This window comes from Bufo gargarizans, chromosome 6 (genome assembly GCF_014858855.1).
Source record: "Bufo gargarizans isolate SCDJY-AF-19 chromosome 6, ASM1485885v1, whole genome shotgun sequence".
In the NCBI taxonomy this organism is placed as follows: domain Eukaryota; kingdom Metazoa; phylum Chordata; class Amphibia; order Anura; family Bufonidae; genus Bufo; species Bufo gargarizans.
This window is the reverse complement of record NC_058085.1, coordinates 252,286,774-252,358,862: the sequence shown is the minus strand read 5'-3', so window position 1 is coordinate 252,358,862 and position 72,089 is coordinate 252,286,774. Positions and strand designations below refer to the sequence as shown.

The following is a 72,089-nucleotide window of genomic DNA, read 5'->3' as shown; positions in this document are numbered from 1 at the left end:
AAAAAAAAAAAACTTAAAAAAGCTTCTGTTTAGGGTCCATTCACACGTCCGTTTTTTTCTTTCCTGATCTGTTCCGTTTTTTGCGGAACAGTTCAGGACCAGATCTGGACCCATTCATTTTCAATGGGTCCTGGAAAAAATCGGACAGCACAATGTATGCTGTCCGTTTCCGTTGTTCCGTTCCGCATGTCCGTTTAAATATAAAACATGTCCTATTCTTTTCCGCAAAATTCGGATCCTGGTACAATACAAAGTCAATGGATCCGCAAAAGACGGAAGACATTCGGATGTCATTCCGTATGTCATCCGTTTTATGCGGAATCCGTCTTTTTTTTTTTTCAAAGACATCCAAACATACATGACATACGGAAACATTTTCAGGAACAACGGATCCGCAAAAAACGGACCAAAAATCGGGATATAGGAAAATACTGACGTGTGAATGTAGCCTTATTCAGGAGGACAGAAGCTGCTGCACACTGCATCCGGCTCACCGATCCTCGCTGGGGGGATGGTGATGCTTTTTTATTTAATTTTTTTAAATATCAAAACACAATAAAAATGATACAAATGTGGTATCGCTGTAACAGTAATAACCCACAGAATGAAGATAACAGGTCAGCTTTGCTGCATAGGGTATGCTAATGGTTGGATACATGCATCCCATTTATGGATGTTAGGGACCCAAATGCTGTCTATATACATGTGGGCCAGGTCTTTTGTTGGCTATCACATGAGAAATGACTTTTTCTTCCTCTATTATGTTGGGCCATTTGTTTTGGCTTGTTTTGTCTAGCAATAGCCATGTTACTTGGGAGTCACAGGCAATTTCCATTGGGTCTGCCATGTGTGTTATATGGTTTTGCTGCTTTAATTCAAGAATGGGGTGTGAGTGTAACAGAGACTTAGTCAGGAAAGTATAGAGCAGGGGTCAGCAACCTTTGGCACGCCAACTGTTGTGAAACTACAATTCCCAGTATGCTTAATTCATTTTAATGAGAATTCTGAGAAGAGCAGAGCAAGTATGCATGCTGGGAGTTGTAGTTAAACAGCTGGAGTGTCGGAGGTTGCCAACCCTTGTTATAGAGTCTAGCAGCTTTGTTTAGACCATTATGACTGACGAATTAGAAAAATGCTTGGAGATGCATGGCCATTCAAAACAATGGAGCTTTTATAAGAATGTAATGTCAAAGAACTTTCTCAAAGCAAGGTCAGCAGGCTTTTACTGGAGTTCCACTTTAAATTATGCTGCACTGGTATTTCATATTTATTGAGTTCAGGTGTACAATAAAAATGACCACTTAGAGTGTCTATACAGGTGCCGCCCTACTGTACAATCGGCATACAGCTTACTGCTATGTGCTGGACTGCATGAAAGCTAGCCTTTTGAAACAATGGCAGGTACAGGTGCAGCCCAACAATAAGCAGTAATCCACATGTGGATCCCACAGCCAGGCTGTGCCACATATGGGCACCCTAAGTGTAGGCCAGCGTGTTTGGCCTCTGTCTTTAAGACATTCCATTTGATTTCAGGAAAGTTTTACATTAAGATTATTATAAAATGTTTATTTTGTAGTTTGATAATGAAATCTATGTTTTTTGTTTAATTTTAGAAAATAATCCGAGAAGAAACTTGCATGGAAACGTCCTTGTATCACCAAATTATAAAGTAGGAGATAAAGATACAATGCAGCATTTTTCAGAAGAAAGCCTCATGATACCTAATGAACGTCCAGGACTGGACAGTACAGATCTTCTCGCTAATCATCGTAATCATGAGGAACCATTTTCAGATCAATCACAGATGGCTGTACAAAGTAAAGACCATAGAGGGGGCAAAATATTTCAATGTGGTGAATGTGGGAAACAGTTTGCAAAAAAATCTAATCTTACTGTACACAATAGAATTCACACAGGGGAGAAGCCATATTCCTGTTCAGAATGTGGGAAATGTTTTACTTGTAAAGCAAGCCTCGATCAACATGAAAGGACTCATACAGGGGAGAAGCCGTTTTCATGTTCAGAATGTGGAAAAAGTTTTACTCGGAAATCATTTCTTTCTAGACACAAAACACTTCACACTGGGGAGAACCCATTTGCACTAATATGTTCTGAATGTGGGAAATGTTTTAACAAGAAATCGGGTCTTGTTGAACATCAGCGCATTCACACCGGAGAGAGACCATTCGCTTGTTCTGAATGTTGGAAGTGTTTTATTACTAAAGCCAGACTCAGGGATCACCAGAAAATACACACAGGGGAGAAGCCATTTGCATGTTCTCAATGTGGAAAAGGTTTTATCCAGAAAGCAGTCCTACTTGAACATCAGAGAATTCATTCGGGGGAGAAGCCATATTCGTGTTCAGAATGTGGGAAATGTTTTACTCAGAAATCAAATCTTCGTAAACATCAAAGGTTTCATACAGGGGAAAAACCATATCCTTGTTCGGAATGTGGAAAACGTTTTACTCAGAAATCGGATCTTGATGAACATCAGAGAATTCACACAGAAGAGAAGCCATTTTCGTGCTTTGAATGTGGGAAATGTTTTATTACTAAAGTTAAACTTGGAATTCATCAGAGAACTCACACAGGGGAGAAACCATTTGCATGCTCTCAATGTGGGAAGTGTTTTACAAGAAAATCAAATCTTGCTTATCATCAGAGAAGTCACACAAGGGAGAAGCTGAATTCATGATCAGAAATGCTCTAAAATATGAGTCTCCCAAGAAACACACAAAACCAGAAAAACCTAAGGCCAACATGAAGGTACGGTATGTGCATTTCTAAGGCCATTGACTAAAGCTGGGAAGACATCACAGGCAATGTTGAGTGAGCTGGCCTGCTGGCTTTATTTTACAGGCCTTGCTTCTTAACAACTTGTACAAACAGAACATTTTCTGATTGACCTACATGGAATTGTTAAACAAAATAGACAATTGGAAATCTCCTATCAATCATGTGGCACAAAATACTATACTGCGGTATGTCACTGCAGGGTCATTTTAGCATGGAGGTGGACTTGTGTAAATAACTAATTTAGTTTGCCTGTAATCTTAATAACTTGTCTGTTCTTGCTGTCGTGATACAACAAATAGCAGCCATTGCCTCCTCCCATACAGAGTTTATATGGGTACAGCATCTTAAGGCAGTTTAACAAGTTGGGTATTATTTGGACTGTGCATATTAAAAAAATATGAGAGCAATGTTCCAGTTTATTATTTCACTAGGCCACAGATTACTACCATAATCAATCATGTCACAACAAATTAAAAAACAGGACTTCAACTGGGTAAAAGATCTCTTCATCTACAAGAGATCAGCTCATTCAACCCATTGGCTAGAAAATTGTTAGGGATGGGATTATGAATGATATCAGGGTGAGTTCAGAATTTGCTATAGTGGGATACAGTTTGTCTATAGAGCTATTACATGGGGAAAAAGTGGAGTGGATGGCTGGTGTTGGGCTCTCCCAATGTAGCCAATGTTACGAGTTGAGCATCTCCTCAGTCTTTTCAAGTATTCAGCACCTTGGAGTTAGATTTCCTTTTTACCCTCATCTTCATCACTTGGATCAACATTAAAAAGAGTTAGGAATAGGTCTAAAAACAGGAACTACTCAGACAAAATATAGATAGACCAGGGCACACTTAGGCTGCTTTCACACAGTCAGTATTTAGTCAGTAATTTCCATCAGTGATTGTGAGCCAAAACCAGAATTGGAGCCTACACAGAGATAAAGTATAATGGAAATATCTGCACCTGTTTAATGTTTTTGACCTGCACCTGGTTTGGCTCAAAATCACTTATGGAAATCACTGACCAAACACTGAATTTGCCAAGCCAAAATTCCGGTGGCGGTTGTGAGATGTCTGCCTCTGCTGCAGTTCATGGGCCAGTGGTTTAAATCCATGAGCGTTCCAAGGATGAATGTGTCCTTTCTTGGCACATTGGTTGGATGGCGCTTTAAGCCACAGCAAGTGTCCACTCAATGGGCGCTAAGCTAAGGTCCACAGCATTCAAAGTGAACAACTGCGGCTGTTTCTGCTATGGAGTTCATGATGGATTTTAACAGCATCAAAATCCTCGCTGTGAACGGTAAAGGCTATGTACACCTTAGAGGCAATTTTTTTGTTTATGATTGCATCTTCTCATTTTTGGCTGAAAATCATATTTTCAATTTGCCTTTATTACAAATATTGAGCCATTCTGTCACAAAGGTTTAACTGTTTTTCTAACTGTGTGACTGGTGCTTTAATTTTGTGCTGTCATCTAATAAACATTATCTCTAAACTACTAAGAGGTCATAAACACTTATTGAAGCCCCATTCTTATCAGTAAGATAACAACGGAGCTATAATGAGTGTTTATAATGTCAGAAAGCAGAGATAAGGAGCCCGTCAGCTCCCCAAATGATGGAATAGACAGAAAGTCCACTGGCTGCTACTACAGCATCTCAGCTATGAACACAAAAAAGGATTCCGTATTTTGAATACAGACCAATTGAAAGAAGATTTGTAGCTCAAAGTAAGTACAATGCAATGATAAAAAAAAAATCCCCCCAAATGTGTACATAGCCTTCAAGAACCTATTAGACAGCAATTATTGTTAGAATTTCCATATAATCATTCAAATTTGTGAAATTATGAGTACATGCAATAGTGTGCAGCAATCATAAATTGTTGATTTTCCATGGATCAGACAAAGCTGCTTGAAAGATGAGTTATTAGTCACTGCCGTATTCCCTTGTCTTAGAAATCTTCTAGTCGTTATCAGAAATCTTCCAGTTGTTAGCAGTGTAAATGCACTAGGAGCAAAACAGCAGCAACTGCAATACCATTTGTTTTGTGTAATTGAAAGTCTTTTGGAACAAAGGCGAATCAACTAAATCTGTCCATTCCAGTTGGGCAGTGGGATTGGGAATATTGCTAGTATACTCATTAAAACAAAATGACATAATGCACCAAGACCTAGTTGTAGGACTCAAATGAAACTATATGTGTGAATGTAGTGATACATGTAAGTGATTGCAATATCAGAGTGAAAGGATATGTTTAGTGGGGAAAATTGTACAACTGAAAGGAGGCTTTAGGGTTGGGCTGCCTCTAGCCTGGGTACAAGATGTAATACGCTTGGGCATGGGGGCATACAGGTTCCTTATGGTATCCTGCAGCACATTGGCCCACTGATGTTGCAGAAGGGCCTGTAGATCCTGCTCACTTGTAGGTTGTCAAAGCTGGCAATAAATCTGGTGACCTGGCAGGCCAAGGAAGTATTGCAATCTGGCAGAGATATTTATCGGAAACCCTTGCAGTTTGTGGGCAAGCATTATTCTGCCCAAAAATGCCAGTTAGAAGCCCTGCCATGAGAGGCCTGCAGATATCCCTGAGCTGTTAGTGTTCGTCCCTGCCTGTGAGGCCTCCCTACTCGAACCCGAACCTGGATCTGTTGCTAAAGATGATATGGTTCCAGTCCGTAGTAGTCCAGGTTTCTCGTTTATAATACTGCTGCAAACAAAGGAGAAGGTGCCTGGTTGTCAATGACCAGACACATAAGTGATGTGACAACAAATACTTACAACACGACCTAACAGCTAGGTCAGAACAGTCTAGATACTGGGCAATTTGTAAAAATGACCATCCTGTATTTCTATACTCAGGAAAAACTGTAACAAATTGTGGGGTGCTTTTGCGCCTATCAACCCTTTGTGAACATAAAAAATTCGGGGCTAAAGCAATGTACTATTGGAAAACATTCGATTTTTCATTTACACAGTCCAGTCAAACCCATCACTACACACTTAGCTGAATTCTTTGGCCAGTGTAGTTTCAAAAATGCGGTTATTTCTTGGGAGTTTCCAATGTACTGGTATCTTAGGGTCTCTGCGAATGACATTGTGTACAAACCCATCTCAGCAAAATCTCCGCTTCAAAAGCCTAGTGGCACTCCTCCCCTTCTAAGCCCTTCTGTTTGCCTGAACAGCTGTTTATGACTACATATGCAATATTGCCATACTATTAAGAAATTGTGTAACAGTTTGTGTTATTTTTTTCCTTGTAACCCTTGTAAAAATTTAAAAAATTTGATAACATTACATATTATTGGAAATATGTAATTAGTAATTTTCATAGCCCAATTCTAAAAAATTCTACGAAGCATCTATGCTGTCAAAATGCTCTCTACACCCATAGATGACTTTATTGAGGGGTATAGTTTCCAAAATAGGGTCTTTTGGGGTAGTTCTTATGTTTTGACACCTCAGTTCCTCTGCACACCTGAAATGGTGCCTAAAAAATTAATGTCCCCAACACAACCAGGTGCACTCCATTTCTGAGGTTGGTATTTCAGTCAAGCAGCATACTAGAACTACACTTGGAATATTTCTAAAAAGAAATGCTGAATCAAGGTCATAATGCTTTTATGGGTGCAGTTTTTTTAAAACGTGGTGATTTGTGAGAGTACCTGAACTGGTTCTTAAAAATAGGTTTTGGAAAACTGCTGTAAAAGTTCTTTGCTTTTTAACCCCTTCACGACCGCAATCCGTATATATACGTTACAGCTGCACATACCCCGTGCAGCTACCACGTGTATAGACGTCATGGCAGCTCACGCTTGGATTAAAGCTTCTGCCCCTGCCCTGCTGCTGTCACGGACAGCATACAGTTCAGTAATGCCGGCAAGGGACCAATCAGAGTGGCCCCTCGCTGGCAATCGATCCGATTGGTTAGTCTGTGCAGACTAACCAATCGGATCGCGTCAGTGTTAAAATGCTGGTTTCAGGCTCTGATCTGCGCTCTGCAGATCAGAGCCTGAAATCAGATAGTGTCCTCGTGCCCCCGATCTGTGCCCCTCCAAGCCCCCCTTGTGTCCGCTTGCACCTGAAGCTCTGTCCACAGATTCAATCAGCCTGCCCAGTGCCCGATGCAGTCCGCCCCCTCCCCGCCCCATACATTCCTCCTGCCCCACCTCCCTCAATGCTGGCAGTGACACCCCCCCCTTCCGATGCGGTTCGGTCCCCCTCCTGTGTGTGATGGCGGCGGCTCCATTCCTGAGCCGCCGCCATCAGCAGAGTGTCAGCTCTATGCTGACACTCTGCTGTAACCTCATAGATGCCGCGGCATAGGGGCTCCCTCTCTCCACCATCGGGGCTGCCGCGCTGCAATCGCAACCGGACGCTTTGCAAATGCGTCCGCTGTTGCCACCTACAGGGCATCTGATTGTATTATACTTTACAATGCAAGAGCATAGCAAAGTATAGTACAGCCATCAGCCCCACTGGAGGGACTTGATAAAAAAAAAAAGTGAAAAAAAATTTAAGTAAAAAAAAAATGCCTTTTCCTATAAAAAAATAAAACAAAATACACATATTCGGTATCACCGCGTCCGTAACGACCGTCTTTATAAATATATCACATGATAGACCATGTCCAATAAACACCATAAAAAAATAAAAACTGTGTAAAAAAAAGCAATTTTTGTCACCTTACATCACAAAAAGTTCAACAGCAAGCGATCAAAAAGGCTTATGACGCCCAAAATAGTACCAATCAAACCTTCAGCTCATCCCGCAAAAAATGATACTCTATTTAAGACAATCGCCCAAAAAATAAAAAAGCTATGGCTCTCAGACTATGGAGACACTAAAACATCATATTTTTTGGTTTCAGAAATGCTATTATTGTGTAAAACTTAAATAAATGAAAAAAAAAAGTATACATATTAGGTATTGCCACATCCGTAACGATCTGCCTTATAAAACTGTCACACGACCTAACCCCTCAGATAAACGCTGTAAAATTAAATAAATAAAAACTGTTCCAAAACAGCCAATGTTTTTGGTCACCTTGCCCCATAAAGTGTAATAATGAATGATCAAAAAAATCCTATGTACCCAAAAATGGTACCAATAAAAACCTCAACTCTTTCTGCAAAAAACGAGCCCCTGCACAAGACGATCGGCAGAAAAATAAAAAACATATGGCGTTCAGAAAATGGACACACAAAAACATAATTTATTTTTCAAAATTGCTTTATTATGTAAAACTGAAACAAAGAAAGTAGACATATTTGATATCATTGCGTCCGTAACAACCTGCTCTATAAAAATAGCACATGAACTACCCTGTCAGATGAATCTTGTAAAAAAAAAATACCTGTGCCAAAACTACAATTTTTCAGTTACCTTGCCTCACAAAAAACTTTATATAGAGCAATTAAAAATCATATGTACCCCAAAATAGTACCAATAAAACTGGCACCGTATCCCCTAGTTTCCAAAATAGGGTCACTTTTTGGGAGTTTCTACTGTAAGGGTGCATCAGGGGGGCTTTAAATGGGAGATGACATCTAAAACCAGTTTTGCAAAATCTGCCTTCAAAAAACCATAGGGCGTTCCTTTCCTTCTGCGCCCTGCCGTCCCCCCTCAGTTTACGACCACATGTGGGGTGTTTCTGTAAACCGCAGAATCTGGGTAATAAATGTTGAGTTTTGTTTGGCTGTTAACCCTCAATGTGTTAAAGAAAAAAATGTTATAAAATGGAAAATCTGCCCAAAAAGTAAAATTTTGAAATTTCATTTCCATTTTCCTTTAATTCTTGTGGAACACCTAAAGGGTTAACAAAGTTTGTAAAATCCGTTTTGAGTAACTTGAGGGGTGTAGTTTCTACAATGGGGTCATTTATGGGGGGTTTCCACTATGTAAGCCCCACAAAGTGACTTTCAGACCTGAACTGGTCCTTAAAAAGTGGGTTTTTGGAATTTTCTAAAAAAATTTAAGAATTGCTTCTAAACTTCTAAGCCTTCTAACGTCCTAAAAAAATAAATGTAAATTTAGACCTGGACACTGGGGCATCAATGACCCTTGGTCATGAAAGGGTTAAAGTCCCAAAAAATGAAAAATGATGCCAACATAAAGTGGACATATGGTAAATATTGACTATTTTGCGAGGAATGACTGTCTTAACAGCAGAGAAATTCTAAATTTTAAAAACGCAAATTTTGTAAAACTTTTGATTTGTTTTATAAATAAAATCAAACTATATGGACCAAGATTTACCACCAACATAAAGTACAATGTCCCACAAAAGAGCTACTCAGAATCACTTGGATAACTATAAGCATTCCAAAGTTATTACCACATAAAGTGACATATTTCAGATTTGAAGAATTGGGGTTGCGCAAAATACATATGGTCGTGTGCATGAGCCCTTAGGGAGCTGGCATATTTCCTCTGTTCTTCTCCACAGAGCAGTGCAAAGTTTCCATTTGTTGTGCACCTCCTTCACAACTCAAAGGTGAGGGAACCACATGTCCCAACATGTCTAGGTTTATTAAATTTGAGTAGGTATAAGAGGGGAGAACTACAAGTCCCAGCATGTCCAGTCTATTGGTATGGGATATCAGAAGAAATTACAGGAAGGGGATATAGGAAGATAGAACTTCAAATCCCAGCATGTCCAATATAGTATTATTTATCTGATGACATTACAAGGAGAAGGTATAAAGGGAAAGAACTACAACATACCTCTCAACGTTTGAAGAGTCCAAGGAAGGACAGCAGCGTAGCAAGCTGCACCAAATTTATTTTTACACTAAGCCACTATACATGCCCAATCCCATCCATCTCCTTTGTGTCCCCACACAGTAAGTATTCCCCTGTACTGGGGGCGTGGCTAGCTAGGCATGTGAGCAGTCGCACGCTGAGAGAGCTCCCGCAGCTACCCAGCCATTTATCCGGTTTCTACCCTGGTTACAGCAAAGATATATAGCCTGAACAGTCGGGGATCAGTGTGTTAACTGAGGCTCTGGACAGCGGGGAAAGCGACCATGTTGAGGAAAAGAGAAGGCAGAGGTGCTGATAAGGAGTCCCAAGATGGCGCCGGGATGAGCACGCCGAAGCGGCGGGATCGCACTGCAGAGCTGCAGAAAGAAACGGCGGTGAAGTTGAGCCAATTTGTGCGGTCCTCTCAGGCATCCAATAACAGACAGCGCCAGGAGATCCAAGATACTGTGTCATTGGACCAAGGGGACGAATCGGAACCTGAAGGGCCGGTGCCCGCTCCTACCACGAGTCAGAGCGCCAACAGGTATGAGGCTCTGCAAGTGAATGGTGAGGAGCTGGAGCGTGAAACCTGTGACTCAGACTCTGGGGAACCCACTCTTAAGGATGTTCTGCACGCCATTTCCAAATGTGGCAAGTCCCTGAATGCACTAACGGTCCAGGTAGGCGCTATAAAAGATATGGAGAACCGTCTGCCCCGCAATAATGTGCGTATTGTTGGAGTACCTGAGAAGGTAGAAGGAAGAAATCCCACTGAATTCTTTGAGGCATGGCTGAAAGAACAGGTGGGACAGGACACGCAACCCCACTGTTTGCAGTCGAACGTGCCCATAGGGTGCCGACTAGGCCTCTACCTCCTGGAGCACCTCCGAGAACGGTCCTGGCCAAGTTATTACACTATAGAGACCGGGATATTCTCCTACGCAAGGCTAGGGAGCTACAAGAACTTTCCATTGACGGTCATAGAATCTCGCTGTTCCCGGACTACTCTATGGAAGTTCAAAAAAAGGAGGGCCCGTTTTCTAGAAGTTAAAAAGCGGCAGAGAAGTTTGGGAGTCCCATATTCTATGTTGTACCCAGCCAGACTGCGTGTAGTGGAACTGAATACCACTAGCTTCTTTGAAGATCCTAGAGAAGCGACAAAATGGCTGGACAGAAATGAGCGTCACACATGTAGATGTGTCTACCATAGGTATAGACATGGATGCTTTACATTGTTTAAAACCCGATTGTTGGTCAGGATTCTAAGGGTAGAGTACTCGATTCCTTACATTCACTGAGGGTGCTATATATTTGCATTGGGTATACTATGTATTCCCGGGTGAGGTGCGGGAAGCTAGAGGGCGATCAGTTACAATAGGAGTGTGCTTAACAGTTTCTAGTTTTCACATTGGAAAATTTTAGTAGTCAGTTCTGGCTACGCTCCTCCGGCTAAAACAGTTTATTAGCTGGGGAACTCTTCTGGTCTTACCGACTGGTACAGCATAATTCCACAGGCCTAGTATTTGGGCGCGGTGTGGGGCCAATCGGTCAGTCCAGTGAACTGTAGTTCTCTATAGTGTTTTGCCACTTAATGGCAAGTTTACAGACTTGGGGAGTTTTGGGATATGTTGCGGGGCGGAGCAGTCTCTGTGGAATGGAAGGGGGTGTGCCTTCCTCCAGAGCGAAGAGACAGGAGTATTAATGTAAGGGTTGCGATTCGTGTGCTGTGCAGGAGATTGTCTTTTACTACTAATGGCTAATTGCATTAAATTCCTTAGCTGGAAAGTGCGTGGGATCAAAGAAAAGACTAAAAGGAAGGCGATTCTGGAAAGCGTTCGTCCGCTACATCCTCTCATATGCTGCCTGCAGGAGACACACTTTCTGCCGGAGCAGGTACATTTGCTCAAATTGGCTTGGGTGGGGGTGGGGTTTCACTCCACGTATTCTACATATGCTAGGGGGGTCAGTATCTTGATACATAAAAACATACAGTTTTGCTGCATTTCTAGCAAGGTGGATGCTGACGGGTGTTATGTGTGCCTATATGGTACTCTTTATAACCAACCTTGTGTGATATGTGGAGTGTACATCCCGCCCCCATACTCCCCGCTTGTGATCAGGAAGGTTTTATCTTTCATGACGGATTTTCCAGGGGTGCCAGCTCTCATACTGGGAGACTTTAATAATGTGATAAGCCCTGATATTGATAGGATGGGGACGGCAGAGAGGGATCCTTCGGGAGAATATACCACATTTGGGAGACTCGTACAGGAGGTATCTCTAGTAGACATATGGAGGGAGAAGAATCCGCAGGTGAGACAATACTCATGTTGTTCTAGTACATTTGGCTCGTTGTCCAGAATAGATTTGGCATTAGTAAATTCGGAAATGGGTAGGTTGATACAAGAAGTTGCATATCTTCCCCGTCGGCTGACGGATCACTCCCCATTGATGGTCTCCGCTGCTTTTAGGCCCATTAGAATAGGAAAAGGAATGATGTGGGCATTTAATCCCTTTTGGTTATCTGTTTTGCCGGAGGTTGGTAATATTAAGGAGCAACTGGAGGAGTTTTTTAGGATTAATCTGCCCACAACTGCACGGTTAATAGTCTGGGATACCATGAAGGCCTTCATGCGCGGGTTGCTTATAGCACAAGTTAACAGGAAAAAGAGTGAAACTAGAGCTAAGGTACAGGCTTTAACGCGGGCAGTGGAAGTGGCTGAAGCTAATTATGTGGAAAAACCAACTGATAGGCATAGGGAATTATGGAAGGGGGCGTAAAGGAGCTAAATGATAGGCTGTTACTTAATGCCAGGAACAAACAGTTCTTCCAAAAACAAGTGTATTATGAAGAAAGAGAAAGGACAGGAAGAATGCTGGCTCTGGTATCTAGGGCACAGCGACTCTCCAATTATATAGCAGCTCTCAGGGATCCAGCTGGGTCCCTATGTAGTGCTCCGGAGCGTATACTGGAGATTATGAGGGGATTTTACTCTAACCTATATGTATCTCGAGTATCTGCTTCAGATGAAAAATAGACTCCTTCCTTGACGGTCTGCGCATGTCTATACTTACTTCTGATCAGCGTATTAAATTAGACTCTCCTATAATGATCACCAAGATGGAGATGGCGCTGTCGAGTATGTCTTATAATAAAGCCCCGGGTGGTGATGGCTTACCGGCAGAGATATACAAACGATTTGCCTCAGTTATGCTGCCCCAGTTGTTGGAGGTTTTTAGGGAGGCAATGACACAGAAAAAACTGCCCTCCAGTATGACTGAGGCGACGATTGTGGTTCTTCCGAAGCCGGGTAAAGATATTCTGGAGGCCGAATCTTCTAGGCCGATCTCATTACTTCAGGTAGACATTAAAATACTGGCTAAGGTCCTAGCTAATCGTTTGAACTCAATTATATCTAACCTTATTCATCCAGACCAGGCGGGCTTTATGCCAAATATGTCAACGGCGGTTAACATCAGACGCCTCTATCTAAATATCCAAAGCCGGGGGCACGCTTTAAATGCGGCGGTCGCATCCCTTGATGTGGCCAAAGCATTTGATAGTGTAGAATGGAAATACTTGTGGAAGGTGCTGCGGAAGCTAGGGTTTGGCCAATCCTTTATAGGGTGGATTCAGCTCCTGTATGATAGTCCATCAGCTAGGATTAGGGTTAATGGCAATCTGTCGGATAGCTTCACACTGGGACAAGGCAAGGTTGCCCTCTGTCACCTCTGCTATTTGCGATTGCAATTGAACCTCTAGCTGAAGCCATCAGATCCTCTGCGGGGATTAGAGGCTTCACATACGGCTCCCTGGAGGAGAAAGTGGCACTGTATGCAGACGATCTGTTATTATTTATGGATGATTGGACGGTGTCTCTCCCGGCGGCAATGGAAGTTATTAATGGGTTTGGGAAAATGTCGGGTCTATGTATTAATTGGACTAAGTCTGTGCTGAGGCAATTGAAGGAAGACATTGCTAACATTAGCTCCTGTTTGGAAGGCTTACAGGTTGTTCACTCTTTCAAATATCTGGGCATTCAAGTTTCCTGCAATGATCTAGATTTTGAGAGACTAAACATCTCCCCTCTACTCCAGACGTTTAAACAGAAGGTTAATGCCTGGACAAAACTACAATTATCCATCATAGGTAGAACGAATCTAGTAAAAATTATACTGATGCCACAGCTTCTTTATGTGCTACACAATGCCCCTGTGTGGCTTCCCCTGAGGATATTCTATGTAGTTAATGCAATTTTCAGGGATCTTATATGGAAGAAGGGAGCGCCTCGCATTAAGTTGGCAACTCTGTGTAGGCCAAAGACGAATGGGGGGTCTGGGTGTTCCGGATCCATGGATGTATTACCTAGCGGCACAAATGCAGCATATGAGAGGATGGGAGTCGACGGATGGCTTGGGTACTGCCAGCAAAATTATTCAGTCATTGGTGGGGTGTCCAAAACTTGAGGTCTGCTCTGGAGGAGGGTACTTTCCATGCAATGGGTAGTACATATCGGATATTGCGTTCCATTCACAATACTTGGTGGAAAGTCAGGGAAATAATAGGTGTACAGGGTTACTCTGATCTCACTCCTATTTGGCCGAACTATATGTACGCAGAGGTGGACAAAGTCAGTGGAGTCAAGGTATGGGCTGCTACGGGGCTTAAATATATGAGTCAGCTGTTTGATAATAATGTCCTCAAAGAGTTTTCAGGGTTGCAGCAGGAATTCGGGTTGCAAAAGTCCCAATTCTATCTTTATCTGCAACTTAGGCACGCTCTATGTGCTCAGGGACAGGTAGCGGCTGTACGTCCTGCGCAGAAAAATTCTGTATTAGACTTGGTGAAGTCTGGTGGAGGTACAGCAGGAGTGATATCTCTAAACTACGCATGTCTTATGGAAGCGCAATTTAAAAAGCAGGAATTCCCGTTATATGATAAATGGAAGAAGGATGCCCCTGATTTGACTGAGGAGCAATGGGACACTGTCCTGGAGGAGTTCACTCAGGTAGCGGTGAGTGAAGCTCAAAGGGTGTCTCAACTCTTACTGTTACACAGAGTATACAAAACGCCTGTTCTATTGAAAAAAATGGGGTATAGAACGGATGATTGTTGCCCGAGGTGTGATGTGGCGAATGCAGACCTCATTCATTTGATGTGGAATTGCCCTAGACTGAGAAGGTACTGGATGGGGGTAGTTGGGATAGTGAGAACTGTCTTTGATGTTGAGCTCAGTGTGGAGGTTGTGACGTGTATATTGGGTTGCTGTGGATGTACCAGGATCGGTGCCTGAAAAAAGACTGGCTATCATTAGAGTGCTATATCAGGCTAGGAAGGTAATTGCATTCCACTGGTTGGATGCTCAACCCCCATCAGTAGGTGAATTAGAAAAAAAAAGTGCATGTGCTGATCAGTCTAGAAAAATATGTCTACCAAAAGAGAAACTGTTTGAAAAAGTTTGAAAAGATATGGTCACTTTGGATTCAACATTATAGTCTGCAAGTGTAAGGGAATGTATGGGGGACGTAAAGGGATGGGCGGAGAGGTGAGCGAAGAAATATAAGGGGAGTGTTCACTTAACCTCCTCCCGTCACACTAACGCCGAAAGGCGTCATCTCTGCGGCGCTCCCAGGTCACACTAACGCCGATTGGCGTCATCTCGCGTGAGCCGAGATTTCCTGTGAACGCGCGCTCACAGGAGCGTGCGTTCACAGGATTGCGCAGTTCACAAGTTCATCTGCAGCCTGCCGGCCGCGATCATTGGCTGGCAGGCTGTAGATTTTTGAATCGTCCAATGAAATGGTTATGTCAGACGCTATTTTGAAAATAGCGTCTGATATAACTCCTGCCTGGTCCTCTGGTGGTCCCTTTCGCTTGGATCGACCACCAGAGGATACAGGCAGCTCAGTAAGTAGCACCAAACACCACACTACACATTAGATATTACCCTGTCATTTATTTAACCCCTTATTTAGCTCCTGATCACCCATATTAGACACCCTGATCACCCCCTTATCCACCCCCCTGTCATTGATCACCCCCCCTGTTAGGGTCCCTTATCACCGCCAGGTAGTTAGCTACTTGTTAGGTAGTTAGCGCCCACCGCACCGCACCGCAGTCACCGATTAGTCGCTGATTAGCGTCATCGCTGTCGCTAATCAGCACTAGTACTATATAGTATCTGTAAGTGATCAATACTGATCAAGTACATTAGGGTCACCTTAGGTTCTACAAAAAACGCAGTGTTCGCCCGATCAGGCCTGATCTTGTGCGCACACTTGCGTTCAGTCCGCCCCACCGCAGTGACAGAATTTTTTTTTTTCTGATCACTGCAAAAACCGTAAAATCGCTGCGCCGCTATAAAAGATCACTTTTGAGCTTTTTGGATCTTTATTAGCGATCGCAGCTTTACTTCGCAAGCACTCCTTTTTACTAAGCAGGTTTGCTCTTTTTCCTGGGTAGTCTCAGAGGAATACCCCCTAAATTTAGTGAACCCAAAATGTCAAACAAGGGGTATTCCGCTGAAGAGGCCTACAGGATTCTGACCGTGATGGATGAAAGCGATGGGGACGCCTTATCCGCTGAATCCAGTGGTTCAGAATATGAACCTGTAGACAGCAGTGGCACTCTAACGGCTAGTGAGGATGACGAGGTAGAGGTCCCTGCTACGGCCAGACGTACCTGATCCCATGTAAGAGTTCTGCCTACCCTGCATGATGATCCTCATTTGCAGCAGAGTGGTGCTAGCGCTGATCTTGTTTATGGTGCGGCATACACCAGCAGCGCAGCACAGCCTGGACCTTCTACCAGCACTGCCGTATTCCCTGGTGAAGTGGCGAGCACCAGAAGGGCAGTTCCAGCTGGTATGGTGGCACGTGCAATAACTCCCCCGTCGCAGCCACCGCGTTCACAGGTCCGTAGAACCCTTAGTCTCCCAGAGGTGCTGGCAAATCCTAATTGGCAATCCCCTGATTCCGCCGCACCCGTACTGCCCCCTTTCACCGCCCAGTCTGGAGTTCGCGTGGAGACGGCTCATTTAGGATCGGCCCTTCAGTTTTTTGAGCTGTTCTTCACCGCGGATCTCTATGACCTAGTTGTGGCTGAAACCAACCGCTACGCCACACAGTTTATTACCGCCAATCCGGAAAGCTTCTATGCCCAGCCTTACCGGTGGAAACCAGTCACAGTTTCCGAGTTTAAATTTTTTTTGGGCCTTATCCTCAGCATGGGTCTAACAAAAAAAAATGTATTGCGGTCATATTGGTCTAAAGACCCAATACATTTCATGCCCATGTTCTCTGCTGCAATGTCTAGGGCACGTTTTGAGGCCATCATGTGCTTTATGCATTTTACGGACAATAGCACCTGTCATCCAAGAGGCCACCCTGCTTATGACCGGCTCCACAAAATTCGGCCCCTCATAGACCATTTGTCATCCAGATTTGCAGATGCGTATACCCCTAATCAAAACATCTGCATAGACGAGTCCCTAGTACATTTTACCGGGCGCCTTGGCATAAAACAGTACATCCCCAGCAAGCGCGCCCGGTATGGGGTCAAACTGTATAAGCTCTGTGAAAGGGCCACAGGCTATACATATCGTTTTAGGGTCTATGAGGGAAAAGACTCAAAACTGGAGCCGGTCGGATGTCCTGACTACCTGGGGAGCAGTGGCAAGATTGTCTGGGACTTGGTGTCACCCTTATTCCACAAGGGGTACCACTTATACGTGGACAATTTTTACTCAAGCGTGGCCCTCTTTCGGCACTTACATATAGTCGGAATTCAATGCTGTGGTACCGTGCGACCTAGTCGCCGGGGCTTCCCCCAACGGCTCGTTAGTACCCGACTTGCACGGGGGGAGAGGGCTGCCTTGTGTGACCAAGAACTGCTCGCGGTGAAGTGGAGGGACAAGAGGGACGTTTACCTTCTGTCCACCATTCACGCAGACACGACTGTCCAAATTGAACGGGCAACTGGAGTCATTGTGAAACCCCTCTCTGTCCACGACTATAACCTTCACATGGGAGGGGTGGACTTCAATGACCAGATGTTGGCTCCGTATTTAGTTTCCCGCAGAACCAGACGCTGGTATAAGAAGGTGTCTGTTTATTTGATCCAATTGGCAATGTACAATAGTTTTGTTCTCTACAGTAAGGCTGGGAGAACAGGATCCTTCCTAAAATTCCAGGAAGAGATCATTTCGGAAATCCTGTATCCAGGAGGGTCCGTGCCCCAAGGCCCTGATGTAGTGAGCCGGCTACATGGCAGACACTTCCCGTCTGTCTATCCTGGTACCCCAACTCAACGTTCCACAAGAAAAAGATGTTGTGTCTGTAGCAGGGGTGGAATAAGGCGTGACACCACCTTTTTTTGTCCTGACTGTCCTGACCAGCCTGCCCTATGCATAGGGGAGTGTTTCCGCAAGTTCCACACTCAGGTACACTATTAGCATAGGGATTGCGTACACAGGATAGGCACATAGGGGTCTTAGGCCCCTTTCACACAGAGCTGCCACAAACCTCTCCTTTCACCTGGGACAAAGTGCATAATGCACTTCGCCACATGTTTGGGCGATTTGCGCTTTGCACATTGTCCCATGGAGAAGGAGAGGTTTGTCCAATAAAGGTAAAAAAAAAAAAAACAAAAAAGAAAAAATCACCGGTAAGCAAAAAAGTTATTGTTCTGTTTCAAAAGTTTAGAAAAGTTAATGTTCTCTAAAGTTAATGTTAATAAAATTATTGCGTTGCGGCCTGGTTTTTTCTTTTTTGTTTTTTTGTTTTTTTACCTTCCAGGTGGACCAAGCGATCAAGCAGCTGCAGCACTGATGTGCATTCTGACAGAAGCATTGCGCTGCTGTCAGATTACACACAAGTCGGTGTTGGCGGCGCTGCAAGACGAGATTTCTCCTCTGCAGTAACAGATACGTTTGCCGAGGCATACGAGCTGAGGAGGAGGCGGCGTTCCTATGCTTTGGCAAACACTTTGTATGTAAAAAAAAAATAATCCCGGCAATGATTTATTCATCCACATCGATTGATGTGAATGGAGAAATCGGGTTTGCCAGGGCATACGAGCTAAGTGGGTATGGATGTAGGGCGGAGCTCCTATGTCCTGGCAGACGCCTTTCCCCTCCTTTTTTTTTTTTGGGCAGAGATTTTTTCATCCACATTGATCGATGCGAATGAAGAAATCTGTGCCGTTCATTTTTTTCTTTCAGCCCAGAGGCTGAACGGAAAAAAAAATCTCATTACCTGTATGCTCAATATAAGGAGAATAGCAGAAACTCCTAATGCTGGCCATACATGTAATGATTGCGGAGACCCTCAAATGCCAGGGCAGTACAAACACCCCACAAATGACCCAATTTTGGAAAGAAGACACCCCAAGGTATTTGCTGAGGGTCATATTGAGTCCATGAAAGATTGAAATTTTTGTCCTAAGTTAGCGGAAAGTGACACTTTGTGAGAAAAAAAACAAAAAAAAAATAATTTTTGCTAAATTATGCCCAAAAAAAAATTTCGATGAACTCGCCAGGCCCCTCATTGAATACCTTGGGGTGTCTTCTTTCCAAAGTGGGGTCACATGTGGGGTATTTATACTGCCCTGGCTTTTTAGGGGCCCTAAAGCGTGAGAAGAAGTCTGGGATCCAAATGTCTAAAAATGCCCTCCTAAAAGGAATTTGGGCCGCTTTGCGCATCTAGGCTGCAAAAAAGTGTGACACATCTGGTATCGCCGTACTCAGGAGAAGTTGGGGAATGTGTTTTGGGGTGTCATTTTACATATACCCATGCTGGGTGAGATAAATATATTGGTCAAATGCCAACTTTGTATAAAACAAATGGGAAAAGTTGTCTTTTGCCAAGATATTTCTCTCACCCAGCATGGTTATATGTAAAAAGACACCCCAAAACACATTCCCCAACTTCTCCTGAGTACGGCGATACCAGATGTGTGACACTTTTTTGATGCCAAGGTGGGCAAAGGGGCACATATTCCAAAGTGCACCTTTCGGATTTCACGGGTCATTTTTTACAGATTTTGATTGCAAAGTCCTTCTCACACATTTGGGCCCCTAAATTGCCAGGGCAGTATAACTACGCCACAAGTGACCCCATTTTGGAAAGAAGACACCCCAAGGTATTCTGTGAGGGGCATGGCGAGTTCCTAGAATTTTTTATTTTTTGTCGCAAGTTAGTGGAATATGAGACTTTGAAAGAAAAAAAAGAAAAAAAGAAAAAAATCATAATTTTCCGCTAACTTGTGACAAAAAATAAAAAATTCTAGGAACTCGCCATGCCCCTCACAGAATACCTTGGGGTGTCTTCTTTCCAAAATGGGGTCACTTGTGGGGTAGTTATACTGCCCTGGCAATTTAGGGGCCCAAATGTGTGAGAAGTACTTTGCAATCAAAATGTGTAAAAAATGGCCTGCAAAATCCGAAAGGTGCACTTTGGAATATGTGCCCCTTTGCCCACCTTGGCTGCAAAAAAGTGTCACACATCTGGTATTGCCGTACTCTGGGGAAGTTGGGGAATGTGTTTTGGGGTGTCATTTTACATATACCCATGCTGGGTGAGAGAAATATCTTGGTCAAATGCCAACTTTGTATAAAAAAAATTGAAAAGTTGTCTTTTGCCAAGATATTTCTCTCACCCAGCATGGTTATATGTAAAATGACACCCCAAAACACATTCCCCAACTTCTCCTGAGTACGGCGATACCACATGTGTGACACTTTATTGCAGCCAAGGTGGGCAAAGGGGCACATATTCCAAAGTGCACCTTTCGGATTTCACCGGTCATTTTTTACAGCTTTTGATTGCAAAGTACTTCTCACACATTTGGGCCCCTAAATTGCCAGGGCAGTATAACTACCCCACAAGTGACCCCATTTTGGAAAGAAGACACCCCAAGGTATTCCGTGAGGGGCATGGCGAGTTCCTAGAATTTTTTATTTTTTGTCGCAAGTTAGTGGAATATGAGACATAGTAAGAAAAAAAAAAAATTAAAAAAAAATTCAGCATTTTCTGCTAACTTGTGACAAAAAATAAAAAGTTCTATGAACTCACTATGCCCATCAGCGAATAACTTAGGGTGTCTACTTTCCGAAATGGGGTCATTTGTGGGTTTTTTCTACTGTTTGGGCATTGTAGAACCTCAGGAAACATGACAGGTGCTCAGAAAGTCAGAGCTGCTTCAAAAAGCGGAAATTCACATTTTTGTACCATAGTTTGTAAACGCTATAACTTTGACCCAAACCATTTTTTTTTTACCCAAACATTTTTTTTTTATCAAAGACATGTAGAACAATAAATTTTGTGAAAAATGGATATATGGATGTTGTTTTTTTTGCAAAATTTTACAACTGAAAGTGAAAAATGTCATTTTTTTGCAAAAAAATCGTTAAATTTCGATTAATAACAAAAAAAGTAAAAATGTCAGCAGCAATGAAATACCACCAAATGAAAGCTCTATTAGTGAGAAGAAAAGGAGGTAAAATTCATTTGGGTGGTAAGTTGCATGACCGAGCAATAAACCGCTAAAGTTGTGGAGTGCCGATTTGTAAAAAAGGGCCTGGTCACTAGGGGGGTATAAACCTGTGGTCCTTAAGTGGTTAAAAGGGCAGCCTTGAACGAGTTCGGGGATAGGAGTGTTCCATAGTATGTATACCTGACTGTTCACTCTTAAAGAATGTACCACATTGCTCAAAAATGTACTGTACTGATTTGATACATTGTGATATGTAAGATTAATGTGCTGATATGTCAGATCATATGATGCAATATCATCTAACTGCTCTTGTCCCAAGGGGTTATGTTGGGGGGGAGGGGGGATTGGGGTGACAGTGTTCTGTCTGTGGTTAGGGTACTTTCACACTTGCGTTTTTCTTTTCCGGCATAGAGTTCCGTCACAGGGGCTCTATACCGGAAAATAACTGATCAGGCATATCCCCATGCATTCTGAATGGAGAGTAATCCGTTCAGTTTGCATCAGGATGTCTTCAGTTCAGTTGTTTTGACTGATCAGGCAAAAGAGAAAACCGTAGCATGCTACGGTTTTATCTCCGGCGAAAAAAACTGAAGACTTGCCTGAATGCCTGATCAGGCATTTTTTTCCATAGGAATGCATTAGTGCCGGATCAGGCATTCAAAATACCGGAATGCCGGATCCGTCATTCCGGTCTGCGCATGCGCAGACCTTTAAAAATGAAAAAAAACAAAAAAACGGATCCGTTTTGCCTGATGACACCGGAAAAACGGATCCGGTATTGCAATGCATTTTTCTGACTGATCAGGCATTTTTCTGACTGATCATTCATTTTTCTGACTGATCAGGATCCTGATCAGTCAGAAAAATGCCTGATCAGTCAGAAAAAATGACATCCGTTTGCATACAGTTTGCCTGATCAGGCAGTCAGTTCAGGCAACGGAACTGCCTGCCGGAATCAAACAACGCAAGTGTGAAAGTACCCTTAAAATTGAAAATCTTTAATAAAAAGTATCTGATTTAAAAAAAAATGTATTCCCCTGTACTGCCCCTTCACATTAGTTATGCTCCATTAGTGCCCACATAGTGCCTCCTCACAGTTAGAATGCCCTGTTTGTGCCTCCACAGTAGTTATGCCCCCTAAGTGGGCACCAGTAAGCTGAAGGGGTGGCATTCCACGTACATCCTCAAGTTCCCCCTCCTGATTTAACTGTATTGCCATCCTCAGGATGAACATGCAGTTGAATTCTGTGGCAGGGCATGGGAGCCAATAGTTCCCTGCCCTGTCAACCATCCTCAAAGGCCTCAGGCTTTAGGCCTAGTAGGCCTAAGCCTATGAGGTATCAAATCCTGGCACAGTCATGATGATGTCACGCAAAGCGTTGATGTCAGCGCATCTGGCTTTGTGCGTCCCAGCAGGCCATACACCAGAAGAGATTGCAGCCTGCATCGCGAATGCTGGGAAACATCTGCATGGAGTTTGTATGTTCTCCTTGTGTTTGTGTGGATTTATCCTGGTACTCCGGTTTCCTCCCACATTCTAAAGAAATACTGATAGGGAACTTAGATTGTGAGCTCCATTGGGGACAGCTTGATGCTAATAAAGCGCTGCAGAATTTAGCAGCACTATATAAGGCTACTTTCACACTTGCATTTAATTTTTCCAGTAAAGATATCCGGCAGAGGATTTCAATACCGGAGAAAAACGCTTCCGTTTTGTCCTCATTCATTGTCAATGGGGACAATACTGAACAGAAAGGAAAGCTCCAAAATGCATTCCATTCCTCTGGTTGCACTGGGGTGGCAGCTAATGGCACTGGAGGGGCAGCTGATGGCACTAGGGGGTAGCCTGATGGTACTGGGGGGCCTGATGGCATGGGGGGCTGATGAGTTTTTATTTAAAAAAACTTTCTTTTGAATAGTTTTTTGCTATTAGAGTACTCGATGAATCGTTGGATTGGAGTATTCGACAGAATACTCGATTACAAAAATAGTCGATAGCTACAGCCCTACAGCCAGTTGTGTTATCAGAAACGGAAGCGTTTTTGCTGATCCCTGCTGGATCAGGCAAAAACGCAAGTGTGAAAGAAGCCTAAGTGAGTAAAATACTTTTTTTTTTAAATGGGATACAGGTATTATTTTTTATTATTGTTATATTTTTTTTTGACTGGACACTTGGGGAACATTATTTGTGGAAGGAGAGCACTGTGGGGGTACATTACTACTGGGGGGACACCTTGGAGGATATTACTGGGGGCACTGTGGAGGACATTACTGGGGGGTGGGGAAGGAGAGCACTGTGAGTTTCATTACTGGGGGGGGGGGGGCAATGTGGTGGACAGTACTACTGGGGACACTATTACTGGGGGCAGTGTGGGGGACACTGATACTGGAAGGGTACTGTTACTGGACCCTGCTTCTCGATTAAACAAACTTTGCTTGATTGCCGCCTGCTCCTGACCTTGGACTTTGATATCGGACTTTGCTTGATCGCTGCTTGCCCTGACTCCAGACTTCCTGACCACGCCTTTCCCCTTGGTGCTTTGGACCGTTTTCTCTGACCCCAGGGTCAGCTCCCAATGGCCCAGGGACTACTCTGGAGTGGCCCAAACCTATCTTCGCCATCAGAGGCTCTAGTGAAGACCAGGTATTTACTTATTCACACCCCTCCAGGGTATAGCCGGTCAGTGGTGCAGTGGGTCCACACCCAGTTGCATAACAGGAGGTTGATGGAGGTTGAATCTAACATGTCTGTGTAACAAATTCTGCAGAGACAAGACTCAGCAAAAAAATTTTGTCATGGTGGCCTGGACCAAATGGAGAAGATGAGGAAAAAGAACGTCTACATCACCATCTGGAACCCCTATGCTCACCACAGACATTTCCTCTCTTAACTTACCATTCATAAAGATTTACTTATTCCAGCACCCCCGCACGACATATCCTTTAAGACATAACATCTAAGACACATACAATAGCATTAACTTTACTCGATACCGCTTTTATTTAGACGATGACTGAGAAACAATAAAAAAACATAAATTCGAATAATGACAAAATATTACAGTGGGGCTTGCTATAAGGGCCAGCGTCAGCACCCAGCAAACCCGGGCAAATGGGGCCCACTGAGCTGCTATGAGCACTTCCACCAATACAGATGGAAACACTCATCGCTGTCATTACACTTACACAGTACCCCTCTAGTGAGACCTCTGAGTCACATGAGGCGGGTGCTGCAGAGCAACAGGTTACCTTACCAGCTTCAGACGGGCAGAGTTTGTCAGTGAGTCTGCACTGTGACTGTCTCTTCTCTGTGGGACAGGAGTTGTTTTACTGCTCCATTAAGCATTTTACCTCCATGACACCTGCCCCTCCCATATCCTGTCCTATCTCATCCTCATGGATCCCCTTCTGTCTCCTTTCCTCCCTCATGTATCCAGAGCTCCTGTTCCACCCTCCTATCTCCTACCACTACTTCTTGTATGAATCCCCCTCAGAGCCCCTTCCACCTACTTGCTGTGTTCACCCCTCCTGTCCATTCAGGGTCCCTGTCTCACTCCTCTGCCTCTCATTATGGTGGCGTCTGAACCGCATTCACTATAAGGACCTTCTAACGTCACAGGGTCATATGACTGTGCCCCCACCCCGTACTGTGCCCCCATATACCCTGCATTGTGCCCTCTTACAACACCCTGTACAGTGCCCCTATGTCACCGCCAGATATCTGAGAAGTTCTGACAGACGTTCTTCAGTACCTCCTGCATGATGTTCTTTTGTTTTGGTTTCGCTTTGACATCTCTTCTCCCTCTCCCAGCTGTCATCTATTAGCAGTGAAAACCTCCCTTTATATCCCCTCCCATACTGCCTCACTTTGCGGTTTATACTACTTCCTGGATTGTGCTCACTGCTAGAAGTTTGCTACTGCTGGTTTCTCAGAAAAGTCTATCCCTTTATTTGTGTTTTCCTGTTGGCTTGATTCTAGATGACCCTGACTCCCTCCGCATTTAGTGCAGGGAGCCGGTGGTCGTGTCCCCTCACTATTATAGGGTTTTCAGGTGTCACTCAGTCTAGGTACATGGACATGCAACTTTCTATCACAGAGATCTTTGCATGGGCTTAGCAGTCAGGGAGAGCTATAGGGCTTTAATAGGACTCACCCTTTTGTTCCTTAGTTTAGGATCAAGTCGGATCTTTATTTGTTACTTCTTGTTTTCTGCAACACCATCCGTGACACCTTAGTCATTCCCTGTACTGTGCCCTCCTATACCCTTTTATACGGTCAATGTATGGCGGTGTTATCCGGTCACTGTATGGTGGTGGTATCCAATAACTCTATGGCCATAACTTTATCCCTTTCCGTTCCCACGCCACCTTTTTTAGACCTGGTGTGAGCAGGAAAAAGATGCAGATTGTGGTGCTAAGGACCTTTGCACCACAATCTGTGTCAGAAATGCGCCTAATATAGACATATTTCTATATAATAAATGACCCCCTAATTGTATTATTATTCGGGGGTAGGGCTAATATCTTTATATTTTATAGATTCTAGGGTATTATACTGTGCCCTGTATTTCCCAGTAGATAAGTGATCCTTGGAAAACACAGTCCTCACCCCTGACCACCAGGACCAGGTAACGCTCTGTCAGTACATGGCGGCCTCCCCTCTCTGCCCCGCTGTGTACTGCTGCTTATTCTGACGCTAGGGCTGGGTTCACATTCTATTTTTGCCATCTATTTAATGCATACCAAAAATGTATGCGTTAACAGATGCCTCAGACTGATGCCGTACGGTAGCGTCCATTCGCCATACAGTTCCATTGTAAAAAAAAACATATACGTTAACTCTGCAGGATACAAAAACGTGGAGTGCTACACAATTGTATACATCAAACCAATAGGAAAAACGTGATGTGAACCCACTGGGGGGGCGGCGGGGGGGGGGGGGGGCGTACTAAAATTTTCTGTGGGGTCTAGTCAGTTCTAGCTACATCAATGCACAGCGCTTTCTCTCCTCCAGGCCCGGGCCCAGCAGTGACGACATGACGTGTGTCTCACTGCTGCAGCCTGAGGAGAGAAGGAGCGCAGGGAGCTGCAGTTAGTGAATGACAGGACCGCCAGCTCCCCTGCGCTCCAGCAATGATAGGTATGTGAGGGGGCCACTGGGGAGTCATTACACTGTGAGGGCCCCTTACACAGTATAATGACCCCCAGTGCATATAATGACCCTCCATTCAGTATGATGACCACCAGAGCCCCCATTCAATATAATGACCCCAATACATTATAATGACCCCCAGTTCCCCCTCCATTCAGTATAACCCCCAGTGTGGGGGCCAATATTCTGAATGGGGGCGACTGGGGGTTATTATTCTGAATGGAGGGCCAGTGTGGGGTCATTATACTGTGTGTGGGGCCACTGGGGGTCATTATACTGTGTGTGGGGCCACTGGGGGTCATTATACTGTGTTTGGGGGCATTGGGGGGTTATTATACTGTGTGAAGGGCCACTAGTGGTCATTATACTATATAGTGGCTACTGGTGGTCATTATACCGTGTGAGAGCCACAGAGGGACATGAAAATGCCTCAAGGGGGCCCACAGGGATTTAGCGCCCAAGGGCCCACATGAACCTGGAGCCGGCCCTGCTTGCTATAATCCAACTTGACATACTGTATCATGTCGGCGAGGAGGAGAGCTCCCGGCCTCACTTGAAGAAGATATGTCTGTTAAAAAAAGAAAAATATTTATTTTTAGCCATACTGTACTTTTATTTTTCCTTTGTCTCAACTGTTTCTCTGGAGCTAGAGAGTATTTGCAATAGTAGTTTGTCTGTCTTCACATTCGGAAAAAAGTGAAGTCAATGTGAGCTGTAAAGGAATGCACTAGGAGTAGATATAGTGCGCCTTGCTCTGGAAATGTTTAGGTTCACTGGGGTTTGTTGTAATATGGAGGGTGGGGGGGTGGGAAAGGGGTCTTGTTTCTATGGGGGTTCAGTTAGTCACTGGCACATTACTGTCTCAGAGAGATCTCTATACTCCCTTCACGATGTTGAAAATTATATCCTGGAATGTTAAAGGGCTACGCTCCCCACAGAAACGTAATATGATCCTAAAAAGATTAAAGCATTTGAGGGCTGATGTTGCAATGCTACAGGAAACTCACCTGTTAGAAGGTGACTTTTGTCGCATGAAAAAATCCTGGGTAGGAAGAGTCGTGGGATCCCAAGCAGTACAGCACAAAGCAGGGGTACTGTTCCTGTTACACAAGAATTTAGTATATGACATTCTTGGAGTGGAATCGGATGATTCAGGGCGGTGGTGTACACTAAGTCTTACCACGGGTTTGGGAGAAATAAAGCTGCATAATGTTTATGGCCCCAATGGGGATAACAAGCGTTTTTTTGCTGATTTAGCGATTAGAATAAATAGAGACACGATGCCCAAACAACTAGTTGGCGGTGATTTGAACACAGTAGTCAATATGAGGGAAGATAGGAGACGTGTCGGTAGAGGTACGGAAACCCCACATATTCATATCCATGATAAAGTACTGGAGCCCTTCCTGAGAGACACAGCTCTGACAGATATATGGAGAGTAGTCAATCCGGATGATAGAGATTTTACTTTTTTTTCACCTCCTCATGATTCCTGGTCCAGGATCGACTACTTTCTGGTTTCGGATTCCCTGAGGCCGAGAGTGTTAGATCCAAGGATTCATGACATGGTGATTTCGGACCATTGTCCGATTTCTATTGTGCTTTCTGAAGACCAGCCGAAGGGACAGGACATCATCTGGAGATTTCCCTCATATTTGTACAATGATGGTGGTTTTAATGAGGTTCTCAAGGGATGGTTTTTGGAATATAGGGGAGACAACATATCTAGCATAGAGAATCCGTCGCTATTCTGGGACACGGCTAAGGCCGTTCTTCGAGGTAGGATCATGGCATATGTCAGGGGCCTGAAGAAAAAAAATTCGGATCAACTTCAGAAACTTGGCTCTTCTCTGCGAGTGGCCTATACAACATATCAATCAAACATGACCCCACAGAATAAAGAGACTTGGCACCTAGCTAAAAGGGAGTACGAGTTATGGTACGAAAGGAAAATCAAGTGTGACATGTCCAATGTGGAGAATAGATATTTTAGAGGAGGGAATAAGTCAGGAAAAATGTTGGCTAATCTTATTAAAAACTCTAGGAACCAGGCACATATTTTAAAAATAGCTGATTCTGGGGGTGTTGTTCATGATAGGCCTGAAAAAATAGTTGCTATTCTGGGCGACTACTATAGAGATTTATATAGAGACCCGGGTCCCAAGGCCCCTTTATCGTCCTTTCTCTCCAGGTGTATGAAGCTGCCTACTCTTACAACCACCCAGCTGGAGACACTGAACTCTCCAATATCTGAAGACGAGGTCTGTTTAGCCATTAAAGGTCTACATTTACATAAGGCTCCGGGACCTGATGGTTACACGGGCAAGTTTTTTAAGATGCTGGGTGATGAGATAAAAGCCCCGCTGGCAGCGGTTTATAATGGGTTATTGACAGGTTCACCGTTATCAGCGGTAGATAATTTGGCGTATATCAAGTTAATCCCCAAGCCAGGGAAAGATGTCTTGAACCCCTCCTCATATCGCCCAATATCTTTAATTAATGTGGACCTTAAGTTGGTGGCGAAGATTATGGCGGACAGGCTATCTTCTTTTATGTCAGGTTTGGTGTCCCCTTCCCAGTCTGGATTTGTTAAGGGTAGGGCGGCTGTTACCAATATCAGAAAGGTGTTAACGGTGCTGGATGCAGTTCAATGGAACACCTGTCTTTCTCCGCGTCCGTCGCTTTTTGCGATAGACGCGGAGAAGGCTTTTGATAATGTCAGGTGGGACTGGTTGGATGAGATCTTGGATCGAATGGGTTTCAGTGGCTCAATCCGTACCTTCATCTCGACACTTTATACATCTCCCAGGGCTAGGATAGCAATTCCGGGCTTCCTGTCTTCTCCCTTCCCGCTGTGTAGGGGAACGCGTCAGGGATGTCCTCTCTCCCCGTTGTTATTTAACCTGACATTGGAGCCGCTAGCCCGTATGTTGGAGGGGGGTGACGTTTTCAGAGGTATTAAAGTAGGGAAAAGGGAAATATATACATCTCTGTTTGCAGACGATGTTTTGTTGTTTATGGCCGACCCCTTGGAAGATATGGAGAAAGTCCTGAACCTCCTGGATTCTTTTGGGCCGGTGTCAGGTTTTAAGATAAACCAAGATAAATGTGTATTATTGCCGCTTAAGCAATTGACAAGCAGAGGGGCACCCCTGATGGCGTGTGAAGGTATCAGGATTAGTAACTCCCAGATCACTTACTTGGGAATACATATAGGAAAATCCCCTTCTACCCTTTATAATTTGAATTTCCTTCCCCTGTTTAAAAAAATTAAGAGTGAGCTGGGTAGATGGCAGAGTCTTCCGTTGTCCCTGTCAGGAAGGAGCCATTTGATTAAAATGGTATGTTTCCCTAGGTTGTTGTACCCGTTACAAACAATCCCATTACTCTTGAAGCACTCTGATATCAATGACTTGCACTCCTTATTTGTTAAATTTCTGTGGTCAGGTAGGAGATCGCGTATTGCCTTGAAGACATTGATGCTGCCTAGGGAGTTGGGTGGGATAAATGTACCAGATGTTAGAATCTATAATCTGGCATGTCTTCTTAGACATGGTCTGGATTGGATACATGGCACGGGCCATTTCTCTAATTTTGATCTAGAGTCACAATTGGCTCACCCCTGGCCACTAACGAATCTACTTCACACCAGAAGACAGGCTTTGCCATTGCCACTGAAGAATTCGCTTGTATTGCGAGATACGATGATAGCTTGGAGAGAGGCACGTAAACTAGCTAAGAGGCCCTTTTTGGCCTCCAGAATAATGGGGCTTTGGCAACATCCTGAATTCCCACAAGGGGTCTCGAACAAAATGTTTAAGATATGGCAGATGAGAGGCATAAATACCCTGCTTGATCTTCTCCACGTAGAGGAGAAAAGATATCTCACCTTCCCAGAGTTAAGTCAAAAATATAATCTGGGCAACTCACATGTGCTCCCCTTCCAGCAAATACATTTTTTTTGTAAGGAGAGGCTGAAAGATGTAACGAGTGAATGTGCAGGTAATTCTTTGATCTTCTCCTTAGGAGCTAGCAAGAATAGACTTTCCATTTCGCATATCTATAGAGTGCTGCGTGAATCAGGTAATAAGACCTCGACACAGGTCCTTTTTAAAAGGTAGGAGAAGACGCTGAATATATCAGTTGCACCTGACAAAATTCTGCAGGGGTGGCTTAGAGTGTGCAGGGCTGTTCCATGCGAGGTGTGGCGAGAGTCTCACTTGCGATTAATCCACTCGGCCATCTATGCCTTCACATTTCCCAGGAGACCAGGGGATGTGAATTTCCTTACTGCCTGCCCGAAGTGTGCTTTGGAAAAGGCAGACTTAGCGCACTGCGTTTGGTTATGCCCGCAGGTGCAGGAATTCTGGGAGCAGATAAGAAATTGGATTGGGGAAATCTGGAAGTATGACATGAGACTAGCTCCAGAAGCTATGCTATTTCATGACTTTGAAGAATCGCGGCGTTCTCCCCCCTTGATAGTAGATGCAGCTCTGGTGATTTCGCTGAGATGCCTACTACAGCGGTGGTTGAAGGCAGAGGTGCCTGGGCTTCCAGATGTGAAGGTGCAGATGGTTCATTTTATGTTCCTAGACAAGTTGGACACTGAGTCGAATAAAGACAAGAAAACCAAAGGGTTTTTTAAACGGTGGAAACTGTTTATTGCCAATAACTATACGCAGGAGGAAATTAAGGACATTATGCAGTCATTCAAATATACAGAATGGTATAGTCTAGAGGCCCTCAAAGGCACCCTGGGGAGGCTAGCCATTTGACCTCTAATGTGAAGTAAAGGGAGTGAGCCCGGAGGAATACTGATAGGACATATATCAGGAGATGCTAGAGATGACAGTTTGAACAAACCTGGAGACAGTTTTGCTGAAGTGACCTAGTTGGGTGGGAGGGGGAATTGGGGGGTTGGGATATTTTCCATTGTTGTGTATAAAATTGATAAAATGATGTATCACCTCTGTATTGATCCTGTACTGTTTCTATATCGTATGGTGAAACGAATAAAACAATTTTGAAAAAAAAAAAAAAAATATTCATATTTGAACTTTACACACGACAAGCAGACCCACGTAAATATTACTTATTTTCCATCTATAGAAATTTATTTAAATCGGGCGGGCTGTCTGTCAGATGGATGGGCTAGCTTTTTTTTTTTCAAAAAAATGTATACGAGGAGTGGTAGTTCTATTCTTACCTATGACTACCACTCCTAGCATCCCCTATGTCATTATACTACCAGCAGTCCCTATGTACTATTGCATAGGGGATGCTAGGAGTTGCAGTACCTAGGGGATGCTAGGAGAAGTATCTTCCTATGTCATTATACTACCAGCAGTCCCTATGTACTATTGCATAGGGACTGCAGGTAGTATAAGTACATAGGGGATGCTAGGAGTTGCAGTACCTAGGAAGATACTACTCCTAGCATCACCTATGTACTTATACTACCTGCACTCCCTATACAATAGTACATAGGTACTGCAGGTAGTATGAGTACATAGGGGATGCTAGGAATAGCAGTACATAGGACTACTACTTCTAGCATTACCTATGTACTTATACTACCTGCAGTCCTTATGTACTATTACATAGGGAGTGCAGGTAGTATAAGTACATAGGGGATGCCTGGAGTAGTAGTCCTAGGTACTACTACTCCTAGCATCACCTATGTACTTATAACATACAGCTCCTATGTATAAGTACATAGGAGCTGCTTATATTTTATTTTTCTATTGTTGCACAAAAAATAAATTAAAAAAAGAACTTTATACTCACCTTCAATGGCGTCCTGCCTTCTCCCTCGTAGGCTGGAGCAAAGAAGCAAATAGGAAGCTGCGAAACCAGCTCCTTCTATATCCCAGCACCAGCGCATACCGGAAAACTAGATTCGGCGACGCGGCTATTTCCGGAACACTTGGTACTGGATCCGGCATTAATACATCTCAATAGAAAGTAATGACGGATCTGGCAAGTGCAGCATTGTTCCGGTATTTTGGCCGAAAAAAGAACGGATTGCTTTCCATTCAGAATGCATTAGGACAAAACGGATGCGTTCTTTTCCGGTATTGAGACCCTTTACCGGATTTCTATATCGGAAAATAATAACGCTAGTGTGAAAGTACCCTTAGAAATATTGAGAAACAGTGCCCTAGGGGTTTCCGAGGTAAATTGAGTTTCTTTGGCAGTTAATAAAAGCCCTACAAAGCAATGGCAAAAAAGAAAAGACCTCCTTTGTGTGATGACATGTAATATCTGGATCTCATGCGGATCCACATATGGCGGGATTCTGTTGCAAGGGGATGTTCACACAGCAGCTTTTTTAGCTTTCAGTGGAATTTGTTGTGGATTCTGTGCTAAAAGGCCGCCAGCAGCAACACAGGGTCTGCCTGCCATTGTTTTCAATGGGAGTCCAAACTGCTGCTGATGGGGCCACAATTTATTGTGGCAATCACATTAAGAATGGATGTCTGTTTTTGGACAGTCACAGCCATAAACCACAACCTTCAGTTGAAAACAAAGGGAGGCAGAATCCCACCCGCCTGTTGGTTTTTTGACAGGGAATCCACACCACATTCTTCCTGCAAAAAGGGGGCCTAAGACAATTTTCTGATGTTTAACTACATGAGTCCAGACCTGAATAATCAAAACATATACCGAATTCCTATATATTTTATGGTAAAGATTACAGAAAATGTGTTACTTTAGATATTATGTATTTTAGAATGATCTATTCTGGGTATAACATACAAGTCGAATGTAGATTTTGCCACTAAATGAAACACATGAAACCTTTTTAGGTGCACCTACACAGGATCGTGCAACTATTCACATCAGTCTATATTATCTTATGGTCACCCTCTGAAGATGAAAATGACTATTCCCCTGGATGAGTTCTTAGATGCTTAATAAGGCCTGCTTTCTGGGAAAAATCTTTCCCACATTCCAGACATGAAAATGGTTTCTCCCCAGTATGAGTTCTTAGATGTGTTATAAGGCCTGCTTTCTGAGCAAAATCTTTACCACATTCGAAACATAAAAATGGTTTCTCGCCAGTATGAGTTCTTTGATGTGCACTGAGGCCTGCTTTCTGGGTAAAACTTTTCTCACATTCCGAACATGAATACGGTTTCTCTCCAGTGTGAGTTCTTTGATGTGCGATAAGGCCTGCTTTCTGGGAAAAACTTTTCTTACATTCAAGACATTTAAAGATCTTTTCCCCTGTGTGAATTGTTAGATGTGCAATGAGACCTGCTTTCTGGGCAAAACCTTTCCCGCATTCCGAACATGAATATGGTTTCTCCTCTGAGTGACTTTTCTGATGTTCAACAAGGTCAGATTTTTGTCTAATACATTTCCTGCACTCCAAACATGACAGCTGATTCTCCACTTTGTGACTTATCTGATGGTGGACTAGTTTTGACTTCTCAGTAAAATGTTCTCCACATTCTGAACATGAACAAGGCTTCTGACCTGCGTGTCTTCTCTTATGTTTAACAAGATCTAACTTCTTGGTGAAACATTTCTCACAGTCTAAACATGCAAATGACTTCTCTCTCAAGTGAAGTTTTTGGTGCTCAATTAATTTAGATTTTTTACATTTACCACATTCTGAACATGAAAACAGCTTCTTTTTAATGAGACTTCTCTGAAGGTGAATTAGTCTTGATTTGTCAGTAAACTCTTTTCCATGTTTGCTACTTGAAAACAGCTTCTCTCCTTTGTGAAATTTCTGGTGCTTAATAAGCACCGGTTTGTGGAAAAAACATTTGCCACATGTGGAGCATGTAAACTGTATCTTTTCTGTGTAAACTTTATGAATTCTCTGATGTGATTTCTGGTAAAATGGTTTGCTACATAGTGAACATGAACATTTCTTCACAGCTTTATGAATCACCAGATGATTAAAAGAACCAGTTTTCCTACATTCAGAAGACTGGAGTAAAGCAATGTCTGCCAGTGTCCTCTGAATAAGAACATGAGCTTCCTGTGTAAAATGTTTCTCCAAGTCTGATCTTAGTAATTCAGGCTCATTGTGTTCTGTAGTTATATCTGATATTTGAGGAAACAAATCTCTGCTATTGTGTCTTGGATTAAATATTTGTTTAACAGTATTTTCTCCTGGAGAATCCTCCATGATATCCGTCACTTCACTGCTGTAGCGATCTGCCAGAAATAAAAGATATATTTTTTTTAAATTATTTTATTTATATCAAGAAAAATGACAGTCATATAAAATACATTAAGCATCTCATTGCTCAAAATAACCCCTCTCACAGGGCAGCTGCCATATAAATAATATCAAGAACATATACCCCATGAGCAAGGATCCCATAATCCTTCTGGTGGAGCGAGGAAAAGGAGAAAAAAATATATATATCTACCACAGAGACCATATTTTGAACCATACTTCTAACTTATTTTTGGAAGTGTATCTAATCTTTTCATATGCCTTCACTTTATTAACCAGGCTGAGACAGTTGTTTGATATCTGGAGCAGATCTAGCCATCTACCCACGTGCAATGATCACTCTAGCCACCATAAAAAAACATTGCTCTATATCCCCTAATATAGCAACTTATTTTTAACAGCTCCATATACTCCCTGCCAAAATACCTGAACATATCGTCAGTGCCAGCAAAGATGCATAAAGTCGACAAACTCGTGGTCCCCCCTAGGGCAACCCGAGTTTGGCCTCCCATGCATCCTTGCTATTCGAGCAGGAGATAGATATAACCAGTGCACAAAATGAAACTGAATTACTGTATAATTAGCTTTAACACATTGCAATAGATCCTATCCCAATCTATCTGTGTCAATCCAGGAACTTCACATCTCCATCTCCCCCAACTAGGAAATGAGTCCCTGCATGCCAAGCCATGGTTCAATTCCCTATATGTGTGTGATAATTTAATCTTCCCCCTCTGTACCTTGGTCAAACTTTCTATTAATCTACTATGTTCTACTATAAATAATGAAGACTGACTTGTGAGGGTATAAGCAGAATATAATTGTCTATATCTGAACCAATCGATCCTGCATATACCTTCCAGGTGAGAAATCTCATCTAATGTAAGCATAACCCCATTTGTGAAATATAATTAATACCCGATTTTATCCAAAACTTATCTTGTGACATTTTCAAAAATTCACCAAAATTAACATTTCTCCATATTGGCGTAAAATCAAGTACAGCCATAACCCCTACTAACTTTCTTGTATAATCACATACTTTAGTGAGGAGGTTCACCATGGCACGGCATGCAGGTCCCCTCCTTTGCTTTAACTGCCCGGATTCCAACAAAACAAATATATCTTTATAACCTGAACTGCCAACCAAATCTTTCAGCACCGGGTCAAGCTGCCATTCCCTTAACTTTTGTAGCTGAGCAGCTAGGTAGTAACCTCTAAAAAAAACATACACCGAGCCTCCTGAACTCACAGAACAATGCAAGTATTTTAGTTTCATTCTGACTATTTTTCTCCCCCATATCAACTCATTTATTAACTAAGTCAATAAGTTAAAACGTACTATTGTCAATCCAAACTGGAGCAGCCATAAATTGATACAAAAGTTGAGGGTGTATGATCATTTTGAGAAGTGAAATTTTATCTGCCATTGATAAGGGCAGCTGAGACCAAATTACGATCTTATCTTTTATTTTTTTTTATTAACGGGTTTATATTAAGTAGAACACAACCATCTATAGAGGACGAGATTCTTATTCCCAAATACTCAAAAGACTCCTGTGGCCCCAGTATCCTCAGTCCCCCTATGTTAACCAACAGCATTTCATCCAGGGGCAACAGGATGGTCTTGTTCCAGTTAATCTCCAGCCCTGACATACCCCCGAACTCCTCAACACTATGAATAATATTTGGCAAGGTGTTCGGGGTATCATCCAAACAAAATAAAATGTCGTCAGCATATAAAGACGGCATATGTCATGGATCCCCCTAAAATGTTGTCAGCATATAAAGACAGCATATAAAGACACTTTGCCTACCCTGCCATCTTCTCCGAAACCTCTTATTGAGTCGTCTTGCCTGATCTTTAAGGCCAGAGGTTGTAAGAAAACGTTAAATAAATAATAAATATAATAATTTATATAGAAGTTATATAAATAAAAAAGATTTGTTTTAAATACTTTCTGTTGCTTCAAACACAAATAAGTAGAGATGGCTCTTCTAAAAAGTTGCCCCCTGTAAAATTTCTAATGCATAACTAAAGAACAAACAGAGTGACCTACGGTGAGTTTAAGATGCATTGAGGGGATATTATTAAGACTGGAGTTTCACACATCAGTCTCAGTGGGAAAAAAAGCACTAGGGTAAAATGAACCACATTTATTAAGAGGAAGGAGCCTGTTTAGGCGAAACGGCGTTGGGTGGAGGAGGCTGCAGGGTTGACGTGCCACACACAGTAGTACAGCGAACTTTCTGGTACTTATGCTTGGTCTTTCAGTCTTTCCAGTGCTCATATTCAAATTTTTTTTTTACTGGAAATACTTTAATGTGCTGGTGACAGTTTATGTATATTATACTACCTTTGCTGCTACTGGTGTGGCTCGCTGACTCTGCGGCCCCCTCTTCGTTTGTCCTCTCTTTGGGGAGTTTCCATTTGCTCCTAATTTTCACTGTTTGTTTTATGTGTTTTTGTCATATTTAATAAAGACATTACTATTTTCAATACGGAGGTTGTGTATACAGTTGCAAGAAAAAGTATGTGAACCCTTTGGAATGATATGAATTTCTGCACAAATTGGTCATAAAATGTGATCTGATCTTCATCTCAGTCACAACAATAGACAATCACAGTCTGCTTAAACTAATAGCACACAAAGAATTAAATGTTACCATGTTTTTATTGAACACACCATATAAACATTCACAGTGCAGGTGGAAAAAGTATGTGAACCCCTAGACTAATGACATCTCCAAGAGCTAATTGGAGTGAGGTGTCAGCCAACTGAAGTCCAATCAATGAGATGAGATTGGAGGTGTTGATTACAGCTGCCCTGCCCTATAAAAAACACACACCAGTTCTGGGTTTGCTTTTCACAAGAAGCATTGCCTGATGTGAATGATGCCTTGCAAAAAAGAGCTCTCAGAAGACCTACGATTAAGAATTGTTGACTTGCATAAAGCTGGAAAGGGTTATAAAAGTATCTCCAAAAGCCTTGCTGTTCATCAGTCCACGGTAAGACAAATTGTCTATAAATGGAGAAAGTTCAGCACTGCTGCTACTCTCCCTAGGAGTGGCCGTCCTGTAAAGATGACTGCAAGAGCACAGCACAGACTGCTCAATGAGGTGAAGAAGAATCCTAGAGTGTCAGCTAAAGACTTACAAAAGTCTCTGGCATATGCTAACATCCCTGTTAGCGAATCTACAATAGGTAAAACACTAAATAAGAATGGATTTCATGGGAGGATACCACAGAGGAAGCCACTGCTGTCCAAAAAAAAAAAAACCCATTGCTGCACGTTTACAGTTTGCACAAGAGCACCTGGATGTTCCACAGCAGTACTTGCAAAATATTCTGTGGACAGATGAAACCAAAGTTGAGTTGTTTGGAAGAAACACACAACACTATGTGTGGAGAAAAAGAGGCACAGCACACCAACATCAAAACCTCATCCCAACTGTGAAGTATGGTGGTGGGGGCATCATGGTTTGGGGGTGCTTTGCTGCGTCAGGGCCTGGACGGATTGCTATCATCGAAGGAAAAATGAATTCCCAAGTTTATCAAGACATTTTGCAGGAGAACTTAAGGCCATCTGTCCACCAGCTGAAGCTCAACAGAAGATGGGTGTTGCAACAGGACAACGACCCAAAGCATAGAAGTAAATCAACAACTGAATGGCTTAAACAGAAGAAAATACGCCTTCTGGAGTGGCCCAGTCAGAGTCCTGACCTCAACCCGATTGAGATGCTGTGGCATGACCTCAAGAAAGTGATTCACACCAGACATCCCAAGAATATTGCTGAACGGAAACAGTTCTGTAAAGAGGAATGGTCAAGAATTACTCCTGACCGTTGTGCACGTCTGATCTGCAACTACAGGAAATGTTTGGTTGAAGTTATTGCTGCCAAAACTGTTTCTCTTCCGTTCATTGGAGGACACAGGCTTGACCATTGGGGTATAGCTGTTGCCGCTAGGAGGCGGACACTAAGCACACAAAGTGTAAGCTCCTCCCCTTCAGCTATAAAATCCAAGGGTTAATTAAATCCAAGGGTTATTAAATCCAAGGGTTCACATACTTTTTCCACCTGCACTGTGAATGTTTGCATGGTGTGTTCAATAAAAACATGGTAACGGGACTTCCGGTTCCCGCGCCGACATGGAGAGACGGAGTTAACCTCAGCTCCATGCAGGTCGGTGTATAAATCAGCTAAAACCCCCATACATACCGGTGGAAACTCGGGAAAAACGAGCTTACCGTGTTGGTAAGAGCATATGGATCGCTATATCACTAACATGGGGACGAGAAACAAGACAAAATCTCAGAAGCTGGGAAAAGCTACAGCGCGGTAATTTGAGATAGCGGAGGAGGAATCTCTCCCGCCCGCACATCCTGATGAAATGGATGACCAGCGTTCACAAAAAGAAATTGAGTCTCAAGGGGAAGATCAGCAGGTTGACTATGTTCGACTGGGAATCGAGGTAGCGAATCGGATCCTACCCGACCTGCAAGAGTCCTTGGCAAGCACAGTGGGGCTGACACTTCAGTCACTACAAGCAGCCACAGCCGAACATGGCAAACGGCTAGATGGCGCCGAGCATAGAATCCAGACGCTAGAGGAAACTTACTCTGACCTCCGATTGAAACTGGAGAAAGTGGCGAGTGAGAATATCGCCCTTAAAATAAAAGTTGACGACCTGGAAAATCGGTCGCGTAGAAATAACTTGCGTAGCTTAGGCCTGCAAGAGTCAATCCCAGCACAAGATCTGGTTCATATCTGTGAACATGAAATCCCGAAAGCCTTGGGGCTGGATATTGCTTGTAAAGTCGAGAGAGCTCATCGTTTAGGCCCAGACCTGCGAGAGGGAACAGACCGTAATACTAAGGGGCCATCAGCGCTATCGAGAAGACCGAGGCCGGTCATAGTTAAATATCTGGACTTTACAGATAAAACAGCAATTTTGAGGCTGTTTAAACGCCAAAAGTCACCTCTGGAGTTGAGAGGTCACAAGATCCTAATCTTCGGTGATTATTCAGCGGAGGTCCAGAAGAAGAGGAGGGAATTCTCGTCTATATGCTCAGAGATGTATGAGAGGCGAATGAGATTTGCACTATTATATCCTGCAATACTTAAAGTTTTTCTCAATGATGGGACCGTTTCCACGTTTACGTCGGCTGAAGAAGCGAGACGCTGTTTGGAGTTGGACATCCCTGATCAAAGACCACTGGGTCGAAATCTACGCTCGGAGAGAAAAGAGGATGAAAGAGAAGCAAGCATCGAAAATGGCGCCTCCTATGCGGAAGCAGCTAAGAGAAGGCGGGATATGGTCCCTGGTGAAACCTGATGAAATGGTGACTGTTGTCATGCTTTAATTTTTAAGCCATATTATGGATAGTAATAGTAATAGATCTAGAATATTATCTAAGTTTGCCAACTTTGATAAGATGTTCTTCTAGTACATAGTTTACTGTTCTATGTAGGTTGTATTTCATACCAGCATTAATATAATATAATATGATATGTTATAGTATGGTACATTGCTGTCAGGTGGCATCGCTCCTGTCACTGAGAATTGTATGTCTTAATTTTGCAGTAAGTGCACTGACCAAGCATGTCGGAAAAAAGTGGAGTCTGTTGAAACCACAAATGAGGGTTAGAATAGAGAGAGGGGAGGATACTTCATACAGTTTAGGTGATAGTTTGAAGTCACTGTTATGTAGGGAGGGGAGGGGGAGTTGGGAAGGGGAGGGGGGTAAGGTTATTTCCATCTGGTTATATGCTATATCTTCGCATCCACATCTAGAACATGCGACAATTAGATCATGCGATTAGTCTCTTGGAATGTAAAGGGGCTTCGATCCCCTGAAAAACGCAATATGGTCCAGAAGCATCTAAAACGCTGTAAAGTGGATATTGCTATGCTGCAAGAAACCCACCTTGAAGAAATGGAATTTGTACGCATGAAAAAGATGTGGGTGGGAAAAGTATTGGGGTCATAAATCCTTGAATTGTAAGATTGTGCAGCATACGTCAGATGGAGAGGGGAGATGGCAAATAGCGATTATAGAATCCTCAGGTGAGGAAGCATGTTTGATTAACGTATATGCCCCTAATGGTGAAAATGCTCAGTTCTTTAACTCGCTTAGTTCTTCCATTGGAATGTCCCAGAAACACAATGTCATAATAGGGGGAGATATGAATACAGTCATGAATGAGGGTGAAGATAGGAAAACTGAGAAAAGTCAAAAACAAGGGAGAACAAGAAGAGTAAGGCCCCTTTCACACGAGTGTGACGGATTAGGTCCGGATGCGCTCAGGGTGCGTTCAGTGAAACTCGCACTATTTTGCAAGCAAGTTCAGTCAGTTTTGTCTGCGATTGCGTTCAGTCGTTCAGTTTTTTCCGCGCGGATGCAATGCGTTTGATGCGTTTTTCACGCGCGTGATAAAAAATGGAAGGTTTACAAACAACATCTCCTAGCAACCATCAATGAAAAACGCATCGCACCCGCACTTGCTTGCGGATGAAATGCGTTTTTCACGCAGCCCCATTCACTTCTATTGGGCCAGGGCTGCGTGAAAAACGCAGAATATAGAACATGCTGCGATTTTCACGCAACGCAGAACTGATGCGTGAAAAACAACGCTCATGTACACAGACCCATTGAAATGAATGGGTCAGGATTCAGTGCGGGTGCTATGCGTTCACGTCACGCATTGCACCTGCACGGAAAACTCGCTCGTGTGAAAGGGGCCTTAAAGCATTGGAAAACTTAGCGCAGGATAATGGCCTTATTGACCCCTGGAGAATTCGAAATCCTGAAGGTCGAGAATATACGTTCTATTCTGCGCCTAATAAGTCATGGTCTAGAATTGATTATTTTCTGATTTCTGCCAGGTTACTTGGAAGAGTCAGCAACTCAAAAATATTAGATTTAGTTATTTCTGACCATGCACCGATCCAATTAGATTTGAGGGATCAAATCTGTAAAGGTTCGGATTTTATATGGCGATTTCCATCTTTCCTGTGGGAAAATGAGAATTCTATAGATATGTTAAAGGAATGGCACATAGAATTTACAGCAGACAATGCACAGCATACAGACAACCCCATACTATTATGGGATACGGAAAAAGCGGTGTTGAGAGGTAGATTTATTTCCTATGTCCACAATCTAAAAGCAAAAACTCCCAGAAAATTGAGTGAGATCACAGACTCTCTGAGAGAGAAATATTCGACTTTTCTCATTAACCCCTCTGAACAACACAAACTAGATTGGGTAATGGCTAAAAAAAATTACGAGCTGTGGTATAGTAGATGGGAAAATATGTATAGAACTAAAAAGGAATCTAAATTATTTACATATGGGAATAAGTCTGGGAGACTTCTAGCTAGATTATCTAGAGCCCCAAGGGGTCCCATTTATATTCCCGCAGTTTCGGATGACCAAGGAATAAAACATAGTGACCCAGTTGAAGTCCTGGAGATCTTCAGGAAATATTATCAAAAACTGTATGAGGAGGATTCTAAGATTCAGGTACCTGTAACTAACTTATTAAAATCCTGGATAGTCAACTGGAGGAACTAAATAAAGCTATTTCTAAATAAAGCTATTTAGACATTGCAGGGACTGGTTGGCACAGACTTCCCATTACTCTAACACTAAACTTGAAGGGGAATTAGTCCAGGGTTGGGATTTAGGGGCGCTCTTGCACACTAAATTGGCTTCCCTACCAGTAAGTATTAAATCGGCAGTGACAGTGAGGGACACAATAATTACTTGGAAGGAGGTGAGGAAGTTGTATAACCTGTCCTTTCTAGCGTCTAAGTTTATGCCACTCTGGAATCATCATGATTTCGTAACAGGTAGCCAAAATAAATTATTTAATATCTGGAAAGATAAGGGTGTGAGGATGTTTAGACATACTCTTCACGACAAGGAGGCAAGGTATCTGACTTTTCAGGAATTTCAGGAGAAATTTGGGATCCCAAAGGGTCATGAACTTCAGTATTATCAGCTCATTCACTTTAGCAAAAGCAGATTGAGAGACGTTAGCCGGGAATATACAGCAAATAGATTTGATATCTTGCTTGGACAGACTGGAAGTAGGGTGACTCTGTCAGAAATATATAAGTATTTGAGAGATAGAGAGAATGATAAAACGTTTGGCCAATTATGTAGGGGGTGGAAGGCGTTATTAGGTGAAGAGGAGGACTGGAATGATAAAATTATGAATGGACTGAAACGAATTAGGAAGGCGGTTGCGTGTGAGGGATGGAGGGAGACGCAGTTAAAATTAATCCACAGAGCTATATACGCCTTTAACATCCCGGGCTCAAGTGATTATAAGGACAGACTGACCGCATGTCCTAAATGTGACGCTCCAAAGGCTATTCTTGATCATTGTATTTGGTTATGCCTAAAGGTCCAATTATTCTGCAAATGGGTCTTGTTGTGGGTTAAAGACACCTGGAAGTTGGTTCTGCCCTGTGATCCGGGAGTACTTCTAATCCATGTTTTTCCAGAAAATCTTAAGTTCCCTGGGTTAGTGGATGGAGCGTTGCTAGTGGCTCTAAAGTGCTTGTTGCGCAACTGGTTGTCTCCCCAAATACCGTCCGAAGCAGAATTTTAAAATCAAATGAGACACTTTCTTTTGATGGATCAACTTGAGGCAGAAGGGCATAAAAACTATAAATCCTCAGTTTTTTTAGAAAAGTGGAATATTTATATTTCCAAGTATCTGTCGGCAGAGGAAGTACACATGCTTATGAATAATTTCAAATTTACAGAATGGTACTTGATTAGGGACTTAAAAGGAACATTAGGGAATTTAAAGGTTGAATAGGGATCTGAAATGTTGAAAAGATGTCATTAAATAAACCAGAATAAGGAAGGCTAGCTGTAACCAGATGGAATAAGGGGTCTAAGGGTGGGGGGAGGGTAGGGGTCGAGGGATTTAACGCAACTAACACTTGAATATGTTAAATGGATATCTTGTGTATTTTTTTGTGCATTCATGACAACTGTACTTGTCAAAATTATCCATATGCTTCTTGATGTGTTATTCTGAAAATTGAATAAAAATTGTTTGAAAAAACCCCCAAAAAAAACATGGTAACATTTAATTCTTTGTGTTGTTATTAGTTTAAGCAGACTGTGATTGTCTATTGTTGCGACTTAAAATGTGATCTGATCTTCATCTATGACCAATTTGTGCAGAAATCTATATCATTCCAAAGGGTTCACATACTTTTTCTTGCAACTGTACTTGATATTGGTTATTGTGATTTAGCATTTAAAATGCCTCTGTTCATCAGATATTAGTATCCGAATTTTTGTTATTTGGTGATTTATTAAGAGGAGCAACTTCGGGCTGAGCAGGTGCAGATTTACACTGTAATTTACACCACTTTTTGGTGTAAATTATAGTAAATCCATCAGGCCATGAACTGTGCCCTGCTCAGTTATATAAATTTGGTAGGACACGTATCTGAATGTAGTTCTGATTCTCAAGTATATTAGAACAAAGATTTATAAGAAGAACATGGAGGAATGGAGGGAGGGGAAGGCAGGTCAGAGGGAGGGATGATAGTGAGCCGAGTTACAAGACTACTTCCAGTGCCAACCTTAGACTACATAGAGGTCATTGTGTCGTAGTGGGACACCATTGACTATCATAACAAAAAATGTCACTCGACATTGCTGCAACACATGTCGCAGTGTAGTTGTACCCTTTTGTTGCGCCTCAATGAGTGTGATACACAGAGTATGGGTATGATTACACGGCTAATACCTGCCCCTGTTTCAGCAGTGGAAAAAGGGCATTTCCACTGCTGAAGCCATGTTCAGAACTCCATCAACAGTTTCCGACTCACTTCAATGTAAAAAAAAAAAACTCAACCATGTGTACACTTTGCACAAATGGTGGAGTTTTTCTCAGTAGCCGATTTAAAAAAATGCTTGAGAAGTGACAAGTTACTTCTAAGCAGCAGATTTGACATAGTGGACTTCATAGAAGTCAATGGGGAAGCAGAGAAACCTAAATCTCAAAACTATTCAAAAACTGCCACGAAATTACAAATCTGGCACCAAAAACAGCCTGTTTCCAGCTGCCAATTCTCCTACTGGTTTCTCTGCTGCGGATTTTAGCCATGTGAACATACCCTGAAGTTTGTTGCAGTTTTTGCATTTACACTGGCTGGCATGTATGTTCATGTCCATTCGTATTCATTATGTTTTCACGTCCACTATCCAACTTTATGCCTCAGCAATTTTCCAAGAAGAGCAATTAATGTGGTCCTTTGTATTTAGTGGTACCCACCTGAAATGCTCTCTTTAGGATTTTTTTCTTCATTATGTTGATAATGTCCCCTCTTTACCATCTTTTCTTCTTTCCCCGTAACGTCAGCATTAAGATCAATCAGTTTTTCACCCTGGATGAAATTGTTCCAGTTTGTAAATCAAATATCACAATGCCATGATCAGTGGTTCTTAACAACATTAATTTTATTTATTTTTTGACATTTTTTGTTTATATAATAGGAAATCATACAATTTTCTAATATACACATATTTAAAATTTGGCATTAAACTAGATTTTTGTACTTACCTTAAAAACTGTTTCTCTTCCGTTCATTGGAGGACACAGGCTTGACCATTGGGGTAGAGCTGTTGCCGCTAGGAGGCGGACACTAAGCACACAAAGTGTAAGCTCCTCCCCTTCAGCTATACCCTTCCTACAGGGACTAAGCTAAATCAGTTAAATCGCACTATGTACAAACCCAGAACCACACAGGCCCGAAAAGGCCCCTGAACAAAAGAATGGGTGGGAGCTGTGTCCCCCAATGAACGGAAGAGAAACAGATTTTACGGTAAGTACAAAAATGTAGTTTTCTCATCCGTCTCATTGGTGGACACAGCCTTGAGAATTGGAACAATACAGATCAGTCCCCAAGGGTGGGCATAACAAACAACCCTCCCGTCAATCAGAGAACCGCCGTCTGCAAAACTCTACGCCCCAGAGAAGCGTCAGAAGTCGCAAAGGTGTGCACCCTATAAAAGTTGGAAAAAGTATGCAAAGACGACCAGGTAGCTGCCTTGCACACCTGAAGGGCTGAAGCCCCATGCTGCACCACTCAAGAGGCCCCCACTGCCTGAGCCAAATGAGCTGTCACCCAGAAGGGTAGGACCTGGCCATTAACGCGGTATGCTTCCACAATGGCTAAACAAATCCATCGGCAAATGGAAGACTTCAACGCCGCCAGCCCTCGTCTCAGGCCCTCTGGAATCACGAACAGGGAATCCGTCCGCCGGAAAGATGCAACTGTTCCCGAGGATGAGACGGTCCCGGACAAAATGAAGGGAGAATAATCTCCTCATTTAGATGGAATTCCGACACCACCTTCGGCAGCAAGGACTGCACAGGGTGAAGGACCACCTTATGCTTATGGAGGATCAGGAAAGGTGACCGACGTTGCCTTTTTATGGTGTGTTGCGAGTTCCAATTGCGAAGTGGGTACTGTTCGGGGGGCGTGGCTAGCAGCCGGCATGGACGGTCGCACTTAATCTGAGCTCCAGCTCCCGACCTTAATCCTGAGCCATCCTGAGTGCCATTGCAGCCATTCAACCTGATCCAGAGACATACGGTCGACTGCTCCCTCATAGCTACTGGAGATGGGGCCCAGCAAAGCCCAAGCGGCCGCTGACCGGCTGAAAGAGTTCGCGCGCCAAGAACACCATAATGGCGCCGCGGCAGCCGGCTCACCACGCACGCAGCACACCCGTGGCCAAGCGGCACAACAGGCAGCTGCTGAGGAACCGGAGGCGGCTGATCTCTCCCTGAAGGAGGCTCATGAGCAGCTGATGACAGCGATACTGGCCTGCCAAACGTCCCTTACCACCAAGATAGAGGAGGTACGTGTGGATGTCGGCCTCCTGAGACATGATGTGCAACAACTCAGAGAAAGGGTGCGGGGGACGGAGGAGAGGATCTCTGAGCTGGAGGACCTTACTCGCCCCATTCCTGCTAAAATACAGGCCCTAGAAGGTTCAGTATCCTTATGGCAACAGAAATGTGATGATTTGGAGAACAGGGCCAGGAGAAATAACGTGCGTATTCTGGGCCTACCTGAAAGAACAGAGGGGTGAGATCCTGCGGCTTTCCTGGAGGCCTGGTTCAGGTCGACTTTCCCTGAGGTGTCTTTCTCTATGGCGTATGCAGTGGAGCGGGCCCATAGGGTCCCGGCCCGACCGCCACCACCGGGGGCACCGCCCAGGCCGCTCCTAGCCCGCATCTTAAACTGGAAGGACCGCGACATAATCCTCACCCAAGCAAGAAAGATGCAGACCGTCATGCATGAAAACGCCAAGGTGTCCTTGTTCCCTGATTTCTCCGCCGAGCTTCAGAAGAAACGGGCGACTTTTGTGGTCGTCAAAAAGAGACTCAGGGACATGAACTTACCGTATTCCATGGCCTATCCCACCAGGCTGAGAGTGGTGGATGGAGAGAGATCTCATTTCTTCACGGATCCCAGAGAAGCGGATGAGTGGGCCGCAAGAAAATCGCAGAGATTGCCGCCACCTCCATGAAGTATATTAATGTGCCAGCAATCTGGCTCTCATTTTTGTCCGGACCCGGGCGGTTGATCCGCGTTGGTGGCGATATCCAGCGCGGCGTTTTTTCACTTGCACCGGACCCCTGTTTGCTGCTCTGGACTTGGCGTGAGTTTTGCCGTTTGTATTGTACACTGAAGAATTGCTGCAGGCACGACGTGCATCGTGCTAAGGGAGCTGGTCGGATACCGGCATATTCTTTTTACATCTAGTGATATGCTGGTCCTTGACTATATAGCCACTGAGACATTTTTGCCTGATTTTTGGCGATGTGATATATGTCTTTATGTTGTTTCACAGCATAACTGGTTCAGATTTCAATGTTTGTATTATGTTTTGGCACTGTATGGTATAGCAATGCATGCAGACAGCAGCGTATATGTACTGGGGAAGATGGGGGATTGCAGAGAGTGGGGGAGACGGAGGGAGAATGGCTTTGTGCATAGATCAATGTTGTGGGTCAAATGGCTGCCATAGTGTTGATGTCATGGAATGTGAGGGGACTGGGAGATCCGGGTAAAAGAATATCTGTCTTTGCTCATGTCCGCAGATATAACCCGCACATACTTAGCCTGCAGGAGACCCATCTCACAGCCGAAACTGCGGGGAGGTTACAGAAACCATGGGTACAGTGGTCTGGCCACTCGTTTGGCAGTTCTCACTCTAAGGGAGTGTCGCTAGTAATTAACCGCTCCATTAGATGGGAACCGCACGCAGTTGAGACGGACCCGGATGGCGGGTTTATATTTGTGCATGCACATGTGAATAATGTCCCGTTTGTGATTCTTAACATTTACTGTCCCCCCCCTGCCAATATGTCAGTCCTTCAAACTGCAGCCACGTTTGCAGCCCAGTATCCGCATGCTAGGTTGCTGTGCATAGGGGATTTGAATATGACTATGAACCCACAGATGGATCGTTTCCATGCTAATCCTGCACCCCCGGTTTCTAGTCCGCCCAGCTTATTAGCGGCGTGGATCGGGGAGATGGGATGGTTGGATTTGTGGAGGGAAAAGCACCCAGACTCTACTGAGTACTCCTGTTTTACTCCCTCTTCAGGAGCAATGTCTAGAATTGACTACATGTTTGGTTCCCCTGAAATATACCTTGAGCTGGCAGATATTACGCATGGCCCTCAGAGTGTTTCGGACCATGTGCCTTTGATAGCGAGGTTCAATTCAACACAGGGATGTAGCCCCAGCGCCAGGACGAGAATACACCCATTTTGGCTTACCCTCCTGAAAGAACAAGATAGGATCCCTGATCAATTGCAGGTGTTTCTGGAGGTGCAGGACGCAGACACTAACCCTCTGCTGTTGTGGGATACGCTGAAGGCTTATCTTAGGGGGTGTCTTAAGTCATCCATCTCCTTTATTAAAAGGGACACTAGGAAGAAGGAGGATTCTCTCAATGCATGTGTTAGGGAGGCGGAGGCAAGGTTTGCGTTAGACCCATCTGACGCAAATCGGCAGGATTGGATGCGGAAAGGCAGGATGTATTTGGTTCACCTAAAGGAAAAAAGCAACCGCAAAGTGTTCTTTTACAAACAGCAGGCTTTTGAGATGGGGGACAAGGCAGGGCGAGTACTGGCGCATATTATCCATAAGAATTCCTCAGCTCCGCCAGTTTTGAGGATACGCACCTCGGACGGGGAGATTAGGGATTCTGTGCCAGATATTTTAGCATGCTTCGCTGATTTTTACCAGAGCTTATATCTCACCAGGGTGGAATATACGGAGGTAGACCTAGAGCAGTATCTGAATGAAGTGGAGCACCCGAGTTTATCAATGGCAGATCGCGATAGGTTAGAGGAAGATATCACTGTAGAAGAGATTCAGGAGGCTATTGGTGATCTGGCGAATGGGAAGGCTCCTGGTCCGGATGGCCTGCCTCTAGAAATATACTCCAAGTATGCAGATAAGTTAGTGCCTCAGCTTAAGGTGATGTTTCAGGAAGCCTGGCGAGAGGGCAGATTACCGGACTCCCTTTACGAAGCAACCATAGTGGTACTACTGAAGCCGGACAAGGACCCTTTAGATTGTGCATCCTATCGGTCAATTTCTTTGTTAAACCTAGATTACAAGATTCTGGCAAAGATCTTCGCCAATAGGTTGAACAAAATAATTACTAGTATTATACACAGTGATCAGACGGGGTTTATGCCTGGACGCTCGACCTCTGGTAATATTCGTAGGACCCAAGTTATAGCCCAAATTGGTGTCCATCATGATAGACATTGGGCCCTGGCCTCGTTGGATACGGCTAAGGCCTTTGACTCACTGGAGTGGCCGTTTTTGATGAGGGTCATGGGGAGGTTCGGCTTTGGGCCTAGGTTCATGCAGTGGATCCGGCAAGATCTAATATATTCTGGAGTTAGTATGGGTGGGAGGGAAGACAGAGTAGGCCTCTATGCGGATGACCTCATTCTATTTCTTGATAGACTGGACATCTCTCTACCACGGGCGATCACTATTATAGAAGTGTTTGGGAAGTATTCAGGGCTACTCATTAATTGGTCCAAGTCAGCACTAATGCCTTTGTGGAACTCTGACTGGCCTGATGTCTGTCATAACCTCAAGATAGTGGATCATTTTAAATATTTGGGGGTTTATATTACTAGAGAGCCGAGGGAGGCCTACACTAAAAATATTGCCCCGCTGGAACATGTCTTTTCTGGTAAATTTAAAATTTGGAGAACACTTCCTATATCGATCATGGGAAGAATCAATTTGATAAAGATGATCCTTTTACCTAAGGGGCTATACCTATTGGAACATGCTTGTACTCCAATACCGCGTAGTTTCTTTGACCGTCTTCACTCACTAATGGGTCAGTTCGTTTGGGGCAGGGCTAGACATAAACTTGCCTTGAACACTTTGCAGCGCTCTAATTTGCGGGGTGGTGCAGCGCTGCCAGACTTCCATTTATACTTTCTTGCAGGCCAGTTGAGATTTTTGGCTAACTGGGTGGATGGAAAGCCTCTGTTGAACATGGAATTTTACTTACAACAGTATTTGGGACAGTCGAGTCTATGGCCGGTGCTGGAGGGGGCTGAGTCTGTATCTGGGAAACTGTTGCAGATCCACAAGTTGGCACAGCAGGTCTGGAGAGATGCCAAATTGCGTCAATACCAGGACTGGCCGGATGATATCCCCTTATGGGATAATTCATTATTCCCGCACTTGCAGTCTATAGAAGGCACTCACACTTGGGTGTCTGCAGGTATAACTGCGCTAAGGGACTTGTATAAGGATGGCATTCTCTATTTCTTCTCCCAGGTTCAGGAGAAATTTGGGTTGGAGCGTACTCAATTCTTTAGATATCTGCAGATCAGACATGCCTTGCGCGAGCAATTTAGGGACCGGAACAGGGCCATTTCCTCCTATCCTTTGATCGGAGTCATTAAATCACAGGGACCAAAGGGCATAATCTCAGCTCTGTATACATACCTGCTGGGGTTGCGGATGGCCTCACAGCCCATACTGGCTGAGACTAGATGGAAAGGGAACATTCCCCACCTTACTGCAGAAGAATGGGTGGATGCACTGGAGGCTGTGATTCATGTGTCACCCTCGGTTAACTAATAGGCTCATCCAATTGTTTATGCTGCACCGCAGTTACTTGACTCCTACCAGGCTGCATAAGATGGGGAGAATGTCCCAGCCGGATTGCCTTAGGTGTGCTCATAGCAATGCCGACTTCTGGCATATGATGTGGGAGTGCGGACACATCAGATCATACTGGCGTGATGTGCTTGCAATCTTATCATCCCTAGGAATGGGCCCTATACCTCTGTGTCCCAAGGTTTGTCTGCTGGGTATTTTGGATAATGATGGGTGGACTCACTATAATAAAATACTTCTGAGCGAATCCCTTTTTATGGCCCGCAAAGTGATTGCCATTAAGTGGATGGCAGAGGAATACCCTACAGTAGGCATATGGAAGAAACTTGTCAACCAGATCATACCGTATGAAAAAGTACTTTATGTGAACAGAAAATGTCCTGAGAAATTTCAAAAAGTGTGGGGTCTGTGGTGTGATTCTAACCTGACTACCTCGCCTGGTTCTGCAGTCTCTGTGGATTCTTGAAATGTTGCGCTGGGAATGATATGCGTTTCTCCTGAGTCTCATGGATTGTACTATTTATCAGGAATGTATGCAGGTCCTATATGACAAGTTTAGTGCGGAATGATGTGTTCTGTTGTACCTATGCCAGATATAATTGATGTACCTGTCACTGTATGCTGCATGCAACATATTCTGTATGCGTTTGTCTGTACCGTGTAAGTGCCTTGTTACTCTTTTTCAATAAAACGAGTTTAAAAAAAAAAAGTGGGTACTGTTCACATATACAGGTGCGTTTGTAAACATTGTGAAACTGATGCCAAGTAGTGAGCAATCGGATAACAGGGAGGGGAGAGGACCTTCTGAGATGCAGAAGAATGTGGCTACAGATGCCCAACATTTTCCTCACCAAGGAATAAAGGGGGTACAGAGGACCGAGACAGAAAAACAGACAACTCCACTAAAAAGAAACCATGTAGAGGAAAACGAGGGGAGAGGAAGCACCAGCCCAAACCCCCAAAAAAGCAGGGGGACCTAATGGGGATTTTCAATTTGAGCTCTTATGTTTTGTCAGACCCTGAAAGAGAGGTTTTGGGGAAAGGCCTTAAGTTTGCACCCACTTTGAGGGTTAACAAATTTTAAGGCCTTTCTGGATGTACATAAGTTTATACGAAAATTTTATATTGCTAAATACTGTTTATCCAATCAAGCCCCTTTGAGAAATAGTGAGGAAAATTGTAAGATTGTCCACACACATTTGAAAGAAAGATCTACCTTTAGAAGAGGAGTTTTGAAGGAAATAGGAGCAATAGGCACGAAACGAAGGAGGCAGAACCTGACACAGGAACAGAGAAATGCACCCAAGAATCTAAATGACAATCACAAAATTGGCATAAAGCCAGCAGACAAGGGAGGGTGGGGGGGGGAGTAGTTGTCATGGATGTAGAGAAATATGAGGCATAAATGCTCAGGTTGCTGTCAGATGGGGAGACAGAACCCAACAATTGAGTTTAAAGGGAAACCTGAGCTACTCTTGACTAGAGGTTTTACAGATAAAATTATAAATAAAAAAGAGTTTGAATATTTCAATAATAAGTTCCCAGTGACGGCGGTAATATACTTTTTACCCAAAATAGACAAAAGTCTGACCAACCCCCCTGGCAGACCGATTGTGTCTGGGATAAATTCCCTCACAAGTAGACTAGGAGAATATGTAGACTACTTTCTTCAAAAGTATGTTCCACTGATACCCTCTTACCTGAAGGATTCAGGTAGCGTCTTGGATCTAATTAAAGGGTTTGGTGTTTGCCCTGCTGACATGTGGCTAGCCACAGTTGATGTAACATCCCTATACACCGTGATCCCTAAGGACTTGGGCCTTAGGGCAATAGAAGAAGAGATGAGACAGGACCCGTTGATGACAGAAGAACAGGAGAGGTTTATCCTCGACTGTTTGGACTTTTGCCTCTGTCACAATTATTTTTGGTATAAGAACTATTACTATTTCCAGCGCACTGGGACGGCGATGGGGGCGAAATTCGCCCCTAGTTTCGCTAATATTTTTATGGGGGTTTGGGAAAAAGAGAACATCGGCCCTGTCCTGAATAAAGTAACAGCTTTTGGCGAGCTTATTGTTTGGAAGAGGTTTATTCATGACTGTTTAATTGTTTGGAGGGGAGAGAGACAGGGTCTTCTGGACTTCATAGGTGATCTGAATGTAAATCAGTGGAACCTCTTCTTTACATGTACAGTCAGTAAAAATACTATCAATTTCTTCGACCTAACTATTTTTGTAGAGGATGACCACCTGAAGACTAAAACATTCTTTAAGGAGACCGATGTCAACGGTTATATAGACACCTCTAGCTGTCATTATACTCCCTGGCTTAAAAATATACCAAAGGGGCAATTAAAAAGGGTTCACCGTAATTGTTTAAAGGAAGAAGATTTTAAGACGCAGAGTGAGGCTATCAGTGAGTGGTTTGTGGAAAAGGGATATTATAGAAAGGACCTAGTAAAATGTAGGAAGGAAATAGAAAGAGAAAGTGAAAAAGAGGGAGATTCACTAAAAATAAAAAAAGATTTCCGCTTTTCCTTCTTTACACAATTTTATGTGCATGCCGGGATTATTGGGATAAAAAAGAATTGGTCAACCCTAAAGAACGATCCAGTATTAGGGAAAGATATTCCGGATCAACCAAGTGTGATCTTTAGAAAGGCACGGAGCCTGCGGACCAAATTGGTGCATAGCTCAATACGTTCTGAGGGTGTAAGAAAAGGGAATAAATTCACCTGGTGTGGGTTCTGTCTGCCGTGCCGTAATAGGAAGAAAGAAAAGAGAAAGAGGGATACACAGATTGTGCATTCCAACCAGCAAGATCAGGAACATAAAATAAAAGGGATAAAATATAAATAAAATCTATTAAATAGGATACTATGGTTAATTTCATGGATCCCAATGAAAACTTAGTGTACGAGTGATCGATCACTATGTGAACTCACTTGTTGCTTGGTACAGAGTCCCATAAAGTTGGTATATTATTTATATACTTTGCAGAAAGTCCTTGCTTGCCAATGCTGGCAGTAATCAGTAGCGCATGCAGCCTGTAAATTAAATGTTATACAGTGTTCCGGCTGTTCATACGCACAGCGGCGTCCCGCTGTATTTGCTTTAATAATGCGATCGCTTGGCGAGAATCTGGAGAGGCTTACCCGAGGGTCTTTTAGAGCTGGATGTTGTACTCGCGACTCGGCATACCTGTCTTGATTCCGGTCTCACGAGCTGGTGTCCAGATTTGAATTTTTAAGCGCCAGTGGAGTTTGTTTGTTGCACGCGGTGTCGATGTCTTTCATCACCAGCGTGACAGCAGTTACTCACTTCGGCGGCTCACTGGTAAAAAGATGATTATCCAGACTTCCTCAGTTTTGCAGGGTCTCTCTACTCCATAGGGGGGCTGATACCAGACGCGTTTCGGGGATTTACGAAAATGACCCCTTCCTCAGAACCACTGAGGAAGGGGTCATTTTCGTAAATCCCCGAAACGCGTCTGGTATCAGCCCCCCTATGGAGTAGAGAGACCCTGCAAAACTGAGGAAGTCTGGATAATCATCTTTTTACCAGTGAGCCGCCGAAGTGAGTAACTGCTGTCACGCTGGTGATGAAAGACATCGACACCGCGTGCAACAAACAAACTCCACTGGCGCTTAAAAATTCAAATCTGGACACCAGCTCGTGAGACCGGAATCAAGACAGGTATGCCGAGTCGCGAGTACAACATCCAGCTCTAAAAGACCCTCGGGTAAGCCTCTCCAGATTCTCGCCAAGCGATCGCATTATTAAAGCAAATACAGCGGGACGCCGCTGTGCGTATGAACAGCCGGAACACTGTATAACATTTAATTTACAGGCTGCATGCGCTACTGATTACTGCCAGCATTGGCAAGCAAGGACTTTCTGCAAAGTATATAAATAATATACCAACTTTATGGGACTCTGTACCAAGCAACAAGTGAGTTCACATAGTGATCGATCACTCGTACACTAAGTTTTCATTAGGATCCATGAAATTAACCATAGTATCCTATTTAATAGATTTTATTTATATTTTATCCATTTTATGGTAACTTATAATTTAAGGTCTAATCTTATTGTCTACATTATTATACTTTTAGACCTTTTTTCGTAATTTTATTTTCAAGATCTGCTGTCATTTTAATATCTGCTACTATTTGAGTGCTTTTATTACTAATAGTGTTAATAAAGATCCCTATACTTTTAGAGTGTGCCCCACTTTCATTATTTATTCATTACTTATCACTTTCAGACTGGGTGTTGTCTGTTAAGTGGGTGCACCCCTGTGTGGTTCTCCACCTCATTTTTGTGCGACATTCTCTGTTTCATAAAATAAAAGGGCTTATTACCTGTGAGAGTGTAGGGGTAGTGCCCTTGTGGCCTCCAATATGTGGGCCGAACAATGAGAAAATTGAAAGTAAGGATTCAAGAGCATGTCCGGAACATTAGAAAGGGACTTGAGACGCATAGTGTCTCTATGCACTTTAAAACTAAACATCAGAAAGATCCCAGTGGCCTGTCATTTTTTGGGGTCGAGCTGGTTAAACCACATTAGCGTGAAGGGAATTCCATTGAGCGGATAAATAGGAGGGAGGTTGAATGGATCTATAGGATGGATACGCTACAACCTAAAGGGATGAACGTGGAGTTTGATCTGAAACCTTACCTCACTTGAGAGAACATTCCGTACCGCAATATCCACTGGAGCCGTTCGAGGACCTTTGGCAGTACTGCTAGGGGGCTGTGATTGGCCCGAGTAGATCATGTGGGGTATGACGATTTCTGCAATCCATGAATGAAAGTAGGCGGTCCAAGGGTGTGCATTTGCCTATTGGTTAGAATATGGGTCACGTGGGGAGGGTGGATACTTCTGAATGGTAGAATACTATGTAACTGTTTTTGAGGTAGATTTCCTGTGAATTATGGAATTAGGCGATTTAAAGGAGGTTTTTATGTGATGTCAATTTTATTGAGTTTGTATTTTATGTACCTTAAAAGGGTTTTAACTTTTGTAATGAGCCTTATTGGCTATGACGATTTTATGGAGGTGTGGTGGATCCCCACCTGTGGGTTTATAAGACCGCCCTAAAGTGGGCGGAGGAGATAACCCTGACGAAGCTTTCTGAAGCGAAACCCGGGTCGGGTGATTGTTTTTTTTTACTCTGCTTGTTACCTTCTTTTATCCTGTAAGTACAATAAAACCTTTGCAGTTCAACGCACGTGACTGTGCTTCACTATTTGTGGCCACCTTGATCTTTCACAGAGGTTCACAAAGGAGAGGGGAAAGAGAATCCAAGTGACCTGAATGCTTTCCCATATCCAAGGAAGTCTCTGTGATTTGGAAGGGAGGATCTTTCTATTTACTTTATACTGTATGTTCTGCTCCTCAATACACTACTATTCACCTGTTAGATACCTGGGCAGTTAACTGAAAGCCACGGCTCACATGACTGTACACACGCCATGTTTAGTCCTATCTAGCTCTCCTACGGATGCATTTTGCAGGACTAAAATGGACTGTACCATAAATAGATGTAAATAGATGTAAATTAGAAAATAGTTTGATCTCTTACTGTTTAAAGACATAAATGTAATAATTAAAATCGGAATAGCTCTTTAACTGCCATCATGTTATACTGTGCTCTGGATATTAAAGGGGTTGGCCACTTTCTGGTTACTGTTGACCAATCTGTCTGTAAGATGATTATATGGCACTTACTAATATAGCCTTGGTTAAAATTCTGCTCCATGCGGGCTCTGGCCGTGTGCACCCCGCATCACGGCTGCGGACCCATTCACTTGAATGGATCCGCAATCCGGAAGTTCTGGTGCAGAATGGAAGCACGGAACTCGTGGGGTTTCTCTCTGTACCACAATAAAATAGAACATGATCTATTTTTTTAGCGGTGATGAAGGATCACGGACCCATTAAAGTTGAATGGGTCTGAATCCGTCTGCAGAATCTGCACAGATGTTGCCCGTGTATTGGGGACTGCAAATTGCTGTCCCCAGTGCACGAAATGGCCCACCAATGGCCGCAGGCATGAGCACTTAGTGACAGAGGCATGGCCAGTAGCATGTGTATCCTTAAAACTGCGGTGCACAACTCCTAGAGTACTCTTACCGTAGAGTGATAGAGATATTTGATAATAAAATGATATTGTCAATGAAGAGAATATTTGGTAGGAGATTCATCTACCTGAGAATTCTGTGGGCAATTATGACTTTTCTCTGGATAGTCCTGGAAATACACGAGACTGGGACATCTCTCTGGTGGATTACTCTTATTGGATCTGTCTGTAGGAAAAGCAAACACAGCGACTGAATACATTCTCTGTAAGTGCTAATTTGATTATGAAAGAACGTAGTGTTCTCTGCGTTACAATAAATCAGATTCTCTTCTTACCGGGTAATGTGAAATGCTGGTGGTCCTGCACCATGACATGCTTGTACAGATCCTTGTGTCCTTCTAAATACTCCCACTCCTCCATGGAGAAATGGACAGTGACATCCTGACACCTTATAGGAACCTGACACACAGAATGACACAGTCATCAATCATCCAGACACATTTGGAGGGATTTATAAATCCTTTTGCGTCAAAATTCTAGGTAAAAAAAAGTTGCACATTTTGACAGACCATTTTTGTGCAAAGGTTTATGATTTACTCCTCTCTTGCCACTTTTGGAGAGTGGGTGGGTAAACGGGCATAGGTTTATGCTAGATTTATCAACTGCAATTTCATTTTTAAAACAATTGCAAAAAAGAATGGAATCTTACTCCAGTAGGAGGGCAGCTAAAAAAAACTAGAGAAACTTCTCCAGACTAAAGTTTTTTTATTTATTTTTTATGTGCCAAACTTATCGAACAAAGTGTGACATTTGATATATTTGGCATATACTATGGCAACGCAGGCTTAAGAAAAACGGATTTAAAAAATTCCCTTCATGATAACTCCCCCGCTTCCCCATCCCTTCTGTATAATGCAGGAGTCAGCAACCTCAAGCACTGCAACTGTGGTGAAACTACAACTTCCAGCATGCTCCATTCACATCTATATAGGTTCTTAGAAGAGCCAATAAGGTGTGCATGCTGGGAGTCGTAGTTTCACCACAGCTGGAGTCCCTGGTAAAATATTTCAGCATTTTAGCAGGGCTCACCTCTCTAGTCAGCAGCTCAATGATCCGGTTGGAGAGTTCTAAGATCTTCTGACCATTGTCCTCATTTATCGCTGAGTGATAAGGCACCTCCATGATAGGTAACTTAAACAGAAAGAAGAACAGCGGCTCACCCTCTTGTTATTCTGGATATGGTGCTCTTGTCAATTTGACTCACTCCATCAAAATATTCAATTAACTAAATGTACCTAAGACAGGCACTCTGCATCTGAAACCATTAGAATGTTCCTTATCAAACAATATAAATAAGGGACATTCTAATGTATCGCTTTACTATCTTGCCGCATTGAACAAACCAACAGATTTATTATATTAACAGCCTTACTAAGCGCAAGTAGCGCGGACTATTCATCTTTAAAGGATAACTAAAGATTGCTTTATGCATAATGCTGCTGCAGCAGTAACATAGGCTAAAATAGATTTTTTTGATGAAAACATGACAGTTATCCTTTAAAAACAGAATCTTTGCCTTTTTTTTAACAATTAGAAAGAAGCAAAACTACTATCTATATCCTACCGTAGCAATATACAAATGTGATATGTACCATGGGATGCAACTGTGGCTGTATGCGCAATAGATACCAATCACATACGCATTAGATGGCTGTTGTATGAATTTCTGCTGTTCAACAAATGATCAGTGGATCTACTGCCCATATAACCTACAGTGCGATATTGCCATTGAAGGCGTTATTTTTTATATTATTTTTTTTAATTATTTTTAGTTTTTCATTTGCCTGAGAGCAAGGGGGCATGGCCTGCTGGGTGCCGAGGGTCGGTGTCATTTTGGGGCGGGGCGGGGCTTGTGTTTTCCCCGCCCCCACGCTAGTGACAGAGCAGAGGGAGAGTGGGCTCTGCCCACTTCCAGGATTTGAAGCAACCGGTGGGACGCTGATGGTGACATCGAGGCGTTCATTCTCCCTCTCCTTTGGAGGGTGTTAACAACGGAAGCAAGCAAGCCTCAGGGGGTTGGGGGGGGAGTGTTGGAAAATCTCTCGGTCCAGGGGGTATGGTCACGCAAGGAGCCCTCCCTTCCAATCAATGTTCTGGAGTTGAGGGCGCTTCGGCTCTCTCTGCAACACTGGGCCGACCATCACAGGGCTTGTCCAGTGCGGGTGCAGTCCGACAACTCCGCAGCGGTGGCATACATCAATCACCAGGGCGGCATCCGGAGCCCGACAGTCATGGAGGAGACGGAGCTGATTTTCAGCTGGGTGGAGAAACAGGATTCGGCGCTATCGGCAGTTCACATTCCAGGCGTAGACAACTGGATCGCGTCAGGAGCGTCTCAATCCCAGCGAGTGGGCTCTTCACCCGCAGGTCTTTCAGGACATCTGCGAGAGGTGGGGTCGACCGGATGTGGATCTCATGGCCTCACGGTTCCACAACAAGGTCGAGGTCTTCGTCACATGGTCCAGGGACCCCGATGCACTGGTGATCCCGTGGAGTCGGTTCACGTTTCCTTATGTGTTCCTGTCTCTTCCGCTCATTCCGATGCTTCTTAGAAAGATCAGGTCCGAGGGACTGCCTGTCATTCTCATGGCCCCAGATTGGCCGCACCGGGTGTGGCACGCATCCCTAGTCGCACTTCTCGCCAACGAACCTTGGTGTCTTCCTCTTGCTTTTGCAGGGGCCGATCTTCCACCCATATTTAGAGTCGGTACATTTAACGGCATGGCTGTTGAAGCCGCCATACTAAAGGCTCAGGGTTTTTCGGATGCAGTGGTCCAGACTATGATTCATTCAAGGAACCCGTTGTCTTCCAGAATCTACCACCGGACTTGGAAGTCCTACTTTAGTTGGTGCGAGCGGAGACAGCCGTCTCCTGTTTGTTTTTCTTTACCGCGACTTTTGGCTGTCCTGCAGTCGGGCATGGACTTAGGGCTGGCTGACGGCTCTCTCAAAGGGCAAGGTCGGCTCTCTCCATTCTTTTTCAGCGAAATTTAGCTTCGCTTTCGAAGGTTCTGACTTTTTGCAGGGGGTGGCACATGCTGTGCCCCTCTTCCGTCCTCCATTGGATCCTTGGGATCTTAATCTAGTGCTCAATGCTCTCCAATCTTCTCAGTTTGAGCCTTTGCAGCACGTGTCGCTGTGCTTCCTGTCTTATAAGGTGGCTTTTTTGGTTGCAATTACCTCTATCCGTAGAGTGTCAGAACTCGCGGCTCTGTCATATTGGTCACCCTTCCTGATCCTCCATCAGGATAAGGTGGTCCTTCGCCCTGTGCAGTTCTTCTTGCCGAAAGGTGGTGTCAACATTCCATCTAAAGAGGAGATTATTTTTCCTTCATTTTGTCGGGACCCGTCTCATCCTCGAGAACAGTCGCTCCATACTCTGGATCTGGTACGTGCAGTGCATATCTATCTGTCCCAGATGGCTTCTTTCAGGCGAACGGATTCCCCGATCCTGATTCCAGAGGAGCTGAGACGAGGGCTAGCAGAGTCAAAGACTTCCATTTCCAGATGGATTTGTTTGGCTATTGTGGAAGCGTACCGCATTAAGGACCGGGCCCCGCCCTTCCGGATGACTGCCCATTTGGCTTGGGCAGTGGCAGCCTCTTGGGCAATGCATAATGGGGCTTAGTTATGCACACAGGATGCACACCTTTGCATCTTCTGACGCTTCTTTGGGGCGTAGAGTTTTGCAAACAGCGGTTCTCTGATTGGCAGGGGGGTTGTAGTTAAGCCCACCCCCAGGGACTGCTCTGGAACATCCCATGGTCAATGCCTGTGTCCCCCAATGAGACGGGTGAGAAAACTAGATTTTTATATTTACCGTAAAATCTGTTTCTCTTCCGTTCATTGGGGGACACAGCTCCCACCCAGTTTCTTGTTTATGGGCCTTTTCGGGCCTGTGTGGTTCTGGGTTTGCACATAATGTGATTTTCTTATGTCTGGCTTCTCCTACTGCTTTTGCACTAAACTGATTAGCTTGGTCCCTGCAGGAAGTGATATAGCTGAAGAGAGAGGAGCTTACACTTTGTGTGCTTAGTGTCCGCCTCCTAGCGGCAAGAGCTATACCCATGGTCAATGCCTGTGTCCCCCAATAAATGGAAGAGAAACTGATTTTACGGTGAGTACAAAAATCTAGTTATTTAAAGAGATACCCTCATTGGTCGGTTTCAAATGCATATATATAGCTAATTGCTATATTGGAAGTGGTGAGTCAACTTGACAGAGCACCATTGCCAAACTGACAAGAGTGTGAACTGTTGTATTTACTCAAGCATCCTATATGTACTTTAACCATTGATTTTTTTTTTATTGATTTTTATGAACTGGTTTTATTTATTATGAATGTAGTTGTGAAATATTATTAATTTAGGATATATTCTCTCTGAGTGGTATCAGATGCAGAGTGCCTGTCCTAGGTACATTCACTCCATGCTAGGACCCTGGTTTCTAGGAGTGGGACACTCACCAAATGTCATCTTCACTACTGTGTAATCCTGAGGACACAGACTGAGAAATATCACTATATACATTAGCAGACTGTCTAGGGATACCATTTTTCATGTAGCTGGTTTATTAACAGAGTCATTTGTCATCTGACAATTCCCACAATCCCTCACCTCTCCAGTCATGACTTGACCGTGCGTGTTAGTAATAGGGACAACTGAAGTCAGATTATGTAATCCTCACCTCTCCGGTCAGCTGGTAGATGATTTCCAGAGTGAGGTTTAATATACTCTTGATCATCTCCTTTCTGTCCTTGTCTACCCTTGATGGTTTGTTGAGGTAGACAGCCGTCATCTTGATGCAGAAACTGTGAGGAGACATCAACAGGTAATACCTTGTACTGAAGGAGCAGCAAAACAGGAAAATGATTTCATGATTTTTTTAGCCAGCTGCATATTGAAACATTCAAATGCTTTTTGGCACTTTCTGAAGCTTATCTACACCTACAATTTCAAAGCAGCAATGAGCACAAATAATATTTGTTACAGGTCAGTAAACAGTTTTTCAAACAAAAACAATTCCAATGTGGTTTTTGGGGTTTTTTGTTTTGAGTGTTAACTGTGTCCTAATGATAACATGATGATCTTCCTCCACGGGTTAGTACGATTACACCTATAGCAAATTTACTTTAAAAATAAAACCTTAAAAAAAATTCCTTGCATCAAGGTATTCAGACACCCATAACTATATATTATTATCATATTTTTCAGACTATGCACTTAGGATTTGGAGGAGGAAAATAAGACAAACATTTTCCATCAGACCTCACAGATCAGACCCTCATTAGACCCCCATTCTTCATCAGACCTCAAAATCAGACCCCCAAGCTCCATCAGACTCAGATCAACCCCCCATCAGACTCCCCAGCCTCAGACCAGACCACATAAGCCTCAGATCAGAACCCATTATCCTCAGATCGGACCCCCATCACATGTTAAAAAAATATAAAATAATATTTACCTCACTTGCTGTGGACGGCACTGCCACGCTGCAGATCCAGGACTCAATGCTCCCCACAACGCACTGCTTCTTTCGCTCCGTGCTTGCACTGTGACCTGACATCACACAACGTGGTCAGGACCGAGTGCAGAGCGGGGCCTAGAAAAAGACCAGGGAGGGTGAGCCCAACCAGTACAGCACTGCCCTCACCTCCCTGTGCCTTCTGCATGCTAATGACCCCTTCCATAATGGAAAGGGTAATTGGCATTCGGTCTACTTTTTGGGGGAAAAATGTGCCTTATAGTCTGAAAAGCTGTCTACGGAGATTTGAGCACTTGTTTTTTGAAGATCGAGCTGTAGATTTTATTTGTACCTTTTTGGTACCATATGACCATCTGGTACCAGATGACTTTTGGATCACTGGGGAACAAGGTAATGAAAGAAATGGCGAATTGTACACTTTTATATATTTTTTTCCATTACGGTGTTTATCGTGCAGGAAGATTATTTGTATACATTGGACATTTCTGGACATGGTGATACCAATTACTTTTTTATAGTTTATTTTTATATTTAAAATTACTATAATTTTTAGTCCCCTTGAATATCTGATCGCTTGTACCATAGACTGCAATAAAATATTAAGCAGCCTATGGGATTTTTACTGGCTGTCTGTCAAGCCCTGCCGCAGACATGGCTTAACAAGCAGCTTACTACGACAAAACTGGAAGCCTTCATAAGGCCCTGTGCTGTCCTAGCAACCAATCAGAACCCTGCAATTCTGCCATGGGGCTCTGCTTGGAGGACAGAGGGAGCCCCCTCCATCTCTCTAACTGCTCAGATGCTGCAGTTAATACTGACCACAGCATTTGAGAAGTTAATTGACCGGGATCTGAGTTATCTCTAGTTCCAGGCTGTGTGTCACTTTTATTACACAGACGGCAGCCGCCATCAATGGAGTGGATGCTCCATACTTCCCCTACACATGGTGGTGGAACCTAATGCTTTGGGGGTGTTTTTCAGCCAATGGACCAGGGAACCTAATCACAGTAAACGGCACCATGAAAAAAGAGCAATACATAAGGATTCTCAATGACAACATCAGGCAGTCTACAGAGAAACTTGGCCTTGGGCACCAGTGGACATTTCAGCATGACAATGTACCCAAAACACACAGCAAAAGTGGTGAAGAAATAGTTAGCAGACAACAACATTAACGTTTGGAGTGGCCCAGCCAGAGTCCAGACTTGAATCCAATTGAGAATCTGTGGAGGGAGCTACAGATCAGGGTGATGGCAAGAAGACCCTCCAACCTGAAAGATTTGGAGCTCATTGCTAAAGATGAATGGGCACAAATACCTGTGGAGACATGCAAAAAGCTGGTCTGCAATTATAGGAAGCGTTTGATTGCTGTAATTGCCAATAAAGGCTTTTCTATTGATTATTGAGAAGGGTATGAATAATTTTGGACTGGATACTTTTTGATCAAATGTAAATAAAAGCTGAGAAATGTTTTTTCCCCCACAATAATGCCTCTTGTACATCGTCTTATTATCTTTTGGGAGACACCTATGTCATTTCCCGTCAAAAATTACTTGCTGGTTGAATTAAAGTAACTTTATGTCAAAATTTGCCAGGGGTATGAATAATTATGGGCAGCACTGTATATAATGTCATTGTATAATACTGTTGTGGGGGCTCTGACATTAAAATCTTTTAGTCCTCTTTCTCGGCAGGCCCCTTCTGAGTTTGGGCCCTGTAGCAGTTAAAGTTATGAAGAAAGGCTGGAAGTTGTAAATCAGTGCATAGGAAATCCCAGGAGCTTCTTCAGGGTTGTGTACAGAACACAGTGTACCAGAAAATTAAACAGAGCCGCCCTCACCTGGTGTGCAAAGAAGCAGCTCATCCTGAAACAGGTAAGGGCGGGTTCATATCTGTGTTGGAGGCTCTGTTGCATATTCTGACCAGGAGTGGACTGGCCGTAGACCCTACAGGGAAATTTCCCAGTGGACCAATGCCTAGGAGGGACACCCAAGCCATCCTCACGGCCGTCACCCAGGTTCATAATTATCTGATTCTCTGTTACGCACCTGGCCAAAAGCTGCAGGTTCCCTCCTGAATTCAACTGTATCGACATCCTATGGACAGCGATACAGTTGAATACTGTGGCGCAGGTGGCAGCATTTTGTGCTGTACTATGGTATTTAGTTCAGCAGGGGAGGTATATTGTTCTGCACTATGATATTTCTGGTCTCTGCCTTCATATGTTGGCCCTGCCTAATTATGTTGCCTCCTGTCAATTTGGACCCAGCACTATGGGGCCAGGTTTATGGGGTTTTTTTTGCAATCAGAACTTTTTTACCCATTATAATGAGGTCTGTTCTCTTCAGTTGGTTTCAGTTTTGTGCTAACGCTGGCACTTCCATTATTTTTTTATTCTGCTCCTATAACTAGCACTGATGTGAACGTGGCCTAAAGAGACGTACAGAACATGTAGTACCGCCTGTATTAGAGAGGCGACACCAGGCAGCCAATACATTTACTAAGGGGGGCACTCACACAACTATATGTATTTTGTGGTCCGCAATACGCAGAATACGGATGACATCCATGTTGCTTCTCTTTTTTATGAACCACATTTTGCGGCCAAGAATAGGACATGTGCTCTCTTTTGCGGAAGGGACATATGGATGCTGAAAGGGGACATCCTGTGCTTTTCACGTCCATATGTCCTTCTCACAAACGATACAACATATTCTATATTTGGACGCATAATGCGGTTCATGGACCCATTCCAGTCAATGATCTGCAAAAAAAAAGGAAGCAACACGGACGTCACGCAGACATCTCCGATGTCTCTGTCATTTTTTCACTGACCCAGAGGAAGTGAAAAACTACTGAAGTGTGAACAAACATATTCAAATCAATGGGTACGTGTGCTGTCCCTGAAAATGTGGAACGCACATATCAGTGAAAAATGGAATGTGAACGAGGCCTTAAGCACGTGTTTTACCAGTGAAAAGCCCATCTTCTAGCCAATGACATTCCCCGCAGATCCACATTGTATAGACTCTCATGTTAGGATGGCTCAGGAAATATTATTGTCTGCTGAAAACACATGGGATTAGTGGAGAGATCCTTTACCTAGAAGTCGGGGCAGTAGAAGTGTCCCCTATACCCATCCCCCGTCACCGAGGAGTTATGAGCACACTGATCACTTACCGATAGATAACGTGCCTGTGGGCTATAGGACCTTTGATGATGTCACGATCATGTGATCAGTCACATGTGTGGGAGGAGCAAGGAGCCAGGAGCCAGGAGCCAGGCTCCAGGCGGTGCTGACTTTGTAGTGATGTAACATTGTTGTATGACGAAAAGTGAAACATTTCAATAAAAAAGATGGAAACATAGACCCCCGTCAGTGAGTTGACATTTTGCCCCCTAGTGGTTAGATATTGAATTTGAAGGGGATTTAGCCTGCCCTCTATTGAGTATAAACTACATCCCCTTCTGTAGGTTGACCTGGCAAATCCAATGTGACTTGGAGTAATGTGATTAAAGGGAACCTGTCAGCTACAAGATGCACCATAAACCACAAGCATTACCTTACAGATGTTGTCATCATGTTTCTCAAGATATTTTTTCTTAGATGTCCGATGTGCCAGAAAAAGGACTTTTATTCCCCCGCAGGCCGTATGTAAATGAGGATCTTGAAGTCAAGGCAGCAGCAGCTTTCTCGCTTATAGGGCTTCTGTCACCGGGATTTTGCGCATAGAGCTGGGGACATGGGCTGCTGGATGGCCGCTAGCACATCCGCAATACCCAGTCCCCATAGCTCTGTGTGCGTTTATTGTGTAAAAAACTGTTTTGATCGATATGCAAATGAACCTGATATGAGTCCTGTATCCGGAGATGAGTCCAGCGGAAAGGAGCCCAGCACCGCCCCGCGTCCTCCGAATCTGCTCCTTGCTGGCTGACGTCACAGAGCTGGAGCGGCGAAATCTCGCCATGCGCGAGCTAGCGCATGCGTAATTCGTTCCCTGTGCTGATGCCAGCACAGGGGATGAACATGATGCCGACACTGCGCATGCACTAGCTCACGCATCGCGAGATTTCTGCACTCCAGCTCTGTGATGTCAACCAGCAAAGAGCAGATTCGGAGGACGCGGGGCGGTGCTGGGCTCCTTTCCGCTGGACTCATCTCCGGATACAGGACCCATATCAGGTTCATTTGCATATTGATCAAAACTGTTTTTTAGCACAATAAAAGCACACAGAGCTATGGGGATTGGGTATTGCAGATGTGCTAGTGGCCATCTAGCAGCCCATGTCCCCAGCTCTATGCGCAAAATCCTGGTGATAGGTTTCCTTTAACCACTTCAACCCCGCTAGCTAAAACCCCCTTAATGACCAGGCCACTTTTTACACTTCTGCACTACACTACTTTCACCGTTTATTGCTCGGTCATACAACTTACCACCCAAATGAATTTTACCTCCTTTTCTTCTCACTAATAGAGCTTTTATTTGGTAGTATTTTATTGCTGCTGACATTTTAATTTTTTTTGTTATTAATCGAAATTTAACGATTTTTTTTGCAAAAAAATGACATTTTTCACTTTCAGCTGTAAAATTTTGCAAAAAAAACGACATCCATATATAAATTTTCACTAAATTTATTGTTCTACATGTCTTTGATAAAAAAAAATGTTTGGGCAAAAAAAATAATGGTTTGGGTAAAAGTTATAGCGTTTACAAACTATGGTACAAAAATGTGAATTTCCGCTTTTTGAAGCAGCTCTGACTTTCTGAGCACTTGTCATGATTCCTGAGGTTCTACAATGCCCAGACAGTAGAAAACCCCCACAAATGACCCCATTTCGGAAAGTAGACACCCTAAGGTATTCGCTGAGGGGCATAGTGAGTTCATAGAACTTTTTATTTTTTGTCACAAGTTAGCGGAAAATGATGATTTTTTTAGTTTTTTTTTTCTTACAAAGTCTCATATTCCACTAACTTGCGACAAAAAATAAAAAATTCTAGGAACTCGCCATGCCCCTCACGGAATACCTTGGGGTGTGTTCTTTCCAAAATGGGGTCACTTGTGGCGTAGTTATACTGCCCTGGCAATTTAGAGGCCCATATGTGTGAGAAGTAGTTTGCAATCAAAATCTGTAAAAAATGACCGGTGAAATCCGAAAGGTGCACTTTGGAATGTGGGCCCCTTTGCCCACCTAGGCTGCAAAAAAGTCTCACACATCTGGTATCGCCGTACTCAGGAGAAGTTGGGGAATGTGTTTTGGGGTGTCATTTTACATATAACCATGCTGGGTGAGAGAAATATCTTGGCAAAAGACAACTTTTCCCATTTTTTTTTAATACAAAGTTGGCATTTGACCAAGATATTTATCTCACCCAGCATGGGTATATGTAAAATGACACCCCAAAACACATTCCCCAACTTCTCCTGAGTACGGCGATACCACATGTGTGACACTTTTTTGCAGCCTAGATGCGCAAAGCTGCCCAAATTCCTTTTAGGAGGGCATTTTTAGACATTTGGATCCCAGACTTCTTCTCACGCTTTCGGGCCCCTAAAATGCCAGGGCAGTATAAATACCCCACATGTGACCCCATTTTAGAAAGAAGACACCCCAAGGTATTCCGTGAGGGGCATGGCGAGTTCCTAGAATTTTTTTTTTTTTTTGGCACAAGTTAGCGGAAATTGATTGTTTTTTTGTATTTTCTCACAAAGTCTCCCTTTCCGCTAACTTGGAACAAAAATTTCAATCTTTCATGGACTCAATATGCCCCTCACGGAATACCTTGGGGTGTCTTCTTTCCGAAATGGGGTCACATGTGGGGTATTTATACTGCCCTGGCATTTTAGGGGCCCTAAAGCGTGAGAAGAAGTCTGGAATATAAATGTCTAAAAAATTTTACGCATTTGGATTCCGTGAGGGGTATGGTGAGTTCATGTGAGATTTTATATTTATTGACACAAGTTAGTGGAATATGAGACTTAGTAAGAAAAAATAAATAAAAAAATCCTCTAACTTGGGCCCAAAAAAATGTCTGAATGGAGCCTTACAAGGGGTGATCAATGACAGGGGGGTGATCAGGGAGTCTATATGGGGTGATCACCCCCCTGTCATTGATCACCCCCCTGTAAGGCTCCATTCAGACGTCCGTATGATTTTTTACGGATCCACGGCTACATGGATCAGATCCGCAGAACGCATACGGACGTCTGAATGGAGCCTTACAGGGGGGGGTGATCAATGACAGGGGGGTGATCAGGGAGTCTATATGGGTGATCACCCCCCTGTAAGGCTCTATTCAGACGTCCGTATGTGTTTTGCGGATCCGATCCATGTATCAGTGGATCCGTAAAAATCATACGGACGTCTGAATGGAGCCTTACAGGGGGGTGATCAATGACGGAGGTGATCAGGAAGTCTATATGCGTGATCACCCCCCTGTAAGGCTCCATTCAGACGTCCGTATGTGTTTTGCGGATCCGATCCATGTATAAGTGGATTCGTAAAAATCATACGGACGTCTGAATGGAGCCTTACAGGGGGGTGATCAATCACAGGGAAGTGATCAGGAAGTCTATATGCGTGATCACCCCCTTGTCATTGATCACCCCCCTGTAAGGCTCCATTCAGACGTCCGTATGTGTATTGCGGATCCGATCCATGTATCAGTGGATCGGTAAAAATCATACGGACGTCTGAATGGAGCCTTACAGGGGGGTGATCAATGACGGAGGTGATCAGGGAGTCTATATGGGTGATCACCCCTCTGTCATTGATCACCCCCCTGTAAGGCTCCATTCAGACGTCCGTATGTGTTTTGCGGATCCGATCCATGTATCAGTGGATCCGTAAAAATCATACGGACGTCTGAATGGAGCCTTACAGGGGGGTGATCAATGACAGGGGGGTGATCAATGACAGGGAAGTGATCAGGAAGTCTATATGCGTAATCACCCCCTTGTCATTGATCACCCCCCTGTAAGGCTCCATTCAGACGTCCGTATGTGTTTTGCGGATCCGATCCATGTATCAGTGGATCCGTAAAAATCATACGGACGTCTGAACGGAGCCTGACAGGGGGGTGATCAATGACAGGGGGGTGATCAGGGAGTCTATATGGGGTTATCAGTGGTTCATAAAGGGTTAATAAGTGACGGGGGGGGTGTAGTGTAGTGTAGTGGTGTTTGGTGCTACTTTACAGAGCTGCCTCTGTCCTCTGGTGGTCGGTCCAAACAAAAGGGACCACCAGAGGACCAGGTAGCAGTTATATTAGACGCTGTTATCAAAACAGCGTCTAATATACCTGTTAGGGGTTAAAAAAATCACATCTCCAGCCTGCCAGCGAGCGATCGCCGCTGGCAGGCTGGAGATCCACTCGCTTACCTTCCGTTCCTGTGAGCACGTGCCTGTAACATAGTAACATAGTACATAAGGCCGAAAAAAGACATTTGTCCATCCAGTTCGGCCTGTCATCCTGCAAGTTGATCCAGAGGAAGGCAAAAAAACCCTGTGAGGTAGAAGCCAATTTTCCCCACTTTAGGGGAATAAAAATTCCTTCCCGACTCCAATCAGGCAATCAGAAAAAATCCCTGGATCAACGATCTCTCTCTAGTAGCTATAGCCTGTAATATTATTAAGCTCCAGAAATACATCCAGGCCCCTTTTGAATTCCTTTATTGTACTCACCATCACCACCTCCTCAGGCAGAGAGTTCCATAGTCTCACTGCTCTTACCATAAAGAATCCTCTTCTATGTTTGTGTACAAACCTTCTTTCCTCCAGACGCAGAGGATGTCTCCTCGTCACAGTCACCGTCCTGGGAATGAATAGATGATGGGATAGATCTCTGTACTGACCCCTGATATATTTATACATATTAACCCCTTAAGGACCAGGCTCATTTTCACCTTAAGGACCAGGCCATTTTTTGCAAATCTGACCAGTGTCACTTTAAGTGCTGATAACTTTAAAACGATTTTACTTATACAGGCCATTCTGAGATTGTTTTTTCGTCACATATTGTACTTCATGACACTGGTAAAATAAAGTCAAAAAAATTAATTTTTTTGCATAATAAAATACCTAATTTACCAAAAATTTGGAAAAATTAGCAAATTTCAAAGTTTCAGTTTCTCTACTTCTGTAATACATAGTAATACCCCCAAAAATTGTGATGACTTTACATTCCCCATATGTCTACTTCATGTTTGAATTATTTTGGGAATGATATTTTATTTTTTGGGGATGTTACAAGGCTTAGAAGTTTAGAAGCAAATCTTGAAATTTTTCAGAAATTTACAAAAACCCAATTTTTAGGGACCACTACAGCTCTGAAGTCACTTTGCAAGGCTTACATAATAGAAACCACCCAAAAATGACCCCATTCTATAAACTACACCCCTCAAGGTATTCAAAACTGATTTTACAAACTCTGTTAACCCTTTAGGTGTTGCACAAGAGTTATTGGCAAATGGGGATGAAATTTGAGAATTTCATTTTTTTGCCTAATTTTCAATTTTAACCCATTTTTTCCACTAACAAAGCAAGGGTTAACAGCCAAAAAAGACTATCTTTATTGCCCTGACTCTGCCGTTTACAGAAACACCCCATATGTGGCCGTAAACTACTGTACGGCCACACAGCGGGGCGTAGAGTGAAAGGTGCGCCGGATGGTTTTTGGAAGCCAGATTTTGCTGGACAGTTTTTTTGACACCATGTCCCATTTGAAGCCCCCTGATGCACCCCTAGAGTAGAAACTCCATAAAAGTGACCCCATCTAAGAAACTACACCCCTCAAGGTATTCAAAACTGATTTTACAAACTTCGTTAACCCTTTAGGTGTTGCACAAGAGTTATTGGCAAATGGGGATGAAATTTGAGAATTTCATTTTTTTGCCTAATTTTCAATTTTAACCCATTTTTTCCACTAACAAAGCAAGGGTTAACAGCCAAACAAGACTGTATCTTTATTGCCCTGACTCTGCCGTTTACAGAAACACCCCATATGTGGCCGTAAACTACTGTACGGCCACACAGCGGGGCGTAGAGTGAAAGGTACGCTGTATGGTTTTTGGAAGCCAGATTTTGCTGGACAGTTTTTTTGACACCATGTCCCATTTGAAGCCCCCTGATGCACCCCTAGAGTAGAAACTCCATAAAAGTGACCCCATCTAAGAAACTACACCCCTCAAGGTATTCAAAACTGATTTTACAAACTTTGTTAACCCTTTAGGTGTTGCACAAGATTTAATGGAAAATAGAGATACAATTTCAAAATTTAACTTTTTTGGCAGATTTTCCATTTTAATATTTTTTTTCCAGTTACAAAGCAAGGGTTAACAGCCAAACAAAACTCATTATTTATGGCCCTGATTCTGTAGTTTACAGAAACACCTCATATGTGGTTGTAGACCGCTGTACGGGCACACGGCAGGGAGCAGAAGGAAAGGAATGCCATACGGTTTTTGGAAGGCAGATTTTGCTGGACTGGTTTTTTTGACACCATGTCCTATTTGAAGCCCCCCTGATGCACCCCTAGAGTAGAAACTCCAAAAAAGTGACCCCATTTTAGAAAGTACGGAATAGGGTGGCAGTATTGTTGGCACTAGTTCAGGGTAGATATGATTTTTGGTTGCTCTATATTACACTTTTTGTGCGGCAAGGTAACAAGAAATAGCTTTTATGGCACGTTTTTTTTTTTTGTTATTTACAACATTCATCTGACAGGTTAGATCACGTGGTAATTTTATAGAGCAGGTTGTCACGGACGCAGCGATACCTAATATGTATACAATTTTTTTTATTTATGTAAGTTTTATACAATAACTTCATTTTTAAAACCAAAAA

The 72,089-nt window shown here is 43.5% G+C and overlaps 1 protein-coding gene and 1 pseudogene across 1 annotated transcript; one reads left to right on the top strand and one right to left on the bottom strand.

The window, feature by feature from the left end:
- LOC122942126 overlaps positions 1-2,713 on the top strand; it is a 13,316-nt pseudogene extending 10,603 nt beyond the window's left edge.
- Positions 2,714-31,873: 29,160 nt separating this feature from the next.
- LOC122940056 (gastrula zinc finger protein XlCGF26.1-like) lies at positions 31,874-65,461 on the bottom strand. The gene is made up of 7 exons (XM_044296375.1): positions 65,426-65,461; positions 61,448-61,571; positions 57,791-57,892; positions 57,037-57,160; positions 56,830-56,927; positions 44,703-44,814; positions 31,874-34,362 (listed from the first exon to the last, which is right to left on the bottom strand). The coding sequence occupies exons 2-7, from the start codon at positions 61,556-61,558 to the stop codon at positions 33,074-33,076; spliced, it is 1,836 nt and encodes a 611-aa protein (XP_044152310.1). The 5' UTR covers positions 61,559-61,571; positions 65,426-65,461; the 3' UTR covers positions 31,874-33,073.
- Positions 65,462-72,089: the final 6,628 nt, after the last annotated feature.

Excerpts from the sequence above, each read along its gene's own strand:
- LOC122940056 (XM_044296375.1), bottom strand. The coding sequence starts at position 61,558 with ATGACGGCTGTCTACCTCAACAAACCATCAAGGGTAGACAAGGACAGA. Across the intron at positions 57,893-61,447 it reads TCTACCAGCTGACCGGAGAG|TTACCTATCATGGAGGTGCC; the intron begins GTGAGGATTACA and ends TTTCTGTTTAAG. Across the intron at positions 56,928-57,036 it reads CCAGCATTTCACATTACCCG|ACAGATCCAATAAGAGTAAT; the intron begins GTAAGAAGAGAA and ends CTTTTCCTACAG.